The following is a 66,269-nucleotide window of genomic DNA, read 5'->3' on the forward strand; positions in this document are numbered from 1 at the left end:
TTGAACAATCTAACAGCAATAGCAAATCCCATAATACCTAATGCTTAAGTGCCATATATTCAGAACTCTGCTCTGGCTCATGTACAGTATGTGCCATGACGCTATGACCACCTGGACTTGTAATAAGGCTCTAAGAGTAGTTTCCTAAAAATCTTGGGATACCTTTGTGGCCATAATGGTTTTAACAGTCAACATTTTAGTATATAACCAGTTCTTGGGTTATTTTGAATTGTTAACTGAGCTAAATTTGCATTTTAATTGTTGAGGATTTTAGGACACCTGGCAACCATAGACTAATCTAATGTATTGCAAAAAACACAAGTTTAAACATAATTACACAGGATGTCTAAAGGGTTAATTATTAGAGAATAATATACACAAGAGCATTAATGATGACCTGAGGGACAGCTAGCGATCTTCTATTCATTTTACACTAACTACGTCTTCATAGAGCTTGCTTTGTGCACAGCTGCATTGTCATGCCGCAAAAGATTTCGACCGCTTAGTTGCAGTGAAAGGAAAATATCATTCTATAGCACCCGAAGACATTTTATTCAATTGTATACTGAAAACTTGAAAACTTGACAAAAACACGTCTGGTCATGATGTTCAGGTGTCCACAAACTTTTACCCATATAGTGCACAAGAAAGGATTATACTACAGATCGTGGTCATGATTCTTGACTTTGTCTTTCACACTTTTTTTTTTTAATCAAGAACAAATCTCACACAGAAAGCGGCCTCTCTGAGCTTTTAATCAGATTATGACCATCTGCTGCATGCTGATTAACTTAAACATAATTTGCACCACAAGTATACACTCTTCTTCCAATATTTTCATTTCATCAGCTTTAGGAAATATGTTTAGAAGTAGCTTGTAGAGGATTTCGTTGTTAATTGTTTGTAAGAGGAAGAATTGCCGGCATTAATAATAATAATAATAATAATAATAATAATAATAATAATAATAATAATAATAAATAAATCCCTTTGTGTAAAGTCACCTAGTCCTTTCAGAAGAAAAGGCAATTAACATGTCTGGCTCCAAATGTTAATATTAACAAGCAATTAATTCTGTAATTCTCCGGGGGCTGAAATGACACCTGGCTTTACTTATTTATAGCCGCAGTGAAAAATAGAGTCATTTTGTTTAATTCAGAGGTTTTTTTTTATTATTATTATTGCTTTAAAGGTTTAAAGTTTCCACATGTCATAGAAATGCTGGCAGATCTGTTGCAGTTTTGGATGTTCAGTGATGGCAAGTAAGAATTTTGCTCTTTAGTCCTTCTATTTTTTTAGTCCTCAAGGGTGAATAGAGTCCCACTGATACCTTGCTGATTAATTAAAGATTTCTGCATGTGTTCCTGATGACTAATGATAATTATGTAACTTATTCATGACCCGAGGTAGTTTTACATGTCCAAACCTTTTCTCAGGGTTGAATGGATTATGCTTTGGTTAGACAGCCAATTAAATGAAGAGGTTCAGGTAAAAACCTGGAGGGTTTTTTTTTATCCTGAATTAAGCAGAAATATGAAGACAAGTCACTAGCTAATGAGAATACTGTAGTTCTCTGAAAAGCTAAGCGGTAAACATCTGATGTTTAATGTTAAACTGTTTAGAAAGGCAGCGTTTTAGCTAAATAGGATTACTGGACAAAATATATATATATGTGTGTGTGTGTGTGTGTGTGTGTGTGTGTGTGTGTGTGTGTGTGTGTGTGTGTGTGTGTGTGTGTGTGTGTGTTTTGTGATTAAAGGACACTGTGTGGAATCTTGAATTGTTTATCACAGAAAAACTGCTAATTAGCAACATGATTAAAGCTTGTGTTGTTTTAGCATAACATTACCTAGCAGAGAGTTTGTTTTACTAGCTAGATTGTTACTCAAACCTAAAAAACCTCTGCTATTACTAAGCAAAAATGTTTTTTTAATACAGAAACCTGGCAGATTTTCACTAAGAATCCTGCTAGCTAGCTACTGTAAGTATACCATCTATAAAGTATAATACCGTCTACACTGAGTATAATCAATGTTATATGCTAACACAGTAGCAAACCAAAAGCATTAGCTGCCTTTCACTAATAAATAGTTCAGTTCAAAAAATGCTTTATAAGAAACACAAAAATAGATATGTGTTAAGCTTCTGGATGTATATGTTGACTGATAGCGCAGCTAGTATGTAGATTCTTGTTCAAAGCTTAAAAATATTAAGTCTCTCATTCCTGCCTTGAAAAGAGGTTTATGTAAATAATGCTCACTCAAGCTATTCTTGTGCTGGAAAATATTAAATCAATATTTAATGCAAGTGAGATCCTTTATACTCGCAAAGTCCCCAGAGTCATTAACATGCATTAACTTTAGCATGAGGTCTCTGTTAGCTTTAAGTGTGTATGTGTCCTAAAAAATTTGCTCATGGACAGATCATCGATCATTGAAATTTTTTATTCAGAAAACGTTTACTCCTGCAGTTCACGAGAATGATATAAAGCTGCGTACGTTGTAATTTTGAAAAGTTATTATTATTATTAGACTTAGTTTATTTATGTAGTTCATCCTTCATACGACTCACGATTAACGAGTTGTTGCTATAGATACGATCAACTATTAACCTATTACAGTATAACACTACTGTTCGAGCTGCTACAGTATACACTGCCGTATAAATGAATCTAAATCATCGTTCTAAAGACAGGAAACTTGCAGACGACCATTAAATCCTTAAACAATAGACCAAATAAACAATAGACACAGTAATACAGTATTCTGCAATTTCCTTTCGGCTCATTATTTCAGCTGATGGTGAGATTTAATGTTGTTTAATATAAATTTTATTGTCTTGTACAATACTTGTGCTTTGAGAATAAACAGACTTAATTTATTTATATGCAAATATGAGCTAAAACAAGTTGCTGTTTCAACCCTTTCAGTTCTTTTTTTTTAACACCATCCTATAAACTTTAATTACTGGAACACATGAAATGAATTGCAACTTTATTACAGTCTCCTGCTGTGTTTTTAAAATATGTTTTGGGTTTTTTTTAATCCTCCCCAGCGTGCCATTAACGCTGGAGTATTTTCACTTTCATTCGATAAGCAGACCCCCTGCTGATACCGAGGTCGGAGCTCCAGTCTGGTCCTTCTGTGTAAATAAATTGTTGATTTTTTTTTCTGCCCCAGTATTGATTAACGGTGCACAATAGACAAATGATCTGCTTGAGATTCTCAATTGAGAGAGATGCCTGGACACTAAATCCTGTTTAATGAAGGATCTCATTTACCGTGATCCCTCTTCAAGAGCTTCCTCATGAGGCTTAGATTGAGACAGATTGAATCAATCTCTTCAGCACCTCATAAGGCAACACCAAGGGAGCACTTACTCTTGCACATTTTGAAATATAATATGTCTTGTTATATAAACATAAAGCAATATTTTGTTTATGATTAAATTACATTTACCTAAATCTTCACTTACCCCCAACTTCTTTGTAAATTAGGTAGCCGGGGAAAATGGAACTATATTATCAGCCGCATCACTGCCAGCTTTCTGAACAATTCAAGCTATGCTATAAAAAAAAAATAGAGGGAGGAATGTCTGGGTTTTTGTTTTTTAGGCATTATGAGGTCTTATTTAGATTAGTCAACTAATATGTTGGATATTTGCTACTTGGGCTGTCAGGTAGTCAGGCAATGGGATGACGGTACAGAAATGGCAGACAGTAAATACAGCAGGAACTTAAACTCTCAGTGACCGTCTTTGCTTATACAGACGATGTGATGGGATGTCTACAGCAGTGTCTACACCAAGTTTGACTCTGAAGATGTACTCTGAATGAATTAATCATTTATTGCAGGTGAATGGTCATCCGCACGAGTGTAATACCTTATAGAGTGTAATATTGTACACAAATAATGATGTAATTATTTCTACTTATTGCACTGATTCCTTATTTTTTATCATGGACATTGTAGCCTAAAAAAGCACTTGGAGCTGGAAATAAATTTAGAGCCAGTGTACGGGAACCAAAAAAAAATGGCTTCACACCTCCAGGGCTGAGGGTTTGATTCCTGCCTCTGCCCTGAGCTTCAGGGGTTTCCTCCTGCTACTCTGGTTTCCTAACCCAGTCCAAAGACATTATAGGTTATAAGTTGATTGGCATCTGTAAATTGTCCATAGGGTGTGAATGGGTGTGTGTGTGTGTGTGTGTGTGTGTGTAATTGTGCCCTGTAATGGGTTGTTGATACCCTGTCCAAAGTGTCCCCTGTCTTGACCCCCGAATCCCCTGGTATTGACTTCATGCTCCGTGTGACTCTGTGTAGGATAAGTGGTAGAAAACATGAATGGATGGAAGGATTCTGTAGATGAATGGATTCTCATGATCTCACTTCACTTTATTTCAGGCAACTGAACATCCTAAAATAAATGCAATCATCACTGCACAAGGAAAAGCCGTGTGAAAGTATACCCTTTTTTGCTGACTTGTAGTTCTACGAAGGTGAAATGAATCACCGGGCCCTATAGATTTCTTTCAAAACCGTACTTGATGATTCAGAGCTTCTTACACCATTTGAAAGTCAATGCCTGAAACCATCTCGTTCTAAAAACGGATAAAACATCTATTTTACTAGCGCTGCACTTACATTCGCCACTTATGATGTGTCTGATTTTGAAAACAAAGCAAATGAATCTGGTTTCATTTCATTAATTAAGCAATGTGACATGTTCTGGGTGAATCGGTGGAAATCGTTCTGTATACGGACTTTTTCATTTTGGTGCTTTGTCTTGACTGAAAAGCCTTGAATAGATTCCATACAAACATCAAAGCTGAATCGCTTAACCAATGATCATGTGAAAATCAGTCCATGCGGCACAAAGTTTTGTCGATGCTTAAAAAAAACATCTAAAGCCCTATTCGGACGGGATTAGTTTTACGTGGGAACGTAGTAATTATTACCAGAGCTTCTCTGTGATTTTAGTCCCGTCCGAATGTGCCATCTCGGTAATCATTACGGACAATGTCAGTAAAGATTACGGCGACTTTTACCTTCTGTAAAAAGGTCCGGAAAAATTACCTCAGGTAATACTAATCCCTTCCGAATAGACCCGCTGTAAATATGTACGGTAAAATTCCGTCATTTCCTGTTTAAAAGTAGTTTTTGGCTCATTTTTCAAGCATGGATGCGCTTGAAACAGGAAGCAACGTCATATGCACATGATGACAAGGAGATTACTGTGGTGCATAAAGTGAGTTACCCCTCCCACTTCTGCTAGTTTTACTGAGATGTCTTGTCCCGAGCGAATTGGCCCATTAATATTACAGACGTCATGAGGTAAAATTGCATTACTCCACGTCCCCACGTATAACTAATCCCGTCCGAATAGTGCTTAAGACCTTCTTTGAAGGTGGTTGATGGTTGATTGACTGCTTCGTGACTTGAGTCTCTGCCGCTACTAACGCATCCTCCAAGCCTCGTGTATAGTACTGGTTCTGTAGCTCTCTGTTCTTTCTACAACCCCATATGGGTTTTTTTCTAGTCTTTTGTTGAGAATTTACTTCTGGAGTGCTGGTATTACTGTCAGCTATTTAACAGCTCAGTGCTTAGATTGGATTGTTCTTTACTGGTTAGTCACTTTGGATAAAAGCATTTGTCGAATGAATACATTCAAAAAGTCCTCCGTTTTCCTGGTGTAAGGGTTGTGGTGGGAAAAGTCTAAGAAGGTCAATTCAGATGAAAATGACATTAGATGGAAAATACTCATAGCTTCATAGCTCCAGTTACAAGACATTGGAGAATCATTTACAGAATCGAAGCCTTTATTTTGTCACATATACATTACAGCACAGTGAAATTCTTTCTTCGCATATCCCAACTTTGTAGGTTGGGGTCAGAGCTCAGGGTCAGCAATGATACAGCTCCATTGAAGCAGTGAGGCTTAAGGGCCTTGCTTAAGGGCCCAACAGTGGCAGCTTTGCAGTGATGGGGCTTGAACCTTAATCAACAACCCAGAGCCTTAACAGCTTAAGCCACCTCTCGATTATTGACATTTCCATCCTGTATTTCACAGCACTTTTAAATTCTCAAATCGGTCCTTAATTCAAATGACAGCTTTCTATTAATATACGCTATCATTGTTTCTATAGTAGCTCATTCACAGCGACTTGCTACATGACATTTTGTGACACTCTGAGCTCCAATTTCTACAGCGCTAAAATGATAGAATTATCTCCTGTCTCTTTTTATTTCTGTATGAATAGAGCTTAAATCAACTGGATTAGCTATTAGCAAAAAGCAGTTTAACGCAGGGCAGGACGATCAAGCCGATTAGCATGATTAAGCCGTAGTTTATGCTTTTTTGTGTTGAAGTGCCTTTGATGCTAAAGACTTCATTAGTCATTAATGCAGCCGTATGTTCTGAGATGGAGCGATGATGATTATAATCAGTGTGAAATAATCCCACAGGAATTCTTCGATGTGGGTCATACCATTTTCACCTCAGAGTTAAAGATGGGTGAAGAGAGAACTCACCTTTATGTCTATATAATTTCTTTGTTTCTCTCTCTCTCTCTCTCTCTCTCTCTCTCTCTCTTTCTCTCGATCCCTCTAGGCATAAAATGTAAAATACAACCTTCAAAGCTCCGCTGCTCAACATGCTATTGTTTGGATCACATTGAAAGGAGTTTTTTGGGTGTCGTAGACGGGAATTACTTTAGCGCTAATTGGATAAAGAAAGTATAAGCACCTTATTGAGAGGGCCTGAGGGATGAACATGGCACCTTTTAGTCTTCTTCTCCTACACATCATACAGTAGTCTTTTACGCTGAGGGATCTGAGGAAGGCACTGTGTTGTTACTCACCCACACATGATGAACAAATTTTTTCCTTTAAAAACAAACAAACGAGGGAATATTTCGGGAAATATTGCTAAGGTAGCTAACGCTAGAAGAAATTTTTGTTTTCAAATCACTGTAGCCGTATATCAGTCGTGTTTGGGGTCGATCCAGATTGTGTTCTCACCTCTGAAGGGACTTGTACAGTACCTGGAAGTCATACTGCATTACTGCAAAACTGTAGCTTGGATTTTCCCTCATCACGTCAATTTGAGCTCATAACCTTCTTAACCACTGTGCCACTACTTTTTTAGGACACAAATTCAATCAGCAAGAAATCAGACTTTTAGGATATTGTGAATAAAGATTTCAGGATCTGATGGTTAGTGGGGAAAGGGGCGGGTTTGTGATTCGAGACATTGAGCTCAACATCTGCTGTAGAATCAGTCTGTGATAATAAAGCATAACAGATATAAAATATAAAATCTACCTGTATGACTGTTTTGTCCTTCATTATCCATCGTAGGTCTGCTCTTTTTTTTGAAAGAGGGCGTTTTTACAAGTCCTTCAGAAACACGCCCACTTTATGTCGTGGTAACGAAGCCACTGGAATTTAGTGAATGCCACGATTGTGAGAGACTATTGATTGAGAAACAAGTTCTCATAAGAAGTAGTAAGATCAAGTCTGTTTCAGGTATTAGGAAGTTTTTTTAAAAAAGTTTTTTTTATTTATCCAAAGTTTTTGGAGTCTTTAACATGGCACTGGTGAAAGAAGCTCTGCAAAGTGATAACCGTGATTCACACTGTGATTTAGTATATAAGGAGAACAAGAAGAACCCTGAGGAACCTCCATTAGTGTGGTGATGAAACTTGAAGTTTCCATGCTTCTGTGTGTTGTAAGATTGTTTCTGAAGGTCATTGTGAACCAAAAGCAATGAAGATCAGGACCAGCGTTATTTTGTTTGGCTGTGAAACAGGATACTGATCAAATTGGTCTAAACATTGCAGTACTGGCATAATCATAAAAAAAAAAAAGAGGAATGAATAAAATGAGGTTCTTTGCAGGCAGGATGTGTTTTAGAATGGAAAGCAACATCAGCAAAATCTTTGCAAAAGCCTTAACAAGGAGAAAGTCAAGGGGTGACAGCATGTAGACTAAAAAATGGCTCAGGGGAGTTCACAGATCTAACTGCATTTGGCTTATAGAGAAGTTGTTTTATAAAGCAGGGTTTTCAACAAAGCAGATGTCACTGAGATTTTCATGTTACACTAAAACAACCAATGTGTCCAATGATTGCATTGCAGTCTGGTCAGTGTATCTGCATCTAATCCTTTGCTTTAAACCTGTATTGTTTTTTTTTTAACATTTGAATGATGTAGGTTTACAATCTTTTCTATAAAAGTACTTGACACTACAGTGCTAGCATGGATATGAGTGAACAAAAGCCGAAGAAGGAGCCTTTATTTTTGTCACATATACAGTACGACATAGTGAAAGTCTTTCGTTGCAGCGGGAGCGCAGGGTCAGACATAATACAGTATATTTACATTTACAGCATGTAGCAGACGCCCTTATTCAGAACGACTTACATTTTTATACAGCTGAGCAATTGACGGTTAAGGGCCTTGCTTAGGGGCCCAGCAGTGGAAGCTTGGTGGACGTAGGAATTGAACTCACAACCTTCCGATTGGTAGCCCAATACCTTAAAGACTAGGCTACAACATCCTACAATACACCACTGGAGCTGAGAGGGTTAAGGGCACAACAGTGGCAGCTTGGCAGTGCTGGTGCTTGAACCCCGATTAACAACCCAGAGCCTTAACCTCTTGAGCCTCCACTACCCCAACTACAGTAAGTAGTATCTCCGTTACGGCAAATCTTTGTGTATTATCCTGTAATTCCCAACAGCTCTATATTCTAGACTCATGTTGCCATAAGAAAAATACAATGTACAGTATAATCTGTATTATGCCTTTCATAATATCTGTATATGCAGTCAATCAGTCACTGGGTTTAAATTAGTGATGACTTACTGTACACAATACACACTAATTTAATAGGCATGAATTTGATTTAAAGTGTTTGACCTTTTGTCACTAAGCGTATTAAAAAAACACTTTAACTGGAAAACAGGACAATTGGAACGTGGATTTGGACCCAGGACCAGGTGATCAAGATGATTAGCATGATTAAGCGTTAAGTTCATGAGTCATATATTCATATATATTAAATGGTCATGATTTTAATCTTGTTCGCTACATTAGATCTCAGTTATTTGGCGGTCTCTTGTGTAGGGCATAGTACTTTTCCTCTGAGAAAGGGCAAACAATATAGGAGTTACCTTCAGGGCTTTCTCATTCCACTCAGTATCGTTTTCTGTCTAATAATGTGGTGGTACGTTGAGCATGCTGAGAGGAGTTCTTAGGGGTCACTGGAGGATTTGTTTTGGCACTAATTGTTTAAAGGATGTACAAAATCCCCCAGTGAGAGGGCTTGATGAATGGACAGGGTACTCTTTAAACTTCTACATCCTACACATCACACTGAGGGATCTGAGGAAGCCACCGTGTTGTCACTCGCCCACATGTGATGAACACATAGATTTTATAGCTGAGAAAAAGCAAAAAAAGCATAAAAACAGAAATGTGGAAAGACTTCAATGGAAATGCTGAGGCTGTTAAAAGTGAAAGACATTTGGTTAAAAAAAAACATTAGAATTATAAAAACGTAATATAGCTTTGACATCGAGCTCACTCAAAAAATCTGAATTGTAGAGACTTTTCCAGAAAGCTGATAAGATAGAATTTATGATTTAAGTAGAACTAGCAATATAAATTAGTCTACTAACAAATATATTACAAGTAGCTACTAATAAGTATATGTAGAATTTACATTATTTGTTAATCACAAAGTGTAAAAATCAGTGTTGAACGTCACATAAACAGACTCGGAGGTTGTGTGCAAGTGAGTGATTTGAGCTTATTTACAAAAGGGTGACTGGAAAGACAAAAAAAAAACAATAGTAGAAAACAGGCACAGGAAAAAGAACGAACACGGGCACAAAAATTGTCAAAAGATATGGAAAAAAGAGGGATAAAATGGTGATAGAGTCAACAAACTTAACATAAAAGTGTTTACTACAGTATATTAAAACTCCATTGGTTGGGGTCGACGGAGAGCTGGTGGCTGCTGAGAGATGGAGTCTTGTGACATTCAACACCAAATAGTTCCCGGTTAATTGACTACACAAGCAAAAATCGGGTACAGTCGATATTATTTTGCATACAGTCGATTGTTTTAAATGATATTTATTTCTGTCAGGACCACTCTGTCAAATGAGAATTTATTAGATGATAGCATACAGTTAGTGTTGGAGATATGGTTCTGTTCTGGGCAAGGATCCACGCGCCCCGTGTAACATAACCATTAATCATGCATAGAGGGGTTTTTTTTTTGGAAAGTAATAAATGAATAAATGGATAAATAAGTAATTCAATAATTAGAGAGAGGGGGAGAGATAGAAAGATATGTGGAGATTTATGAGGTAAACTTGTACAACGAACACGGGTTCCGGCATGGTGGAGTCGGGGTTGGAGGAGCTGGTTTAGATCACGGCAGCAGCGAAGCGCTAGAAAGCCGCTCAATGAATGGGAATTTAAATGGTCGGGTAATATGGATGTCGTAACCGGATTGGTGCGCGTCGTGGACAGACGATTAACGCTTGACGACGTGGCCTGCCAGAACTAACGCGATGCTCGATTTTCATAAAGGTTTAATCAGTTAACTCAAATGCAAATCATTAAGTAAAGCTACTGTAGCTGGATCCCAGACAGATTACACATCATTCATCATTAATCCTGTTCATCTCGGTTGCTTTAAAGAGAGTAAATAGTCGTTTCCCTTATTCAGTTTTAACCTTAAGTTTCACTACACTTTACTTAAAGTTTTGTTTTTTTTTTTTCTTAAAAAAGGAAAAGAAAAGAAAAATGCTGTAACTGCAGTTTGAGAACAATCTCAGTCAGGTTGCAGCAAGAAGAATGTTAAAATTCAGGGCATGCATACAGCTATGAACGAAGGGAGACAGCAGCGGAATGAGTGCAGGTCTCTCTAGCACTCCAGCTAATCAGATAACAAGAAAAAGGGGCGGCGGGCCGTGCAGAACATTTTAAGGGCAAGACGACGTCCCTGAAACTCGAGGAAAGATGAGAGGAAGAGAGACAGAAAGAGAAAAGGGAATTTAGTTGAGAAGGAAAGATCTTGATCAGGTTTACAGTACTGCCTGCATCTCCTTGTGGGTTTTCAGCTTTAATTGCTTTTGTTATTGATGTCAGCAAAGCAAAGTGCACCTCCCTGCTGCTTGAATTATTCATAGCGGTGTATTATTAGTAAGCTGAGGTGGAACTGCAGCGCTCAAAGTGCGGCGTAGTGCGCGACTGTTCTGAAACGCGTTCCTGCACACGAATTACACTTAATGAGAAATGTTTCAGAGAGAACGGGACGAACGAACGTGCTGTTGTTCGGCTGCTGCTTTAAAGTGCCCTGTTCCATCAGCGATGACATGCTAATCCTTATGATGGAATTAATCACAGAGATCACAGAGAACACTGAAGCTAAATCAGGCAGCACGCAGTGGGCTAAATTTTAAGTGGCCAGGTTGTTCAGATGGTGTTGATTTTCTTTAACAGCGACTCTGTCAGTCACGGTGGCTGTAATTTAAATCACATATATATTAGTGCAATGATTCATTACTGTACCACCAAATACACACAGACTTGTATGGTGGACTTATGGGTGTGTGTGTGCCTTCATGTGTGTCTGCGTGTCTTACTGTGTGTGTATGTGTGTGTGTGTGTGTGTGTGTACGTCTTCGTGTGTGTGTTTGCGTGTCTGCGTGTCTTCTTGTGTGTGTATGTGTGTACATGTCTTCGTGTGTGTGTTTGTGTCTCTGCGTGTCTTACTGTGTGTGTGTGTGTGTGTGTGTGTGTGTGTGTGTACGTCTTCGTGTGTGTGTTTGTGTGTCTGCGTGTCTTCCTGTGTGTGTGTGTGTGTGTATACGTCTTCGTGTGTGTTTGTGTCTCTGCGTGTCTTCCTGTGTGTGTGTGTGTGTGTGTGTGTGTGTGTGTGTGTGTGTGTGTGTGTGTGTGTGTGTGTACGTCTTCGTGTGTGTTTGTGTGTCTGCGTGTCTTCCTGTGTGTGAGTGTGTGTGTGTGTGTGTGTGTGTGTATACGTCTTTGTGTGTGTTTGTGTGTCTGCGTGTCTTCCTGTGTGTGTGAGTGTGTATACGTCTTCATGTGTGTGTGTTTGTGTGTCCGCGTTTCTTCCTTTGTATATGTGTGTGTACTTCTTCATGTGTGTGTGTTTACAGTATGTCTTTGCATGTGTGTGTGTTTGTGTCTTCGTGTGTGTCTTCATGTGTGTATGTGTGTGATATTTTGCCACACGTTATTCTTATTATACCCTCATTGAGCCATAATGATATAATTCATCACTCAACCCACCGGTTTTATGCTCGAGCTGTTGATAGGTATCAGATTTATCCGTCATGGTATGCACTTGACCTCTCACGATGACTCACTGCGAGACTCGGATTGTCCGGTGTGCATTTCAAATCGTTGTTTTCTCCACTTCTTATCATCTATTGATTTTGCTGTTTGCCTGAAGATCGACCTCTGCCTCCTTGCCCACCGTTTGCCTCACGATTTGAATTGTTAATAAACCGCTCTGTCTGCCTCGACCTCACCGCAGCTAGCAGACGGCTAATCCCTCCGATGCTATTACTGAGGATTCCTTACACCCAGAGTTGGCAGCGAGCGGTCTGGACCCGACCTGCAAGGTAATTTGTTCCGGCACGTCAAGTAACCAACTGTGAAAAAGACCTAAGGGACGATGACAGATGTGAACTTTTTTACTATTATTTCTTCTATTTAGTTCTTCCTTCGTTTTTTTTTTTCTTTTCTCACAAAAAAAATCGTGAAATTCTGTGAAACAATATCAACTCTACTCTACAACCCTAGCTCTACTCACTCTACACGTGCGAATTGTCCTTCTCACAAATGAAAGGCATTAAAACGAGTGATCACACATCCGTACGTAAATACGACACGAGCATGTTTAAATGTAGGTACATGTAGACACTTACTTGTGTGTCTCAAGGTGCAAACAAACAACAAATGGACACCTACAGTATATTGTTGCTGTGTCATCGCTCACATTGCAAGCCAGATCTCTTCGGGCCCCTCATTTGGGATGCTTTGCATGAGATGGCCCCCGTGACAGACTAATCGAATAGGCCTGCTTAAACCCTGAGCGTAGTCACGACATCAGCCATGACTCCCGACTAAAGGGACGTCTGTCTATTGTAATAGAGCAAGTGCAGAGGCGAGGACGGGTGTGGGACACGATATAAAAGCTACAGTAGAAAGGATTCACGGATCTCATCACTCAGACTCTTATGATGAGAAAGGAGAGATTCTTTGGAGGTCAGAGGTCATGTGATGGAAAATTGAATTGATCCTCTCCTCTGTATAAGAAGGCTTAAACCTTATCGCGTGGGTTTTATGTCTCAGAGAGAAGAGATTGGAACCGTTTGAATGCATTCGACGACCCGGCGAAGTAAAAAATGTCTTTGTCGACCTGATTTCTACTCACAAAACCGATTATGAACATTCGAATGTTCCGGAATAAACAGTCAGCAGGGTGCAGTATGATGCACTGAGGAAAAATATTAGCGGTCCTGCTGAGACGTGATTGGCATCCACCTGTGCATCACCTTATTTTTTCCTCCCAATTCCCAGCTGTATATATTTCCATTTATCTTTTTTCCCCCCTCATGTCTGCCCTTGATGGCGGCCTTGAGTCAACTTCAGTACATTATTAAAGTGTAAACTTGCACTACTGATGCGCTGGTATAAATGGTTTGGACCCACATGCTGGGACGAAATCAAAACAGCTCAAGCAGCTGCACGAAAATATCCTTGAAACATGAACATAATACAGGGTGTGCCGTCCGTTCTACATAGATTAATCTGCAGAAATACACAAGTTTATCTGGGTTTTTTGGTCCAAACAGATGGCTGCCTCGGTGTCCGAGGTCCTCGTTTTAACACCACAGGACAAAGTTCCCAGTAAGCGCCAAAGCTGCTATGTTTTGGGGTGTAAGGCAATCCAAATAAATATGTATGAGATGTGTTTAGAAAATACACAAAAACAAAGCAGGTATTCTGACATGATTTTTGATCCCAGAGGAAATTCAGGAAAGGATGTGTCAAGAGTGGGATTCAAACCCACACCTCCATTCAGAGAATAGAAGACCCAATTATGAAGAAGGGAACAACCCTCGAGTCTGGCGCATTAGCCCACTCGGCCATCCTGAAGCACATTGTCTGTCCTGACACCTTGAACATCCTGAAACATGTTGGCCATCCTGACACTTTGGTCTACCTGAAACACGTTGGTCTACCTGAAACACGTTGGTCTACCTGAAACACGTTGGTCTACCTGAAACACGTTGGTCTTCCTGAAACACGTTGGTCTACCTGAAACACGTTGGTCTACCTGAAACACGTTGGTCTACCTGAAACACGTTGGTCTACCTGAAACACGTTGGTCTTCCTGAAACACGTTGGTCTACCTGAAACACATTGGTCTTCCTGAAACACGTTGGTCTACCTGAAACACGTTGGTCTACCTGAAACACGTTGGTCTACCTGAAACACATTGGCCGTCCTGAACCTCTGGCCATCCTGACACCTTAGACATCCTGACACACGTTGGCCATCCTGACACACATTGGCCATCCTGACACACATTGGCCATCCTGACACACAATAGCCATCCTGACACACATTGGCCATCCTGACACACATCGGCCATCCTGACACACATTGGCCATCCTGACACACATTGGCCATCCTGACACACATTGGCCATCCTGACACACATTGGCCATCCTGACACACATTGGCCATCCTGACACACATCGGCCATCCTGACACACATCGGCCATCCTGACACACATCGGCCATCCTGACACACGATAGCCATCCTGACACATGATAGCCATCCTGACACACATCATCCATCCTGACACACATCGGCCATCCTGACACACATCGGCCATCCTGACACACATCATCCATCCTGACACTCATCGGCTATCCTGACACACATCGGCCAACCTGACACACATCGGCCATCCTGACACACATCGGCCAACCTGACACACGATAGCCGTCCTGACACACATTGGCCGTCCTGACACACATCGGCCATCCTGACACACGATAGCCGTCCTGACACACATCGGCCATCCTGACACACATCGGCCAACCTGACACACATCGGCCATCCTGACACACATCGGCCATCCTGACACACATCGGCCATCCTGACACACATCATCCATCCTGACACTCATCGGCCATCCTGACACACATCGGCCAACCTGACACACATCGGCCATCCTGACACACATCGGCCAACCTGACACACGATAGCCGTCCTGACACACATTGGCCGTCCTGACACACATCGGCCATCCTGACACACGATAGCCGTCCTGACACACATCGGCCATCCTGACACACATCGGCCAACCTGACACACATCGGCCATCCTGACACACATCGGCCAACCTTACACACGATAGCCGTCCTGACACACATTGGCCAACCTGACACACGATAGCCATCCTGACACACATTGGCCATCCTGACACACGATAGCCATCCTGACACACATTGGCCATCCTGACACACATCGGCCATCCTGACACACATTGGCCATCCTGACACACATCGGCCATCCTGACACACGATAGCCGTCCTGACACACGATAGCCGTCCTGACACACGATAGCCGTCCTGACACACATTGGCCATCCTGACACACATTGGCCATCCTGACACACATTGGCCATCCTGACACACATCGGCCATCCTGACACACGATAGCCGTCCTGACACACGATAGCCGTCCTGACACACATCGGCCATCCTGACACACATCGGCCATCCTGACACACATGGGCCATCCTGACACACATTGGCCATCCTGACACATGATAGCCGTCCTGACACACATTGGCCATCCTGACACATGATAGCCGTCCTGACACACATTGGCCATCCTGACACACGATAGCCATCCTGACACACATTGGCCATCCTGACACACGATAGCCATCCTGACACACATTGGCCATCCTGACACACGATAGCCATCCTGACACACATTGACTGTCCTAACACATCAGGATGCATCCATTTTGCATCCATATGTGAATCTGACGAGAACATTAGTCAAAACTTTACCTATTTGGTAAAGTATCTCTCCACTCCTTTCATTGCTTTGTGGTTCTACTGCCAGGCTATTCAATTGGCAGCCTTTCAAGTATCCTAGTGTGAAGAGCACATCTCTAGGATAAATTTAGTTCAGTCGGACAACAGACCCTACAGTTACGAAGTGACGTGTGTTTGTTCCATTCATCACAAGCCTCTGTCGCAGGACATACAGTAGCAGGAGTCACGTGACATTAGGCGAGTGGCTCGAGCAGCCCTTCCTGTGAGACACGATGACTGACAGGACGATGACAGGACGATGGGAAATTTTAAATGAGTGTGATTTGGCTCTCTGATTTACCCATTTGAATGTAGAAAAATGTCTACTTGGGCATCTTACAATCTACTGATGTTGTAATGCAGTTTTAAAATACAACACGAGCATGTTTATATGTACAAGCTTACTGAGGGCACGGTGGCTTAGTGGTTAGCACGTTCGCCTCACACCTCCAGGGTTGGGGGTTCGATTCCCGCCTCCACCTTTTGTGTGTGGAGTTTGCATGTTCTCCACGTGCCTCGGGGGTTTCCTCCGGGTACTCCGGTTTCCTCCCCCGGTCCAAAGTGTCCGTAGTGTGTGAGAGAATGAGTGTGTGTGCCCTGTGATGGGTTGGCACTCCGTCCAGCGTGTATCCTGCCTGTATCCCGAGATAGGCACAGGCTCCCCGAGTAGTGACCCGAGTAGTTCAGAAAAGCGGTAGACAATGAATGAATGAATGAATGAATGAAAAGCTTACTTGATGTCTTTTGGTGCAAAAATTCAACATATGGGTTCCTATATTGTTGTTGTGTCATCATATTCAATTCAATTCAATTCAAGTTTATTTGTATAGCGCTTTTTACAATAGACATTGTCTCAAAGCAGCTTTACAGAACATAAACAGAGCAGAAGGTAAACATAATTAATGATAAAGGAAATAACGAATAATAAAAGAAATAAGAATTAACAGAATAAAAATTCTAGATTATTATTAGTTGTATATAGTTCACAGTGTGTATGTATTTATTCCCCTATGAGCAAGTCTGAGGTGACTCAGGCAGCAGTGGCAAGGAAAAACTCCCTTAAATTGGTAAAGGAAGAAACCTTGAGAGGAACCGGACTCAAGGGGGAACCCATCCTCATATGGGTGACACTGGGATGCTGTATATTGGGATGCTTTTCATGAACTGGCCCCATAACAAACTAATTAAACATCCCTGACCTACTGGGTTCACTTGTGTGTTAATAAGTATTTAATAATCTATAATCTATGCTTCTTCTTTTTCTTCTTCTTAGCCTCACGAAAGCATCTCTCCCTCTTCCAGTCTCATAAGACCATAAGACAATCTCTGTGCCACGTTTCCTCACAGCTCTGATAAAGCCACTAACCCAAATAGAATTGCGCCTCCAGTATGTAAATTTCAATGAGGTAAGAAATAGAAAATCTAACTCCATCCATGAAGCTGTCTTCACACACACACTTTGTGTTACGTTGTCAGGCACATCACACATCAGCCCAGAGCGTGCTCTTTCTCAGCTCTCAGCCTTGTGCCTGAGTAAATAGCAGCCAGAACAGAGGTGTTCTCATCGAGCAGGCTAAAACCAAGAACATGGTCCCCACCGTCTTGTTTGCTCTTGTGTGGATTCTATGACCTTGTGGTCCTTTTCTGTGTGGATGCATTAATCTTTTTTCGGCGGGTAAATATCACACGGCTTAATGGCTTTAAGATGCTGCTTTATAACGGGGATGGTATGAGTTATGGACAAAATCTGTGGTGCTGTGATCGAGTTCACAAGTTCACAATGAAACACTGTGCCTCATAGCAACAAGCTAGTGTGAAACATTTGGGTTTAAAGTGCTAGCACTACTGGGTTTTCCTTTCTGTCTGTAAGAAGTTCATTTGCACATGAAAAGAAGATTTACTACATGCTCATTTACTACACTACATTTACTTAATTTGATTTTTCATCACATGCTACATGCTATCGTCTTATTCACATCATTTGGCAGACGCCCTTATCCAGAGCAACTTATATTTTAACTAAGCAACTGAGGGTTAAAGACCTTGCTCAGGGACCCGACTGTGGCAGCTTGAAAAACCTGGGATTCAAACTCACAACCTTCTGTGCCCGTATTCATAAAGATTCTAAGAAGCTTCATCTCAGAGAGTTTTTAATTTAACTCAAAACTTTCTAACTAGGAATCTTATCATAAGAGAGATTCAGGACCGATCTCTGAGGAGGCGGGGCTAAACCCGTTACTAGGTGACATTCTTTTGAAAACTGGGATTGGTTGTCTAATAAAATAAATAGGAAAGCTTTTAAAATCTGCTTTATTATAAACCTTCACTTTGTCTCATGTAGTTCATTACGTTCGTGACATATTCGTGTTAGAGATGCACTAAAATCTGTATGTTACAAATGTTATAAATTGAATGTAAATGTAAACATCGACACAGCACAGAAATACCATAGAGCCAGATTACATCATTTCTGCCGCTATGGCATTTCGGCTCTGTTTCTGAGATGTTAGCTTATCTCTAAATACCACAGCGGCAGAATATATATATATAACATCTTATTAACTCACTATCATTAATAAATATTGTTTACAACACATTTCTTCTCCCTCTTCACCTTACAGTCATTTTCTCCTCTGATAAAGAAACTGTTTTAAGCGTTTAGATGGTTATAATTAACTTTTATTTTTACTAGGATCTTCTTTTTAATTTTAAGGGGAAACACCCACATTTCTAAGATCTTTCTCAAAATCTTAGCCCCCAGGCTAGCGCATTCCCAGTCTCTGTGTTCGAATGTTAGTATTAACTGTAATCTCTTCATTTATTAGTTATTCTAGCACTTCCATTGTTACGAGCCATCGATTTCACACGTCAGTACTGTTGAATCATGATGGCTTTAGGATTCAGGTATTTTTTTCCTATAAGAAATCAGAAAAATAACAATAGCAAAAGCCAACATCTTTGCGGTTATAGTATATGAGCTATGAGATAATGATGCTATTTGATATACTGTAAGCAATGTCCTTCAAACCCTTCTTATAATTTCTATTAACTCTTTTTTTATTTAGTTTTTTAAATTTAGTTGATTTACATACAGAGTATAAGAACGAGTGGTATTTTACTGCAAGTTGTATAGTGTATTTAATGTAACTGTGTATGTGACTAAACTAATCGAAAATTCTCGATTCTGATTTTTTCAGAAAGTGATTAATATTTAATAATAGGAGTCTGATAGCAGTCTGAGGTAAAAATGGACCTTTATGCTATCTTATTACTTGAAGAGAAAGAATATGAGAAGTGAGGGAATGATGGTTTGTAGCTTTTTGGATAAAAATGACATTTTCTTTTACAAAAAAAAATAAAGAAACTTCTTAATGTAGGCAAATTGGGTCATGTTATAAAAAGCCCACACTTAAACCCCACTCCTGAGTTGTCGGTACTTTTTCCTACTATGTCGAATCCCAGAGTGTTTTATTTCCTACTTATTTCCACACATTGAACTACTGTAACCTGCTTTCTATTTAATAAATGAATGCTAAACATCCACCTGATATGTTGATTCCATCCTGATGTTCGCCGCAGGACGTTTAGAGAAAGCTTCCTTTTTTCATTTGATTTTCTGCCTTTTGGTTTTTGCCCTTGTTTCTTTGGAGGTAATTAAATTGCCTTGGTTTTATTTTAAAATGCAGTGGGTTGCAGACTGCTGTGCGAGTCATCATCAAACAAAACTCTTGTGGTTAAAAGAGCTCAGCGTGTACAGATGAGGTTTCAGAAGCCAGACTTCACTCATCTCATCACTGTGTTTTGATCTCTGTATAACAAGAAAAGACAAAAAAAATTGCTTGTTTTAGTGGGATTGATGCTCTACAGGACTTACAGTGTGCAGTTAAAGCGTCATGATTTCTATTTATTTAACAGAACACTTCTTTGAATCGTCTTTTGTTGCTGAGAATTGTTTCAAGTCTTGTATAATGCAGATTCCTCAAGGGTTCTTTGGATAGGTTCTAGCATCATGAATGAAGTTCTACTGAACCTCAATTTGCAATGAAATGTTCTCTTTTTACTTTATTTTCAAAGAATACTTAATATTCATTCATTTCAACACAAACCAGTCACAGAATTATTATTATTATTATTATTATTATTATTATTATTATTATTATTATTATTATTATTATTATTATTATTATTAACACTGCACTGTTGAATTCTCATTTCTGATTGGTCAGATGGTGTAAATATTGGGGATGTGGTAGCCTAGTGGTGAAGGTGTTGGACAACCAATTGGAGTGTCTCAGGTACACCAAGATAACAATGCTGGGCCCCTGAGTATGGCCCTTAACCTTCAATTGCTCAATCGTTATGAAAAAGTAACATAAGTAACTCTGGATAAATGGTTATTTTAAATAACGGCAGTTCCGACAGTCATTCCACCTGTTATTCAAATCACAAGTTTATATTCGTTCATCATTGTTTTATCATAGTTTCTATAGAGACGGCTTAGTCTCAGGGACTTACATGGCAGATGAGCTACATAACCCAAGGTTAATAATAAAGAAAAAATTGTTGATTCAATGTCGCTATGAAGCTTAAGGAGTCGGTTATGTTATGTCATGTCATGTCTTATTTACAGAAGGAGTCTCCAGATTCAGTGCTTTGTAATTTGCTTTGCAAAGATTATTTTTTTCTGAAACAGGCAAGTTATCAGGATGTTGGAGATTCTGTAACTAATCTCTTTTATATTTATAACTTATTTTATATTATTATACTTATTTTTTATAAAGAGATAAGAAAGAGGCTGTTGAGGGGGAGTTTACATATTTGAAGATTTAGAGCTGCTATAATTTTTCAGTTCAATTCCGTTTTATTTGAATAGTGCTTTTAACAATGGACGTTGTCTCAAAGCAGCTTTACAGAACATTAACAAAGATTGATATAATACAAAAGTTCAAGATTAATATTAGATATATTTAAATGTGTTTGTATTTATCCCCAATGAACAAGCCTGAGGTGAGGAAAAACTCCCTTAGATGGAAGAGGAAGAAACCTTGAGAGGAACCAGACACAAAAGAGAACCTCATCCTCATTTGAGTGACACTGGAGGGTGTGATTATAAACTGTTATAAACACCAGAGTGTGTTATTATGAATAATATCCTTTCTACAGTCAGATACAGTCTGACTATTGTATATTGATTAAGAGGTTGTTGTTCTCAAAGACCACATGGAGTTGACATCTCCTCTTTGAATGTGTGAATCCTCATCCTACATACTCGGGCAGTGGTGGCTCAACTGGTTAAGGTTGTTGATCGGAGGATCGGGGTTCAAGGCCCAGCACAGCCAAGCTGCCACTGCTGGGCCCTTGAGCAAGGCCCTCAACCCTCCCTGCTCCAGGGGCGCTGTGTCATAGCTGCCCCTGCACTCTGACCCCAACCTCCTCAGTTGGGGTATGTGAAGAAAAGAATTCCACTGTGCTGTAGTGTATATGTGGCGATAATAAAGGCTTCTATGCCCCTCCCCCCATTCTATACAGTAAAGTGGAATCCAACTGATGCCTAGATGCCTCAGGATCCTCACAGGGTTAATGCCTCTTCTCACTGAAGATCTGGAGTCTTCGTGAAACAGAACACAACTGGAGTAAGTAGAAGTGTAATGTAAGTGATAACAGGAAGTAGCTGGTTTTAAGAACACAACATTAAGTTAAATTACATGATGTTCTTCAGGACTTCAGTACTTCAGGAAGACATCAGAGTGGTAACCGGAAACACACACAGGAAACACATCACACCACCCAGGTATTGATTAGTTTATGCTTTATGCCTTACGTTTCTTCTCAAAAAAATATCTGAAAAAGTCGGTTTGACTGATGATGTAGAACTATTTGGTTTCTCTTAAAAAAGCTTTCAGCTCATGAGTATAACAGAGTTTTGTTGCAAAAGATGCACACTAAAGCTGTTGAGGTATCCAGAGACTTAAAAACATATATATTTATTAGCTTATTGTAGCTTTCTGGACGTTTATTAATTTCACATGTTGAGTTTTTGCCTACCGCAAATGTATCAAGGCTGTTTACGTCCTCCCTCATCATCCTTTCCACCTGCCTTTAAATACTGACGGTACATTTACTCAAGTGTTTAAATTCGGGGAAGGTAATATGGTGTAAGAAGGATGTGTCAAGGATGTGTGAATTCTCAAAGATCTAGAAGCTAATATGCATCATAATCGTAGACTAGAGATATTCAGTTAGCAGCCTGTGGGTCAGAGCTGGACTTTAAATACATTCAAGGGCCCTGTATTGAATATTAGTAGCTATTGAAATAAGAAAAAGTATGCATTAAGGATTTTCATGCATTAAGGAGGGAACAATTGGTTATCTCCAGTTTGATTTAGTGAGTGGAAGGACATGAATGTGACCAGGTGGTGCACGAACCAGCGAGTCTGACCTTGAGAAACTTTTACTCGTACTGTATGCCTGAGAGAAATACACAAATCGAGCATAAACCCTACCATAAAATCAGAATCCGTCCATTTTTTCCAACCAAAGAGAAATGAATATGCAAACACCGAGCATAGATATTTTCTTTAAAAAAAAGAAATCAAGCTTAATCTGGCTTTGCAATAAACATTGACACTCAGAGGTAGGGTTGCCAGGTCTCGGCAAAATAAATAGATAAAGAAAACAAACACGGGTAACAGATGACTCACAACAACAACAACAACAACGGCTCAGCAAAAAACACACTCAAGACAACAGGTATAAAGAGGGAAGGTAATTAGCAAGACATGAGGAACAGGCATGCAGAGGCAAGAATGGGGTAAGGATCGAGTGGGGCAAACAGACACGAGAACACAAAAACCTTATCAAAATCACATGACAAAAATCACAGCTTGAACACCATGGGGCAGTTGTCCAAACCATCTTGACACGGTTTCTCTCTTTTTTTTTTTTTTAAAGCTAACCTGCTAAAAAACAACATTGCTTTAAAACTAACTCAAATTTAGTATAAAATAAAGAGCTAAAAACACAAAACAGGTAAAAACACCTGGGCAGCAAACCAGTGACGTGACAGGAGTTAAAACATGAACTAGCAGATCACCAGAAACACATTGAGTTCAATTCTAAACTAAGATGATCCCTGATCCCTTGATCCCTGTAAGGGATGATGTGTTTGAATATAAAACACCTTTGCGTTTCCTTCTGACTGCCTCTGATGCCTCAGCAGCGCACACAAACACTCGCAAATGTGTTCAAAGGCCTGTGACTGTGACTTTAGACCCATTTTATTACGGTGCACTTTAAGCCCAGTTGCCTTCACAAGCCCCTTTCTAGCGTGTTAATAAACCCAAATGATTGAAGGTGGCACTGAATGAAAGAGCCGGCTGTTTATCAGGGGACGGCTGCTGACACGCTGGGAGCCAGAAATGTGCAAAGTGAAATTAGGAAAGAAATGAAGGTAAAGGACCTTAGTGGTGGAAAGACTTACAGCAGCATTATACCTGCTCACAGAGGAATAAACCAGAATGAATCTGTGAAATTACTTCTACTGTGAAATTACTGAAGCTTTAAAATGTGATTGTTGTTGGTTTTGTTCTTGTTTTTTCTTGTAGATTTTATGCATATTTTAGATTTTAGAGACATACAACTTTATGTAAAAGCATCAGTTACTGTTGATGGCCGACATTAAAATAAACACATTACTCCACACAGGAGCTACTATAAAATACTATTATTATTATTATTATTATTATTATTATTATTATTATTATTATTATCTTGAATGAAAGTGGTACATTCAAAGCCCCTTTGTTGTAAGACAGAACCATTACTCTATCTCCTACTCTCAATATGTCTATGTCTCTCGGTCTGTCTCTGCTTGTGTCTGTCTGTCTCTCTCTCTCTCTCTCTCTCTCTCTCTCTCTCTCCCTAACTCCCTCTCTCTCTGCCCCCCTTTCTCTCTGTCTCTCACTACCTCTCTTTCTGACTCTTTCTCCCTCTCTCTGTCTCTCTCTCTGTCTCTCTCCCCACTCTCTCTCTTTCTCTCTGTCTCTCACTACCTGTCTTTCTGACTCTCTCTGTCTCTTTCTCTCTTTCTCTCTCTCTCTCTGTCTCTCTCTCTCTCTTTCTGACTCTCTCTCTCTCTCTCTCTCTCTCTCTCTCTCTCTCTCTCTCTGTCCTTCTGCATATATATTAAGATGATAAGATAAACCAGTATGGCCTGGTGATGGCACTATGGTGTCATGGTACTGTATATTTCCATTTTGTGTCATGTTCTGGAAGCTGTGAGGCAAAGATCCTGTTATTTCATCCTGTTTCTTTACTCAAACCAACAAAAAAGCCTGAAAACTGATTACGCTCTCTGAGGTAATTCACATAATATGTAAAAACCCGTTTCCAATCACCGAGCGACAGAATCAACACGAGTCCACCTTAGAACTGCAGCGGCAGCTTTTTGCTTGACTTGTTCTCCCGTGTTTCTTACTTGCTCGTGGTTCTTTTTTGTGATCTGATTTCCAACCTGTTCCTGACTATTGACCATGAAATTCAATTAACCTCTCGTGTGGTGTCATGACTATTACAACAGACAGTAAACACTGTTTCGGGGCTTGCTGTGTACCATTAAAAATATCACCAAGATAAAAAGAAGCGGAAAAAATATATACAAATAGACAGGAGACAAAAATATGACAGAAAAAGGTTGATTGTGGACATTTCAGGACAGTTAAAGGTTTAGAAAGATACTTTCTCTGTATCTCTGTCTCCCAGACACCTTGTAGTGTGTTAAAAAATGACCTTCAAAGCCCAGAAGTCTAAAGCTTTCCTCCTTTTGTGTGCCCCAGTTCTTCAGAATTGGAATTTTTTCAACACATGTGTGTGTGTGTGTGTGTGTGTGTGTGTGTGTGTGTGTGTGTGTGTGTGTGTGTGTGTGTGTGTGTGTATACATTACAAATTCTACATACGTATTTATGACTATAAATAATAATACATTCATTACATACATATGAACCAATACACATTGATATCCATTTCTTACAGGATACCGTATTTTCCGCACTATAAGGCACACCTAAGGGACTTAAATTTTCTCAAAAATCGGGAGTTGGGAGCTGGATCCCAAAATCGACGCCACGACAGTTTACAGATACGAGATTTTGTGTGTTTTTTCAAATACAACTCCAAAATAGGACTATGACAGTTTACACACACAACACTTGTTTTCACAACACCTCTTTCCAACTCCGCAAAAAACATAATTACGTACAATAGTTTTAAATTACGCACAACTAAATTAAAATTGACACACAATGCTTTGAATTACGTACGATTATTATTGACAGTGTTTTTATTCCATAGGTATCCCCCAAAATGGCACCAGTGAAGACACAAGCTTACGAGGCACAATTCAAGCTACAGGCTATCAATTACGCGGTTGTAAATGGGAATAGAGCAGCTGTGAAAGAATTCAACATCAATAGTAGAATAAAGTTCAACTAAACTCACTGTTTTGCTTTCTGTTACCTTTTTTGTAGATCGTATGTTTTAGCATGCGCCTTATACAGTACGGTGCGCTTTATGTATGGGTTAAGTACAGAAATAGACCCCGTAATTGAGACTGCGCCTTATAATCCGGTGCGGAAAATACGGTACTCAGAATTTTCGGATCTTAGTTTGGAGATGATCCTCTTTGTACCAGCATGGACTTCATTTTTATTCAAAGGCAGTGTTTAAGGTTGCCAGATTGATTTAATATTGCCACCAGTTAGACAGGGCTTTTAAATATTTATACCACGGGAGTAATTTAATTAGAGATTTACACTATCATCTATCAGGGTGTGGATGCGTATTGGCCACGTTGCATTTTAACGGAACAAACAAACTGCCCTGTAAAAAGAAGATAAAGATTTATTGAAACGACGGCGACACAGAACTATTATTCGGAATTAACCGCAGCCTTACAGCAGCCTGTCGTCTATTCGGCCACCGAGCTGAAAGCCTGTCAAAATAATGGAGATTTATCAAGGCAACGTTTGTATCAGATGCTGCCAGACACCCACTGACTCAAAATTAATGCATAATTCAAAAGACGGCTGCCAAAAACACAAGCGAAAGGAAAAGGTCAAATAAATACCGGTTTTAAATGTTTACAAAGATAAAAATAAACACGATAATGGATTAGAAAGACTGGGTTGTCGATTGTGAGATTTTTGGTTCGATATAGAGATTGTAGACAGATTTTCCTGATATTACTGAGTTGGGACTCCACTGGCTCGAGCTGATTAACTTTTGTGAACTGTGTGTAACGCAGCAGTGGAGAGTTCGGCGAAGGGAAGCCGAGACAATTTGTCAAAACCTATAGTATGAGCCAATCCACAGGGACACAGGGTGATCTCAGGATTATTAAGGTTATAATAGGAATAACAGAAATATAAGAGTGATTATAAGAATTGTGTTAATTCTAAACAGAGACGGGAATAAATATGGAAAACTCATGGGCCGGGAGGGGCAGGGGTGAGTTCTGGGACCGTACAGTATACACATAATGACGAGACACAGAAGAGTTTCCACAGAACAACTAATAAAACCAAACCTTACATTAAGTTAAAAATCACCATGAAAGCCCAGAGGACTAACGTTCTCCTCCTTCTATATGACCTTGGTCTCCAAAAATGGAACTATTTTTATATACAGTACAAATTGTACTTAAGTATTTATCATTTAAACATGTTTATAATTAATCATTTACATGTGAAAGATTATACACTGATATACATTTCACACGTAATATTCTGAACGTTACCTCTTAATTTGGGGACGTTGACATCTAGCTAGACAAACTAAGCTATCCCTGACCAACTAATCTTTGCCAGACCAACTAATCTACACTACACCAGACAAACTAATCTATCCCTGACCAACTAATCTACACCAGACCAACTAATCTACACTACACCAGACCAACTAATCTACACCAGACCAACTAATCTACACTACACCAGACCAACTAATCTACACCAGACCAACTAATCTACACTACACCAGACAAACTAATCTATCCCTGACCAACTAATCTACACTACACCAGACCAACTAATCTACACCAGACCAACTAATCTACACTACACCAGACCAACTAATCTACACCAGACCAACTAATCTACAATACACCAGACCAACTAATCTACACCAGACCAACTAATCTACACTACACCAGACCAACTAATCTACACTACACCAGACCAACTAATCTACACCAGACCAACTAATCTACACTACACCAGACCAACTAATCTACACTACACCAGACCAACTAATCTACACCAGACCAACTAATCTACACTACACCAGACCAACTAATCTACACTACACCAGACCAACTAATCTAATCTACACCAAACAATCTATCCCTGACCAACTTATCTACACCAGACCAAGAAATCTACACTACACCAGACAAACTAATCTATTACTGACCAACTAATCTACACCAGACCAACTAATCTACACTAAACCAGACCAACTAATCTACACCAGACAAATTAATCTGCAATACACCAGACCAACTATTCTAATCTACAGCAGACAAGCTAATCTACATCAGCGCAACTAATCTACACCAGACCAATTAATCTAAACTACAGCAGACCAACAAATCTACACTACAGCAGGCCACCAATAAACACCAGACCAAGTCATGCCAGCTAATCCATGCCAGACAAACTGCTTCAGACCAAATAATCAATAGTTCACAGAAAACAAGTGGACACAGTCAGGTAAAAACTGATGACTGGTGGAAACCGGAAAAAACATACATTTCCTCTGCCTCTCTGTTTGTCTCACTCCTTCTGTATTTCTTGTCTTCTATTTGATCAACTCAAACAATGCATCCGTGTGCACATGTGACCACAAGAGTAAATAGGATTTCTATTTCCTGGTGCACTGTAATTGTCTCGGCTAAACTTACAGGAAGAAGCGCTGTACTGTTTCTTTGTTAGTTGCAGCTGCTATCAGTTACACCTCACTTCAGTCTGTGTGAGATATATCCAGATTATTCATTCATTTTCTACCGCTTATCCAAACTTCTCGGGTCACGGGGAGCCTGTGCCTATCTCAGGTGTCATCAGGCATCAAGGCACGATACACCCTGGACGGAGTGCCAACCCATCACACACACACACACTCTCATTCACACACACACACACACACAAACACACTACGGACAATTTTCCAGAGATGCCAATCAACCTACCATGCATGTCTTTGGACCGGGGGAGGAAACCGGAGTACCCGGAGGAAACCCCCGAGGCACAGGGAGAACATGCAAACTCCACACACACAAGGCGGAGGCGGGAATCAAACCCCCAACCATATTAACTACTAAGCCACCGTGACCCCCCATCCAGATTATTATTATTATTATTATTATTATTATTATTATTATTATTATTATTATTATTATTATTATTGTTATTATATATGAATCTACATATTTATCATGAAAACATTTCTGTTGTGTTTGATTTCTTTATGTGTATAAGCAGTTATCTAAGTATACACTTATGTATATAAGTATGTGTGCAAGTATGTAAGGGTGAAGAATATAAGAACTCACAAGCATGCAAGTATGCAATCAGGTAAATGTGTACATATGCCAGAACTCTAGTATATATTGGGGGATGATGTATGTAGCTTAATGGTTATGGTATTGGACTCCCGATTGGCAGGTTGTCGGGATGTTGAAGCTCAGTGGTTAGCGCATTGGATTATTGACCGTAAGGTTGTAAGCTCGAATCCCAGGTCCAAAATGCTGCCACTCTTGGCCCCTTGAGCATGACCCTAAACCCTGAATTGCACAGTTGGAAAAAAATTAGATATTTATACAAGTGTTATATTTACTGTATAAAACGTGCAAGTGTTCCCGTATACAAATACCTAGGGTTAGTGTGCAAGTACTCTATGTTAGTGTGCGACTGTATAAGTATTCACGTATGTAATGTCCAGGTGTATTTAATTATATATCTGTGGTGTGCTGTAATCACCCACGAGCACCAGGTTCTCCTTTACTATTGTTAGAGTAGTTCTGTTCTCCCATATAATTACAGGATTTTTTTGGCAACACACCCAAACTAATTTCATTCCCCCACACTTGAATGGAATTTAAATTTCATTATCTTGGTCGAAAGCCACTAAATTCGCTTATGGGCTCTTATCGTCTATGTCGAATGCCTCTTGCTGCCCTCTCTGGCTAAACGAACGGCCCAAGCCTCAATTTAAATGCTGTACTGCCGACAGTAACACAGGCCAGACATTGTGGATATTTTAAAAGCGACTGAATAGGTTATTGTCTTTTTAAGCAGATATATGACTTCTTTTTAAAGCAAAATCCAGGATTTGTCATACATTTGAGTGTGCTAGTCACTGTAATGATTCAAAAGTAATACAATATTACTTTAAATTACATGGTTCAAATTGAATTAACCTGCACGTTTTGTTACTGTGCAAGTGTACAAGTGTGTGGATGAACAATATTATACAGTCAGATAAAATTTTTTATAAACCTGATATATTGTAATAGCAGTGGTTCTCAAAGAGAGGTCCGAAGACACAAAGGGTTTATATTGTAACCCAACATTATACAAGTTCATTCATTCATTCATTCATTGTCTACCGCTTATCCAAACTTCTTGGGTCACGGGGAGCCTGTGCCTATCTCAGGCGTCATCGGGCATCAAGGCAGGATACACCCTGGATGGAGTGCCAACCCATCACAGGGCACACACACTCTCATTCACTCACACACACACACACACACACACACACACACACACACTATGGACAATTTTCCAGAGATGCCAATCTACCATGCATGTCTTTGGACCGTGGGAGGAAACCGGAGTACCTGGAGGAAACCCCCGAGGCACGGGGAGAACATACAAACTACACACACACAAGGTGGAAGCGGGAATCGAACCCCCAACCCTGGAGGTGTGAGGCGAACGTGCTAACCACTAAGCCACCGTGCCCCCCATTATACAAGTTATTGAATTAAAATCACAATCCATATAATTATCAAAGTTATTACATACCATAATCACTACCCTCGTCATTATGAAAGTTAAATTATATTAAAATAACAAAATTGTTAAAAAACAAAAAAACAAACCAATAAACAAACAAACAAACAAACAAACAAATAAATAAATAACAACCCATCATCCAAGTTATTAAATAAAAAAATTGTAAATATTACAACCCCCATCATTATCAACGTTATTAAATTGATTTATTAGTTTACTTTTAGATTTATAATTGTACACGTTAATAAATAAATTGTGGAAATCATCATTATGAAAGTTCAGTTAAATAAAAAAAATAATAATAAATAAATAATAAACAAATAAATCACAACCCATCAACAAAGTTATTACATTTTTAAAAATTGTGAAAATCACAACCCCCAAATAAAATAAAAAAAATAATAATAATAATTTGGGGAAATCACAACAAATATATATTTCAAAGTTATTAAATAAAGACTTACCAACGTCAACTCGGATCTAATGTTTCGTGTTATGGAAGTAAAGGAACAAAAATTCCAAAAATATTCATAAAATAAATCTGTACTGAGTGCTTCAGTGGAATCAAAACGTTTCCTTTCCATTTATTAATTTCTAATTGATTACTAGTGAAGAAAAGTGTACAGAGTAGATGATATACTGTGTGTGTGTGTGTGTGTGTGTGTGTGTGTGTGTGTGTGTGTGTGTGTGTGTGTGTGTGTGTGTGTGTGTGTTTAATGAGCATGAGGTTGAGAACATAAGATGAAGTAAACTGCAGATACTGAGACTCAAACTGATGGGGAACAAAATGCATGTAGAAATACATCTGTTCAGTCTGAAAGCAATTCTTGACTCCTCAGAGAGAACAAAACGTGATAATCTTTTATTTTATGGCACACACATGTTTTCTCCCAGGCAGTGTGCCTTTTTAATTATATTAAGACCCAAGTGAGAAATCCTTTACTCAAGTATAAAACGTATAAATATTATACGTATACATTTTCTCTGAGTTTCTCCAACGAAACTGAACGAATCATAAAGGACTGTTAATATTAGCTCCTGATGTTATATTTGAGCTAAAAGACATGGAGGACATGAGATAAGGCTAAACCCGAATCAGCAGCAGATAATATAAAGTCATGTGATCTGTTTATATTTCGATTTAATAAGGATTAAATCCTAATTTTTGGTTATCTGATCCTAAAAAGTCACCTTTATGAACTTTTTTTTTACCGTTAATGTCAACAAGGTGTTCGTTCTGTGTTTCTAAGGTTTATTTCTTTATATTTATGATCTGTTAAATCACCAGCAGGGGGGCACAGGGGCTTAGTGGGTAGCACGTTCGCCTCACACCTCCAGGGTTGGGGGTTCGATTCCCGCCTCCGCCTTGTGTGTGTGGAGTTTGCATGTTCTCCCCGTGCCTCGGGGGTTTCCTCCGGGTACTCCGGTTTCCTCCCCCGGTCCAAAGACATGCATGGTAGGTTGATCGGCATCTCTGAAAAATTGTCCGTAGTGTGTGATTGTGTGTGAGTGAATGAGAGTGTGTGTGCCCTGTGATGGGTTGGCACTCCGTCCAGGGTGTATCGTGCCTCGATGCCCGATGACACCTGAGATAGGCACAGGCTCCCCGTGACCCGAGGTAGTTCGGATAAGCGGTAGGAAATGAGTGAGAGAGAGTGAGTAAATCACCAGCAGGACGTAGACAGGTATCAGGTGCAGCGTGTCTAATAATAAGTCTGGGGATGGAATGTAAACTGTCAACCCAGACAATATTATTAATATACTGTTCAGGCAAGGCAGTAAAGCATATAATTATTCCTTTAGGCCTCGGCAGTGCACGTAGAGTTATCCGTGCATCACTGTAGGGTCATTAAAAGTGTTTGCAGAAGAAATATTTGCAAAGACAATTTGGGGTCAAGTCAATTAGTACGATATTAACTGGTGAGATTGATTCAATGTACATATACAGTGCAGTACAGTAGCTATGTGTGTACCAGACATATAGCAAACATAAACCTCAACACGTGTTAGCTAAATCGCGCAAGTTTCAGTCATGCCACTTCAAACAGGATCGTAGGCTAGCTAGCGGATTCTTTATATGAAGCAAAAAAATTGTAAACATCATAGTCAGGAATCACTTGAAAGCTACAACAACGATAAGAAGCTACTGTATTTACATTCGTAGACCACGTTGGATGAGAATTTGGTTTGTCCACCATTTTTTTCTAGAGCCTTCGGAAAATATGACTTCAAATGGCCGACTTTCTGACTGCTCCCAGGTTTTGGAAGTGCATTGTGGTATTTTTTTTTAAGGACTCCCTGATCAGTGCCCTGACGACTCGACGACGGAGCTGATTGAGACGCAGCCACCATTTATTTATACAGGTATATCTGTTGCTTACTTGTAAATTAGCAACCTTCTAAGTGTATGAAGACACATCCATGGTAGGGTTTTAGAACAAACAATATTTGTACATTTACAGCATTTATCAGTCACTCTTATCCAGAGTGACTTACATTTTTATTTCAGTTTATACACCTGAGCAATTGAGGGTTAAGGGCCTTGCTCGGGGGCCCTGCAGTGACAACTTGGTGGACCTGGGATTCGAACCAATGACCTACCGATTAGTAGTCGAACACCTTAACCACTTATTTGGTGTTTTGGTAAATATCATACTGTATCTGCATTATTTACGAGGGAAGATGTTGATAGAAACGCTATGAAACTCCAAAGTAAGTACTCAAGGAGGAAAATATACAAGTATGTGGGATTCCTACAGTGAATTACAGAAAGCATTAACCAAATCCTGACATCAGCAATATATTATGACTTTATTGCTGTGTACATAGTGATTTAGATGATTTGTTTTAGACATTAGCGTTGATTTTATACGCTAGCGTTTACATTTATTAAGAATTCATCACTCTTCTGTGATTCCGCTCCATTACAACACATTGCATTATGATGAAGCCAGTCCTCAGGCTCTTAACGCCATACTGTAGTTTACAGCCTGACTGCACGCATGTGTTAATGGCTGCTGCTAAGTGCCAGATGTGTACGAGACGGATGGCTAAGTGATGTGTGTGTTTTACCTCAGAGCACATCAGTGTCGCCAGCATCACCTTCTTTACATTAACAGAGACATGAATCACAGTAATGCCTGATGGAGAGAACTCTTTATTTTAATGCAGCTTCCTCATAGTATCTCATTTACAGATTGTCACCGGTCGCTGATTAATGCAGGCAGATCTCTCAGTAGTTTCTTGGGCATGAGTGACAGGATTAAAAGCAAATTTTAATCAAAATTAAAATTAATGTTGTAACATTAAGACATCATGCGAACAAGACTTTTGTTATGTAATCGCAACCAGATGTGTATGTGTTCACGGATTCTCTAAAGACCTGTTCTGATCATCTAAGACCTAAGATCACTCATTGTGTGTGTGTGTGTGTGTGTGTGTGTGTGTGTGTGTGTGTGTGTGTGTGTGTGTGTGTGTGTGTGTGTGTGTGTGTGTGTGTGTTCACAGTGTCCCAGAAGCAATCGATTTGTTTCGATTCAATTCACTTTTATTACTAAAGAACTTTACCAATGAACGGAATCATTCATTCATTCATTCATTCAACTTCTCGGGTCACGGGGAGCCTGTGCCTATCTCGGGCGTCATCGGGCATCAAGGCAGGATACAACCTGTACGGAGTGCCAACCCATCACTGGGCGCACACACACTCTCATTCACTCACACACACTCCGGACAATTTTCCAGAGGTGCCAATCAACCTACCATGCATGTCTTTGGACTAGCGGAGGAAACCGGAGTACCCAGAGGACACCCGCAAGGCACGGGGAGAACATGCAAACTCCACACACACGAGGCGGGAATCGAACCCCGACCCTGGAGGTGTGAGGCAAACGTGCCAACCACTAAGTCGCCGTGCCCCCTGGACGAAATCAGCTCAGAAATTCAAGATATAAACCATGTCATTGGTCTTTCAGCTGCTCCCTGTTCAGAGTCATATTTACAGCATTTATTCATAGCAACTTACATAATTTTTTTTATACAACTGACCAATAGAGGGTTAAGGGCCTTGTTCAGGGTCCCAGCAGTGGCAGCTTAATGGACCTGGGACTCAAACTCACAACCTTCTGAGTCGTAGTCCAACACCTTAACCACTAGGCTACCACCACCCTCGGTTGGGTTAGCCCCCTACACGAGAGTCGAACCCAGGCTGCAGCAATGAGAGCACACGATCCTGATGCTGGACCACCAGGAGGCTCAATTCAAGAAATAAATCCTGTAGATTTTAAAATTGAAATTTATCCCAAATTAAGGAGTCAGAGGCGACAATAGAAAAAGAACAAATCCCTGAGACTTAAAAGGGAATTCATCTTTATCTGGGTGATGCCAGATAGCGAGATTATAAATCAATAATTTCACTTCTTTAACTTTAATACTATATAGTCATAATATATGCAATTCAGTGTAACCAGGAAATTTCTTCTTTTCCATGAAATTTTGAGACTTCAGTATTAATTGCAGTCCAAAATCCATCTTCATGGTTCCTACTGTAACTGTTCCATCAACAGCAACGCCATGTATCCTCAGCTGTCCATGTGGAACCGTCCTCAGCAGCGGGAAGTGGAGTCCAAGTGATGAGACGCTGACTAGAAGAAGGATGGATCAGACAAGTCTGGGGAACAGAATGGATCATGCTTACTGGTTTTTTCTAAAGCGTATCACTTTAACAACCAGACAGATTAATTATTCTAATAATTCATCGATTCCTGGTTCTTGTTTGTTTCCTCCTACAGCTTAAATGCTCCTAGAGAAGGAATTACGACCTATTTGGACGTATTACACGTTAAATTTTAGTATAAATGTCTAAAAATGATGACCATAATATACATTGTTTACTAAATTATAAATAAATAAATCAATCAATTCCTTTTGGTATAAGAGAATAAAACACATCAGGACACGGTGTTATAAAAAAAGAAATCATCAGCGATTATTAGTATTTAAGTATTATTATAGATTAGTATTTGTTATTTTCTTCATTGCTGTAATTGCAGCGTGCCTTTGGGCTGCAAGAACGTGTGCAAAAGCTAACTGATTTATTTTAAGCTAATTTATTTTAGATCATCGCTTTGTAATCAGAGCATGTGCTCCAACTGAAGAGATTAGACATGAGGAAATTCTAGATCTTTTCTACAAAGCAGTTAACATGGTTAATATCATGAAATGTCCTAACATTCAAAATAGTGCAGAACGTGAATGATTAAATATTTATGATTTCATGATTCTAAAATTATAATCAATTTTACATGAAGAAAAATACCCAGATTTCAGTGGGGTTGCTTGAATGTGTTACTTTCTAGATGTTTGATTAATGGTGTTTGTTTATGCATCTCCTGATTCTTAAACACACACACACACACACACACACACACACACACACACACACAAAGTGGTTGCATGGTCATTTCCTGTCATTTCCTTTATAAGCTTTATAAACAAAAAGAAAAGTGATCTGGTGTTTGCTGTTAACTCTTTACTTACAGTACCTCAAATTTCTGGCTCAGAGCTTTTTGAGGAAGGATTTTACTTCAGTAGTCCTCCGCTTCTCTATAGCAGAGATGAACAGTTGTGTTAACTGTAAATATAGGTTTGATATCTTCTGCTTATTTTACAGCACGTCACATGGTTTATGGAGAAGGAAGCGCATTACAATTCACAGAAACGCTTAAACTTGTATATATTTGTTTGTCATTTTTGCTAACGTCGTGCAAGTCTGAAAGCACTAAGAGTGTTCTGCACATGCAACCTCAAATGTGACAGTGATTATTCAACTGTGTGCACAAATGCAAGCCCTGACATGGCAAAAATTGGAGTATGATGTCACAACTATTTGTGTCACAACAAATTTGAGTACGATGTCACAACAAATTTGAGAATGATGTCACAACTATTTGTGTCTCAACAAATTTGAGTACGATGTCACAACAAATTTGAGAATGATGTCACAACTATTTGTGTCACAACAAATTTAACTACGATGTCACAACTGTGTCACAACAAAGTTGAGTATGATGTCACAACTTTTTGTCACATCAATTTGAGTATGATGTCACAACTTTTTGAATGTCACAACAGATTTGAGTACGACGTGAACTATTTGAGTATGATGTCACAACAATTTGAGTATGATGTCACAACTTTTTGAATGTCACAACAGATTTGAGTACAATGTCAACTATTTGAGTATGATGTCACAACAATTTGAGTATGATGTCACAACTATTTGAGTATGATGTCACAACAATTTGAGTATAATGTCACATCAATTTGAGTATGATGTCACAACTATTTGAGTATGATGTCACAACAATTTGATTATAATGTCACATCAATTTGAGTATGATGTCACAACTATTTGAGTATGATGTCACAACAATTTGAGTATAATGTCACATCAATTTGAGTATGATGTCACAGCTATTTGAGTATGATGTCACAGCTATTTGAATGTCACAACAGATTTGAGTACGATGTGAACTATTTGAGTATGATGTCACAACAATTTGAGTATGATGTCACAACTATTTGAGTACGATGTCACAACTATTTGAGTATGATGTCACAACAATTTGAGTATGATGTCACAACAATTTGAATATAATGTCACATCAATTTGAGTATGATGTCACAGCTATTTGAATGTCACAACAGATATGAGTACAATGTCAACTATTTGAGTATGATGTCACAACAATTTGAATATGATGTCACAACAATTTGAGTATGATGTCACAACTTTTTGAATGTCACAACAGATTTGAGTACAATGTCAACTATTTGAGTATGATGTCACAACAATTTGAGTATGATGTCACAACTATTTGAGTATGATGTCACAACAATTTGAGTATAATGTCACATCAATTTGAGTATGATGTCACAACTATTTGAGTATGATGTCACAACAATTTGAGTATAATGTCACATCAATTTGAGTATGATGTCACAACTATTTGAGTATGATGTCACAACAATTTGAGTATAATGTCACATCAATTTGAGTATGATGTCACAGCTATTTGAATGTCACAACAGATTTGAGTACGATGTCACAGCTATTTGAGTATGATGTCACAACAATTTGAGTATGATGTCACAACAGATATGAGTACAATGTCAACCATTTGAGTATGATGTCACAACAATTTGAATATGATGTCACAACAATTTGAGTATGATGTCACAACAATTTGAGTATGATGTCACAGCTATTTGAGTATGCTCAGAAAAGTTTTTTTTGTATTTCTTACATAGCTGAAAATGATGTTGCCTCAGTTTTAAATAATGCATGTTCGAATAATAAGTAGATCCATCGACTGAAACACTGAGACTTTTTTTTCTGTGAATGATGCAACATTCAGTTCTTGGTAGTGCACTTAGCGCCTACTCTGTGTTTGACAGTGATTCAGATTGTACGTGAAAGTCTGCATTGCGCTAACACAGACAGTTCCATGCTGAAGTGGGTTTCATCGGACATGAATTTCCTGTCTGGATGCTTTGAATGCAGATTTGATCACAGCCCTACACTGCGGACCGCTTACTGTACTAATGCGGTTAATGTTGTGCAATACGCTGTTTAAAGGATGAACAACTTTGTTCTTTTTTAAATTGAAGTGGGCTAGTTTTAGGTTGTGCTTGTGTAAGCTTTTCTCTCTCATCCTTCTCAAGGTTATACTCTTTATCTTATGCCTAGAATTCATTTGCGACACCCTTAGACCAAAACAAAGGTTCTTTACACGTTTGTCACTTGTTAAATGGATTCTGCTTTGAACATAGAACATGTAAATAAATAAAAAATCATTTAGGGTTAAACAATCTCAGTTTATTATTTTTATTATCTTTAATTGAGCATACTGGGAGTCTCAGATAAAGTCCATCAAGCATGCTCATTAGAATATTAAGCCATCTCAAATGTGTTTAGTAGGGTTATGGCAACCTTGGAGTGGTAGAACACACAACATCTTCATGGAGATCACTTTGTGGACAGGTTTGAGCCTCGTAGTTCCAATGAAAGGAAATTGTATTCCTACAGCAAGCCATATATGACAGCATACATCCTATACCAATTTTCTGTACTTCTAACTTAGGGTCGAAGAGCCACATACTGTAATGTGACATATATGATGGTCAGGTGCTCCATATACTGTAGGTGTTAGACATGTAGTTTATATTATAAGACTAATAATGAAGACATCGATGGAAGGAGTCTCAAGCATTATTGTCATAATGTCATTTGGTGCAGTACATAAAAAAATGAAACATTGTCCTTTCAGGACTTTGGTGCTACAGTATATAATGACATAAAGCTACATAAAACGACAAGGAACTCGGGCTAGTACAATCACACAGTTCTACAATGATTTGTAATGATCTATAAGTTTTCTGCCATGTCAGAGTCTTCAGTGCAGAAGAGTTTTCCAGTCCTTAACAATGGCTCAATCTCCCGACTACCTGTTTTTTTGGAACCTGTTGTAGGAAATCTGTTATAACATACATAATAACAGCAACCACTGTAGCCGATTTACAGACGTTCCACAACATTACAGTGAACTCTACTTTATAATTGTCGAGAAATCTCTGTTGTATAGGAGGAATGAAAAAATCTTCAGGACATAAACTCACTGAGAAGAATTCGAGGTATTGATTTTTTTTTCACCGTGACAGCTCTCCCTGTTGTGTTTTATTCCTTCTATAACCAATAACACGAACAAAGCAGTTAGCAGAGCGGTGTGTGTGTGTGTGTGTGAGAGGAAATGTTGAGAAAAATGTACTGATGTTAAAATCTCTAACGATAATGTTAATATGTGATTCAAAAAGACCTGAAACATGGAACAAAAGAGAAGACATTTGATAGTAGTTTATATATTAATTCTACATTCCAGAGATCTGCATAACAACCAGAGGAGAGGATGTCATCTATGTTTCAAAGCTGATCGGATTCTTCAATTCCATCATGTTTTTTTCAAAGCTACAGTACATGAGATCTCTACTGTACATGTGCATTCCCATGAACTTTTGCAACACAAGAGGAATGAGGAACGGCTTCTAATACCCTATGTTTTTCTCTTTCTGTCTGTACTTCAGGCCTCACTGGAGATGCATCAAAGCTGTCACGAAGCTTGAATTTCAAAAACGAGAAACATGTAAAAGGTCAAAAACACAAAAGAAAGCTTGCTGATCTGCACTGAGACAATGACAGCGATTAACAGACTAGGATGGATATAAATACACTTCCATCACAAAACAATAGCACAATATTTATAGATTTCAGTGCAAGTGGTAGGAGGAGCTGCTTGGTTTTAGATCATATACTGTGAGGTTAGCTGACTATTAGCTAAAAGTAGCAATGGTTGATTCTTTATTGCTTCTTTTTTCTAGAAGATTGTAAGAAGCAGTTTCAAGACTTGGGGGGTACGGTGGCTTAGTGGTTAGCACGTTTGCCTCATACCTCCAGGGTTGGGGGTTCGATTCCTGCCTCCGACTTGTGTGTGTGGAGTTTGCATGTTCTCCCCGTGCCTCGGGGGTTTCCTCCGGGTACTCCGGTTTCCTCCCCCGGCCCAAAGACATGCATGGTAGGTTGATTGGCATCTCTGGAAAATTGCCCGTAGTGTGTGAGTGTGTGAATGAATGAGAGTGTGTGTGTGTGCCCTGTGACTGGTTGGCACTCCGTCCAGGGTGTATCCTGCCTCGATGCCCGATGACGCCTGAGATAGGCACGGGCTCCCTGTGACCCGAGAAGTTCGGGTAAGCGGTAGAAAATGAATGAATGAATGAGTTTCAAGACTTTGTGCATAAAAGGACAAATCGAACAAATTTAATACTGAGGGCTTTTATGTGGAATTTCCATTTACACTGATTGATTTTGCAAACACTTTTTTTCCAATGTAACCTATAATTAAGATGTTCTGAGCAGCTGAGGTTTCAGTGGCACTCTGGCAATTCTGCTATCCAAACTTATCTTCTAATCACTAGTTCAGAGGTTCGGACCCCCACAGGTCCGCCGTTTGAGACCCATGGATGTCGTAAAAGTTCTGTTTTTTTTATCATTTCTTTCCAACCGTGATGAAAATGTCTGTCTTCTCTTTCTGAGAAGCATTTAGGTCCATTCGTGTGCACTGCTCTGAGATTTATGGATTATCTTTGGATTAACACCCTTTTAAAATCTCCTACACCATTTCTTACAAAGATATGGATTTCTTCTCAATAAAGCGGAGGATTATGTCAATTCAACTCTCACTATTCTCAGGAACTTTACAGCTTGCTTGACCGTCCTTGTAATTAAACCCTTAATGATTCGATCAAGAGCGATGATAGAACTCCGAATCGGCTTTACTCCGTCATTACAGCTAATGAAGTCAGGACATTCTGCATCATTATCATTTAATTAATTCTCCATTATTAACCAGTCTGCACTTTTCCCTCAGTCATGTGATCGTTTGTCTAGAAGAGGAACTGAGGGTGTTGGAGAAAAGCAGGAAGGAAAAATGTATAATCTGAAAACAGCTGTTTTTTTTTTAATACACACTTCTCTGGAAATATGTCAATGAGATGATCTTGTTCCAGAATTTTACTGAGTTTAAGTATTATGTCACCACCCGAAGAGGATTGGGATGAAATAAGACATTTATTGCATCCATATTGCCCATTATTTTACTTAGTAATAAAACATAGTCCTGGTTCTTCCTGCAGATCATGACAGGTTCCTTCATGTTACAGGAAATCAAGTTCATAAAGCCAGAGAGATGGATTAGTCTCCTGGACACCTTTGGAGAACATAGGTGTTAAATGATGTCCAAACCTAGTCAGTGACAATAATATTTCTTATCATGTCTTCTCTGAAATTCTGTACTGGAAGACATGTCAAAGATGAATGTTTACAGTAGATATAAAAGGATATAGCTCTCCAGAAGATATATTTGTAGTTCATTATAGTTTGATTGGCAGCAATTACAGTGGCTGGACCACTCTAAAACATTTACAGAGCTGTATTTACACCACTACTGTGTTCTCTCGGCTGTTTGCTTAGGGCCGTTGGCATGTCGGAAGGTGAGCCTTCGGCCCAGTCTGAGCTACTGAGTTCTGTGGAACAGGTTTTTATAAAGAATGCCTCTGTTCATTGCTCTATTCAGCTTTCCGTCAATCCTGACCAGACTCCCAGTCCCTGCTGCTGAAAAATAACCCCACAGCATTATGCTGCCACCACCATGATTCACTGTTGGGATGGTATCTTCTTAAGCAACTGAAAAAAGCACAAATGTCAGGGTATGACAAAACTTTTCCAGGCCCAAAAATACCCTTAGACCCCAGAGTGTTAAACAGATGATGAGCTGGTGCCTTGTTTCCTCTAGACATAACACAGAATTGAAGCCAATCAGTTCATTCTTAGATGGATGGATGGATGGATGGATGGATGGATGGATGGATGGATGGATGGATGGATGGATGGATGGATGGATGGATGGATGGATGGATACAGTAGACGGATGGAAAGACAATGATGTGGTAAGAGATTTCATTTTCACTACCAGCTTCACTACAAGACCCTAGGTTATCATTGCAGACAAGAAACTATAAAATCCCTACTCTCTTTTATATATCTGGCAGAGGAACAGTTTCAGTTAATTATTACCACATTTGTGTGCCAAGACTATAAGACTCAACCAGCTGTCACTGTCACTGCTACTTTCAATATCCCACTATCCAAAAATCCAGTATTGTAACAGCCACTAATGGTGTGTGAGTTGGAAATGTTGCATGAGCCTGATTTTAACCGGGGATCCGATTGCTCTTCCATATGGTAGCTGAAGGAACATTACTACGCTTTTGGCCTCCTCTCTGGAGCTGGACGGTTTGAGTAGTGACTGCAAAAATGGAAGGTGTGAATTCTGCTCTTTTCATAGATGCCTCTGGAGCCTTCAGGGTGACAAAGAGATTGTTTATAAGCTGTGTGACCTTTTAGGCTTTGACACTGAGCTTACTGTCTAAAGAGAGACCCAAAAAGTTTGAAAGTAATTCAAACAGGGTGAGGTAACATCTGGTGTGACCGGTGAAACTGTTCCACTTCTGTTTGTTTGTGCTTTTATATTATATTATATTATATTATATTATATTATATTATATTATATTATATTATATTATATTATATTATATTATATTATTCATTCATTCATTTTCTACCGCTTATCCGAACTACCGCGGGTCGCGAGGAGCCTGTGTCTATCTCAAGCATCATCGGGCATCAGGGCAGGATACACCATGGACGGAGTGCCAACCCATCACAGGGCACACACACACTCTCATTCACTCACACACACACTACGGACAATTTTTCAGAGATGCCAACCAACCTACCATGCATGTCTTTGGACCGGGGGAGGAAACCGGAGTACCCGGAGGAAACCCCCGAGGCACGGGAAGAACATGCAAACTCCACACACACAAGGCGGAGGCGGGAATCGAACCCCCAACCCTGGAGGTGTGAGGCAAACGTGCTAACCACTAAGTCACCGTGCCCCCATATTATATTATATTATATTATATTATATTATATTATATTATATTATATTATATTATATTACAAAGTTTTTATTAAACTCAGAATCACTCTGTACTCATGTACAGTTATATCTCTTTTTTATGAAAAGAGGGTCATTCACACTTTTTTGATGAATGGTTTCTACTTCGATATTATTTTCCACTTCACCTATAAATTCGACTGGTCATGTAGAGCAAAAAAAAAAAAAAAATCAATCAAAATGTAATCACATCATTCTTCCAGGCGAATCTGAGGCTGATGTTCCCATGCGATGATCAAACCTAAAACCCCATTTGTGTCACTGGTTCGGAAATTGAGACGTCTCACTAGCTCAGGGGTCTTATTGATTAAATGCTACACTGCAGTTTTTTCCGCTCATCATCTGCTTATATATTATGTCGATCCCTGGGTCCTTGATTAGCTGTCTTATTGAACGTGGTTTCAGATGTCTCAGGGCTTTGCTTGAAGTTCAGTTGTCTAATTCTAAAAGGGAGAGTTTAAAAGGCACATATAATATAATATAGTGCAAAAGTCAAAGTTAGGGAGAATTATATACAGTAGTGCGCTGCTTAGGGAATACGATTCTCCAAGAAATATAACTTGTTGATCACAGATGTTCGTTGCAATTAGCAATTAACATCTTTTCTGCTGAGAGAAAAAGTATCTCAGACTTATAGCTGTGACTTCAGGCTGAAATCAATCAGCTTCTAGAAAGATCCGTTGCAGCCTTGCTTGTTAAATAGGCTGTAATGCCCTAATGGTGCTAAATAAGCTGTTTCTAACAGTATTTCTGCTCTATAGCACTCAGGAATTTCTACATTTTACATGTTTGTAAAATCGATTGCTTTAATAATTGCAGGGAAATTGATGTAAAACCTTCAGGATGGTGTGAATTCAAAGACAAAACCACTACAATGCTTAATTAGAGCAGAGAAAATTGTTTTCATGTTGTTCTGAAGGCTTCTATGTAAAGGATGTTTAACTCCTGATATAAACAAGCCCATAAGGAAATGAAGTAGGTTTTAAATCTGAAGTCTAATCACACTGATCTAGAATATGCTCATGTGTTCTGTGGTATATTATCAGCAATCACTCCTTCATGCATCATGTTGTTTGAGTTTACTCTTTATTTTGCATGTTCTTCCGCTGATTAGTAATCAACTTCCTATAAAAATGTTCTTCTTTCTGAAGCGCAATTCCCTCACCATTATCACATTGGGGGGGGGGGGTCTTGGTGAGAAGACACGCCTGGAGACGGTTGCTTTATTTTGTGCTGTGTAATTTTCCCTAATCATCTTTGGCTACTCTCAGTCGCTTTTGAATGTGTAGAGCGGGTGGGAGGGAAACGAGTTAATTGTGCAGAAAGTAATTGATTTGCCACATAATTAGCTGAAGGCAATGTGAGAACAGCCAGCAGAGATGATGATGATGATGATGATGATGATGATGATGATGATGATGATGATGATGGGTAACAGAAAAAAGGCTCATTGCAGATCCATTTTGTTTTCATGTCACCAAAATTTTCTTCATCTGGGAAGGCAACTAATTTTCAGGTCAGACATTTGGTTACATCAGGCGATCTTATCAATATGTTTTTATTATAGGGTCTTGTAAATCAACGCATCAATCAAATCAACAGCCAAATATCCCACCCCACCCCACTCTCTTTTATATATGTGTGTGTGTGTGTGTGTGTGTGTGTGTGTGTGTGTGTGTGTGTGTGTGTGTGTGTGTGTGTGTGTGTGTGTGTGTGTGTGTGTGTGTATAAAAGTTTGGACACGCCTTCTCATTCAAAGAGTTTTCTTTATTTTCATGACTATGAAAATTGTAGATTCACACTGAAGGCATCAAAACTATGAATTAACACGTGTGGAATTATATACGTACATAACAAAAAAGTGTGAAACAACTGAAAATATGTCCTATTCTAGGTTCTTCAAAGTTCTCCACCTTTTGCTTTGATTACTGCTTTGCACACTCTTGGCATTTTCTTGATGAGCTTCAAGAGGTCGTCACCTGAAATGGTCTTCCAACAGTCTTGAAGGAGTTCCCAGAGATGCTTAGCACTTGTTGGCCCTTTTGCCTTCACTCTGCGGTCCAGCTCACCCCAAACCATCTCGATCGGGTTCAGGTCCGGTGACTGTGGAGGCCAGGTCATCTGGTGCAGCACCCCATCACTCTCCTTCATGGTCAAATAGCCCTTACACAGCCTGGAGGTGTGTTTGGGGTCATTGTCCTGTTGAAAAGGTGGTGTGTCCAAACTTTTGGAAGGTGTGTTCAAACTTTTGGTCTGTATATATATATATATATGCTAGTGACAATAAGTATGTGTAAAATGTGTAATGTGTAAAAAATAACAGCACATGAATAGTTTTCTCACACTATGCACCAAGTAATAATGATATATGCCAACTATCGAATAATAGCAAGTGAGTTGTTCTTATTTACACAACATGTAATAAAATGCCTGGGATTATTTTCCTTTCTTTTCCTACTTTTCTTAAAATACACACTTCAGGGGCCCCGATTCATTCCTCCCATTAATAAGTGCTAGCAAATGTTCATGTTCTATGTTTTCACGATATTCACATATCGCAATTAACATGATTTATCTGCTGAATGTGCTGTATGTGATGATTTATTTGCGCTGTTTGCAAAATATTAAAGTAGTAGCTAAATATTTCATGGTTAGCAAAATTAGCTACATGTGAATCTAAGGAAGCTAACTTTAAGGTCCAGAATTCTGGAATTTGCTCCTGATTTCTTTTGTTCTTTCTCAGTATTGAATGTTTTTGTCATGTTCTACTCCACAGTGGGGGTTAATACGAAGTTCATATGAAATTAGACAGTCAGGGTTTTAAGGATTTGAGTCGTTCACTAATTTTCTATACATTATTAAATTATTGTTTATGTCTGAAACAGATACTGCATCTCACTGCCTTTAGATTCATTGCTTTTATATTGAATTTACTAATATTCTGTTTGGTTCTTGGTTCTTACTGCATGTCCATGTCAACGTGCAAGCGGTGATAAAACGAGACAAAAAGCTCTTTCGGGTGTCAAAGCAACAAAACTAACTACAAAACAAACAAAGGCTGTACAGTATACATTGGAGCATTGTGCAGTTTCCCCTGAACTCCAGACTTCATCTGATAGACGTTTTCCAGTGCAGTGAGATATCAAGACAATATAGACAATGTAGTGTGTAAATAATGATCTAGCTAGATAAATCCTGTACAAACATTTTGAAGGCAGCTGCATGTATGTATTAGAGAGGGGATATATTGTATTTTAGGGAAGTTTTCACTTGCAAGAGGATTAAAGAATAGGGAAGTTTGGAAAAAAAGGGAAGTTCGAAAAAAGAATTCTTTAACCAAACAAGGAAGCAAACATCTCTTCTTACACCGTGACAAAACCGTCTGCGTGTCTTTAAAACAGCAGAAAGGATAAACATTGAAGATGAATTGAAGAGAGTTTTCCCAAATTTATCCCAAATAGCTGAGACTTTTTCTATTTCAAGTTCGCTTCTGAACGGTGCTTACAGCACTAAAGTAAAACTAGTAATCAAAGTTTAGACAGAGCTACTAGCATGCATTATTTAATGTATTTATGTCAGGCAACAATTCAAACGTCACAAGTTTTTATAATCACAAAGTTACTCTTCAACATCAGACGGCTTCAGATTCCTCACAGATATGAAATAAGCTTTAACTAATGTGGCATCGGGGGGTCACGGTGTCTTAGTGGTTAGCACGTTCGCCTCACACCTCCAGGGTTGGGGGTTCGATTCCCGCCTCCGCCTTGTGTGTGTGGAGTTTGCATGTTCTCCCCGTGCCTCGGGGGTTTCCTCCGGGTACTCCGGTTTCCTCCCCCGGTCCAAAGACATACATGGTAGGTTGATTGGCATCTCTGGAAAATTGTCCGTAGTGTGTGTGTGTGTGTGTGTGTGTGTGTGTGTGTGTGTGTGTGTGTGTGAGTGAATGAGAGTGTGTGTGTGCCCTGTGATGGGTTGGCACTCCGTCCAGGGTGTATCCTGCCTCAATGCCCGATGACGCCTGAGATAGGCACAGGCTCCCCGTGACCCGAGAAGTTCGGATAAGCGGTAGAAAATGTATGTATGTATGTATAATGTGGCATCAAAGATGCTTTTCTCAAGCTAGCTGTTAGCATTCAGCTAAACTGCTTCCTCAGCGTATTCCCGAAAGATCAGGAACAAAGCTGTTTGTCTTACTGTAACTAACGTTTATCTTCGATGAAAGTGTCAATTCGTGAATGTACAGTACTGTAGTACTGTACATGTAAAAGTAAATCAAATTAAGTGTGGCAAAGGTCTGTTTCTTTCACAGATTTATCTTTTACTTTACTTTCACACTTACGTTCAATTTGAGCGGGTTTCATATTTTACCACCGTACATGTTTTAAAGGAGTAGAACTCCTTTGCTCTCCTGGTTTTGGAGAACATTCATCACCGAATTTGAATAGAGTTGTAGTTGTATAATTATAGTTGTACATATGCTTAAGTATTATAATGGTTTTTTTACCGTTTGTGGTGATTCTGGTGTTCTGTTTGCAACAAACTAAATTACTGTAATAGCTAGAATGTTTAACCACATGTGAATTTAAGGAAGCAAAATTAAATTTGTGTCTGTTGTTTGTGTCCATGTTCAGACATTGAATGTGTTTGTCATGTCTCATTCCACAGTGGTGGTTAATGCTGTATAAAGCTCTTTTTTTTTTTCTCTAGCCTACTAGGGGCAATATATTAATACAAGATTTTTCCACACAAATGTTTCTGTATTTAAAGGATATGCTGATATCGAATCCATTTCTACTCTCTGAGATGCCTCAAGCTAAAATTTGTTACCTTCAACCACTAAAATTCGGAATAAGGTTATCCATCAGAGGGAAAAGCACACATCTCACACTGAAAGCCAACAGAGTCCTGAGTCATTTTAGATCAGAAACATACTGATTGAAAATGTCCAATAAGTCACGTTATATTCCACCGGTGTACTGGTATAAAGGGTTAAAATGAGATAGCTTTTATTATTTGTACAAGAGGTTGCCGAGACTGTACAATTAATATGTTCCGCTGTGCCAACTAGCTGCTAGTGGGAAAAAAAAGAAAAAAAAATGCTTTCAGACGACAAAAATAAAGCTGTCATTGTAAAAATATTTTTTAATTGCCTTTTAATACAAACACAACATTGTGTAAAATTACACCAGGGAAAGTTTTTTTGGTTGCACATCATATTTGTGTTCGCAGAAATCAACACAAGATCAAGCACAATATTCTGAGACGATTGAAGATTTTTTAAAATTACCACAGATTTTCTACAGATTTGGGCTGAGGACGTGTCGTGTGACATCATCACAACACAAACTCAGACAAAGCCCTGTTCAATCGATGTATGTCAGACATGAGTACAGCTATCATAGATATCATATCAATTATCAAAATAATTACAACTGTATGTGTCTACAGAGGAAGGAGTTTTTTAAAAAAAAAGAATCTTGTGCTTGGAATTTTGCCAATTTAAGTAAAAAAGTGCAACAAGTCGTTGAAAACAGTCTTTTTGTCGGCAACAATCGCAAAACATTGTTTAGAGATGCACGTACTGTATCAGCTAACAGAAACTGATCCGTAGTGAATTTTCATTGTTTCATTTGATTCTGTAAAGCTCCTTTAAGACAATGTCCATTGTTAAAAGCTCCACACAAATAAAACTGAATTGAATTATTCATAATTAAACATTTTACTATATATATGGAACATCTTTGTTATTTACACAAAGAAAACAAATGTGTGATTACTGTCTAAAATGTTTGCTTTATTAACAAGGATTAAACAGAGATGTTCACATGAAAAACCCCACCTTTCTTATCCTACAAAAGCTCTTTTACTTTCTTTTCCTCCTTTCCAGTAGCAGACACATTCCCTGTGCTTTTAACACCCAAAAAAAACCTGAAAGACAAGAACAAGACTGGAGTGGGAGGAGAAACAGTGCAAAAAAAAAAAACAGGAACGTAGATCCAAAGTTCACCTGCACACACAAACACACACACACACACACACACACACACACACACACACACACACACACACACACTCTCTCTCTCTCTCTCTCTCTCTCTCACACACACACACACACACACACACACCTGCTAAAGGGCACTTCTTTACTCTGGATTTCTTCAGAGATGTAACAGAGACAGAAGACAGCTCATGGCTCATGTCTGTCCCTGATACAGGGGGGAAAAGAAGACTAAAAGATGTGTTTTTGTCCCAGTTAGGATGAAAAATTACTCTAAATATCTGTGGAGTCCTGTGAGGGAAATCTAATCTTTTTTTCTTTCAACTTTTGTCTTGAACTCTGATATGGATCTGGATATGTGGCCTCTAAGAGTACTTCTCCTGCTTGTCTGGTGTTCAGGTGCGAATAACTTTTCATTTGTTTAAAAAAAACAAAAAAACTTTTGGATTATTTTGATCACTTTATCGCTTTGTAAATGTACGTCAGCAAAAAAAAATTGCATAACATTTTACATTTTTCTATTTTGTTAAGGTATTTATAAAGTATTTTGCATATTGATTTAAAACATTTTTTAAGTTTTTCTTTTTACTTAAAAACTAGAATCTTTCCTCATCCAAGCGACTTTGGGTTGTTTGCTAAAATCAATGTTTTATTAGCAATGTTTATTTTAATTAGTCAGAAGTGAGAAAACCAACTTCTTCCATAGTTCTCAAAAATATTAAGTAACATAATGCCATCGATAAGCTTAACAAATGAAACACTAAACTATTTCGGTAGAGAAAATCTGATGCTAGCAATAAACTGAATATGATGCTGTTCAACAGTCAAGTGACTTTTTACTGTCGTTCTGTTACGCATATCAAGATGTAACAAAAAATGAAGCATCTTTTGTACATTTTATTGCTCATTAGTGTGAAGAAATATAAGGATATAGGTACATAAACATAGTGATAACACTAGACCTAAAATACAACATGAAGAAATTCATGTATACGACTATTGAATGTTTTTTTTTAACTAAAAAAAAACAGGGTGAAAAACATACTGTGACGACTGATGCATTTTTGTCTTAAAAAAACAAAAAAACATTCACGTTGCTAAACTGCAGCACATCCAGCTGTGCACCACAGGAAGTTATTTTTTATTCAAATTTTATGCTTTGGGAAAACAAACATCTTAAATTCTCTGCTTTATTGAATAAATATAATATGCAAATAACTTTCTGTATTATACTGTCAGAATTTTAATAGCCTCTGTTACCTCTGTATAATATTTAATCAAGTTTCACTTTCTCTATTGTGTTCAAAGGTGAGGCACGATGTAGTGTTTAAAGCCCACCGAAGCACTCTGAACACTGGCACTGCTTTAATCAACGTGCCTATAACCGACTGTATGAATAACCTTTATTTGTTATTATACAGACCTAATATATGTTATTAATATCCTGGAAATCGTTTTAAAATTTTTGTATTTGTGTTTAATCAATGACGTATAAATTTTTGGCTCTGCACTCTGTTCGTTCTGTGCGATTTTGTAAGACAGACATCGAGGTTTTCTTTCTTTCTCCTGCTGTGAGGAAACATTTTGTGTGTTGTTTTGTTTCTATCACATTTGTTGTGAAGATTTTGGTTTTAGGGATTTGTTTGTTTGTTTGTTTGTTTGTTTGTTTGTTTGTTTTCTGTCTTTATGTTTTGTTTTGTTTTATGTAATGGTGATTTTGCGATTATTTTCTTCGTTTTTAATTCATGCTACAGTAAATTTGTTTTAGGGAACGATCATTTTAATTCGTGTTGGTTTGGTTTTGTTGTATTTGTGTGGTAAATTGAGGTTTGTTTATGGTTATTTAGTTTTTCTTTCCTTTTCTGTTCTCAGATTTAGTTTTTTGGGGTGATTACGTTTTATTTTGTGTCGTGGTCATTTCGATCTGTCACATTGTGTTTAGTTGTGTGGTAATTTTGTTTTATAGTGTCATGTTTATAGTGATGTAACTATAGTTTATAGTGAAATGTGGAATAATTTTGGTGGTGTGTCAAAAACGATGCTTTTGTTTTTTAGAATGTAGCCTAATTTGATTAGTGTTTTCAGATTTTGTTAATTTTTTTGTGTTGACCTCACACTGCTTTCTTTAGTTGTGTGGTAATTTTGTAATTTTCTGTAGTGTGATGCTAAATTTGTTTTGGGTTTTTTGGATTGTGTGATAATTTTGTTTTGTAGTACGGTAATATAATAAAATGCTTTGTCTTTATTTGTTTTTGGGTTGTCTGTGGTAGATTTGCATAGATAGCGCAATATCTCAAGAACACATGGTTGAATTTGTTCAGGATTTATGTGGAATTTTCTTCGAAACCAGCAGATGAACTTGTGAACAGCAAGGTCAAACATTTAAAATAGATTTTTTCAATATTTTCCTCATAGAGATAGTTCTTAAACTGTCATGTACAGAAACACAAGATTAGTTACCATTTGTGTTATCAGTCCATCAGTTGGTCAGTCCGTCAGTCAGTAGGAAATACTTGTTAGTGCAGTATCCTAAAAAATCTGAGGTAAAATGTATGGACTTGTCTGTCTGGCACTGATCCAGACATTCTTATGGTGTGTTTAAGGGTATTTGAGCCACCTGAGTTGTAAATTATTTTGGTATTGTTAATTTTGCTTTGTATTGTCACAATATTGCTTTGTGTTGTCAGTTTAGTTTAATGTCATTTTGCTTTGTTTGTGGCAGTTTTGTTTAGATTACAATTATTTTCAAATTTTGTTGTTTTTACTTTGTGTTGTTAGTTTTGTTAAGATTTTGGTCATTTTGCTTGCTCTCCTGGTCATTTTGTTTTGTGGTGTGGTAAATTTCTAACACTCTCCATACAGTAGCTCAGGTAAAGTTTTCCTCTTAAACCTTCATGTAGGATCTGTGCATTAATAATGCAGTAACAAGAAGATAATGAAGTGCTGCTTATGATTCATGAGAAGTACGTCAATAATTTGTAAAGGTGACAATTATGACATTGCGTTTCTTGACATTTATGGCAAAATGATAGAAATAAAATCCTGACAGACTGCAATTAAGCCCAGTGGATAAATTAGCTCTGCCTTTTGAACAAAACTCAAGTACATTCGATTTTTTTTTTTTCAAGAAGAACATATGCATGTGACCCAGTTACAGCAAGTGAGGATTAAAAATGGAACGGCTGCAGCTTGACGAAAGGGATTAGCACTGGCCTTTTCACTACATCACCTGCTATACCACTGAATGGCAAAGCTAAGCCTGAGATTAAGGCTTTCTGTGTGTGTGTGTGTGTGTGTGTGTGTGTGTGTGTGTGTGTGTGTGTGTGTGTGTGTGTGTGTGTGTGTGTGTGTGTGTGTGTCTGTCTGTCTGTCTGTCTGTCTGTCTGTCTGTCTGTGTTTGTGTGTGCGTGTGCTTTTTGATCTACATCCAGGTCTGATGACTGCAAAAATATTGCATGCGTTAATTCTATCTTGCTGTTTTTGATGCTTTGAATCTATTTAACTCATAACCACCATTTAAACTCTACACGTAATATATCATTCTTCTGTAGCTTTTTAAGTAACTACATTCTGGATTTGGGTCCTTGCAATTATAAAGTTTCAGTTCTCTCTGATTAAATCAAATTGTCATTTTTTTTCTCTTTTTTTGTCTGTAGGCTCATGGTGCGAAAGCTGCAATATGACAAAAGTGTATTTCGAGTCTCGCAATTTTCACAGCACAATCCGTTGGGATGAAGTGAAAATCCCAGGCCGAGAAGTTCGCTACAGTGTCAAGTATAACATGTGAGTGTTAAGGGACCCTCATACTATACTTCTTCCTTAAATCCTAGTGAATAGTTGGGGTGTTTTGTTTTTTCTTCTCATTTCTTCAGCTTGTTAGCTCATGATTTCTGGGTCTGGTTGTCTAACACAAAACAGAACCCACAGAACTCCACAGTCACACATTGTACCAGTCCACCCACGAAAAACTCTTGTGTAGAACTTGTTGAAAATTGAGTGACGATGGGAAAGTACCACATGCAGAAATTTCATAACTTGCAGAGAATTTACAAAGAGTTCATTTTGAAGAAAGTGAAGCTTCAGACATGATGTATGAAGATGTATGGTATTTAGTTAAAGGTGTGGCCTTGCAAAACAAGCCTGAAAATCTGTAAACCTTTCCCAACACCTTAATATAATTTGACCAACCTAGTTTTGGTCATAGTTTTGGTGCCATAATTAAATTCAGGTGTGTAAAATTGTACTGTAGGGAGTGATCAATTGTTGTGCTTCTGTTACCATTGAGAATTGTTGGTATTCTGAATCTGTGATCATTACCCGCAACCTCATGACCCGCTCTTTGACCTCTTTTATCAGCCATCGTACTATCTTTGAAATGCTTACATAATTGATCACAACTGTGTCCATGACTAAATTTTTTTGGAATGTAATTATTTCTCGCTTCACCTTCAGCTTGAAAAAGTCAAGAAGATTTCCACTAACTAAAAACTCTTTCGTTTTTCAATGGAGGTTGATTGTGTACTTAAGTGATTTGTCTTTGTTCAGCTTTACATGGTGAGGCGTTTCATTCTTTTGGGGAAGTGAAGCTTGGACACGTGTTCTTTTGTTGTTTATCCTACCATTCTTTCCTTTCTATTCAAGCCAGTTCTTTCCAAAGAACTCTCTTTGGTATTTAAAATCATGGCGATGAAGTTTGGCTTTTGTAATCCAAAGAACGGACTAGAAAAATATCAAAGTCCAACCTGTCAATTAAATCTTCTCTATACAGTACCGTGAGCGAGAGTAGCGACGTGGTGTTCCAGGAATTCGGCTGCAATGGAGTCCGATCTGCCGCTGTACCGTTGCTTTCTGACTTTTACTCTCAATATGGATGTTTTAGCTTTTAATCCAACATGGAGCAGCACTTACTCAACCTTTTGTACATCACTCTATGGTTGTGTCCTTTATCAGAAGCTCATAGCTCACAATTCCTTCTCAGATTACAGTCTTTCCTTCTTTTTCAATCCACCTGCCTGATCCCATTAAGTAATAATCGGCCTTTCACAAGAAGCTGAGCACAACCGGTACAGTGGGGTCAGTCATTCCAAGGTGCAGTCTGGGACCTTTGGGACTGTTGTAATTTGGTCTTTTCCTCTTTCAATAACAAGCAGCGATTAAAGTGTAACATAATCTCCAAAGCTTTTTATCTACATAGTACCGGTGTGCAAGAATATGTTTTGATATCTAACACCGATATAGTGATATGCAGCTTAGTGGTGCTTTCCCACATTATCTCTCACATCACTCAATTTTTGGATTAACTAAAGACCCGGTTAAAGTAAGGGTCCGTTTCTCAAGAGCTACCAGTGATGATTTTTCAAATACATGTATAGCACAATGCTGTGGAAATCTCTATACTGTTTGGTTTAAAAGTGTCGATATATATTAGTCACGGTGACATTTATGGCATGACACATAAACAGATTAAAAAATGCGCACTGCAGGATGAAATTTTAGTGAAGAAACCGGAGGACAAATACAGTACGTAAAAACAGACGTAAAACGTAATCCAAGAACAGGCAGAGGTCAGGAGATTAGCAGACTTCAACAATGGAATCACAAATGATAAACAAACAGGGTCAACACTAGAATAACAGGACGTGTGAATACACAGTTTGATAAAAGCAGGCAAGAAAGCAGTGAGAAAATGTTTGTAAGACCTTTATATATGGTGTGTGTGTGTGTGTGTGTGTGTGTGTGTGTGTGTGTGTGTGTGTGTGTGTGTGTGTGTGTGTGTGTGTGTGTGTGTGTGTGTGTAATTAGTAATCAGGTGACTGTGAACATGACAAGCTTCGTGGTTCAAGCTGCCACTGATGGGACCCTTAATGGCCCTTAATCATCCATGCTCCAGGGGCACTGTATCATGGCTGACCCTGTGCTCTGAACTCAGCTTCGAAAGTTATATATGCAAAGAAAATATAGATATGCAAATTGACAAAATAAAAAAAAAATCTTCTCCTTCTAGTATAAGGCAGCCTACTAGTATATTATAAGACTATGGAAAATGTAGTTGGTGGTGGGTTTAAGAGAGAGTTGTTTTGGGAAGGAGTCTCCAGTGTCAGCACTTCATAATAAGTTTTGAATACCAACTGTACTGTGGTCAGTTTAATATATTAAAATGTGGCTATAAATCTAAAAATATCCCTGTCATCACTGATGTAATGATTCCGCTCTGTATAGATATGGAGAGCGACCCCGGATGATGAATGGATGCCAGAATATTTCCGAACCTTTCTGTGATCTCAGCTCCGTGATGACGGACGTTCGCTCTAAATATTACGGCAAGATCATGGCTGATGGGATATGCCTAGGCGAATTCATGCAGTTCGTTCCGTTAGAAAAAAGTAAGGCCGTTAAGATAAAAAAACTTATATTGTACATTATCATTGAAATTTTGTTGTCTTTCATAACCTAAGATTTTATATTAATTGATTATCCATAAAACAGGAAGCAACTCTCTGTAGAGTATGTTAGATCTCATGACATTTATTTCCTTATCTCTCTTTCTTACTTTTTGCTTTCTTTTTCCTTCTTGTTCTTTTGTTTTCAGCCGTTCTGGAAGCACCGAAGCTGTCCGTGATAACGGACAGGTCCACTCTCACGGTAACCATCACAACACCCATGGGGCCTCAGAACCGCTCAATTAGGGAGATCAGCTGTTGGGAAAGGTGCCAGGAGTCTGGAAAATCATCTGTTAACTACATTGTACATCTCACACACCCGGAGTTTGAAGCTGGAAAGGTAACATCTGCATATCCGTAACATAGTGACTATATCTTTGTTTATATTCCATTTTAATCCTGTTGAGAACATATTTATAGTATGTTACAATGGATACTTATTAGCACAGTCATGGCTCAGCAGTTATAGTTCACGTAACTGATCAGATGGTCAAGGTTTCAAACCCCAGTACTGCCAAACTGCCACTGTTGGGCCCTTAACTTAAAGGTGCAGTAGGGTCTCCGATTTTTGAAAGCCAAAATAAACACGCCCCTAACCCAAATGGGTCCCACCCCTGTATTGATAGCTCCGCCCACACATACATACGTAACCCAGGCAACTAATGGAAAGAAATGTGTCTTTATCATAGCTGAAGGGAAGAACAATACGATTGCAGATAAACAAACAAGCAAAAATGACACACAAGCATAATCATGTAAAGGACAAAGGCATATATTAGTTCTGTGTAACAAAGCAAAACCAACGTTACTCACCTATCCAGAAGGAAAAAAACGCCTCGGCGTCTTAAGTAAAGTTGAATTTCCTAAGTCAATAACTCCTGAGCTAAACGCTGTTACTACACAAAACGCGGTTGTAGCTGCCTCTCTACATTACTACGATAGAAAAGAGGTGTTATTTGTGTAGTAACAGCGTTTAGCTCAGGAGTTATTGACTCGGGAAACTCCAACCTGTGAATATGTGGCCAACTTCCTGCTCCTTCAGTTCTCTCCAGCGCTGGAAAGCTGATCCTATATTAACACGTCCTACTTCTTGCCTTAACGTGAGCCTCTCTTCTCTTTTTTCTTTGTTTTTATCCTCCTTGTCAATGTTAAAACCACTTTCTGCTAATGTCACACATGCGCACTGAACACTCTCTCATTGGCTACACGTTTGTTTTAATTTTTGTTTATTATCGGCCCGACTCAGTTTTCTGAAGCATTTCTCAAAAATCGGAGACCCTGCCTTTAAGTAAAATTCATTCTTATCATTGATTCGTTCAGGGCCTTGCTTTTAAAACATATAAAATATACAAAGTTGCTCTAACAGACATGTTTTATTATCATGTGTCTTTCCAGGTATATAGGAACACGTCTGGCATCGTTACTCTGAGTCATTTGGACATGAACACAGAGTACTGTGGCGTTGTGTTGTATGAGCTCACACATCCCTACATAAAGCTCCAGAGCGAAAACACCAGCTTCTGTCAGACTTTACCAGGTGAGAACAGTTTCTGTTTTACTCTGGAAAAAATGTATGTCTTTTAAAACCAGTTTCAAAACAAGTTTAGAAATGTTTCACACATGTCTAGAAAGCTACTGTACCCTTTTCAGTAATTGTGCGATTTTTAAACGTCATCAAAATGAACCTATAATATCAAAGCCTTAAAATTTTTGTGCATTTTGTCTTCAGTTGCAGACAAGCCCTGGATTTCTATATTCATCTGCTCAGCATTAGTGGTACTCTTCCTCCTGATCATCTTGCCTTTGATTGTGTGCCATCAGTATGTCACAAGAAAGAGGAAACTCCCTGAGACGCTGGTGAGACATTCTTACTGTAGTTCTTCCTCTATCAGGAAACTGTACTATGAATATTCCTTTCTCTTCTTCACTGTTCCTGGCACTGACAAGCTGTAATATGTGTGTGTGTGTGTGTGTGTGTGTGTGTGTGTGTGTGTGTGTGTGTGTGTGTGTGTGTGTGTGTGTGTGTGTGTGTGTAGGGAGAGGTTAGGGAGGAATGTGCCTTGCTCACACGCACCTTTGTTCCAGGTTTTGGATTGCTGCCAATTTGCATGATCTTTTCATGAATTGTCGATGCTTTTTTTATTGGCTTTATCGATTCTGTTCTTGTTACATGTTAGATTATCACTTTACATTATTAAAGCAATAGTTTAATGGTTTTGTTTTTTTAGTCAAATCTCTATACACTGATTATGTGCAGTATGTGTGTTTTTAAAAAAAAAAATATTCAGACTTAGTTCCTGCAGAGAGAAATGGAATTTCTAAGGGCAGTACAGTTCTGCCAATAAGCGCTTAAAATATCTTACAATAGTGCATTCAAGAGCGAGATAGACATGGGAGAAACTCTTAAAACTTTTACCAAGGTTTATAACTTTCTATCATTCTACAAGCCAATACAGAAAAAAAAATCGGCTTATTTATGCTTTTTTAAAAGGGTGCGTTTACTTTACTATGAACTACATTGGCTGTTGGCCATATTCAGATTTTCAAATTTAAGTGAAAAGACACTGTTATTTCCAAGGGTAATGTTCCTTGTATTAAGATTCATCTTAAGCAAGATGGTTAAATTGATTGATATTAAAATGGAATAAAAATTAACTTTATATTGTTCGCTACCACAGGATGGTGTCTTTTAATAGTCTAGACCACCACTTTAAAGACAATAACTTAACTACAATCAACTTAAGTTCAAGATTCACACAGCTTTATTTATCTATCTATCTATCTATCTATCTATCTATCTATCTATCTATCTATCTATCTATCTATCTATTTATTTATTTATTTATTTATTTATTTATTTAAAGGTCTGAGGTATGATATTTGCATTTCCTATATACGTCTATAACTCCTCAGTACTAAATATAGCCTAACCTTGGTTACACATAACCTGTACATCGTTACACATAACCTGGGGTTCTTTTATAAGATAAGAACTTTCCCTCATGTCACAGATGCAGTTGATCCAAAGTTGAAAAACTCAACTAAACTATAAACAAGGAATGTCATTGCCAATTTAAAATGATAGACCGGTATTAACCGTTGGCCATCGAAGTGGACTAAACAGCAAATTTATACAGATTTTCTCTTCTTCTCTGTAACAGATCATGTCGAAGAACACCACTCCTTACTTCAACCCAGATCCTAATGTAAAGATAACCACAATGAAAGTATTCAATGAATCTCCATGGAATACCATCAAGCCTGAACTAGCCTCATCTGATATGCCAGAGAAGATAAAGGCTGTAAACATAACTGTTGGTTATGCAGCCCAAGACTACCATGACCAGGACTGGCACTGTCATTCTTACAGTAATGAACGGGTAGCACCAGTTAGGGACCAGAGTGAGGCATCCTGCACAAGTTATAGTATGGTTGTGGGTGTGGTAGCACCCCAGGATCGAGAGGAGTTATCCAGCTGTGCTGCTGACAGTGGGATCGGAGACTCCATCAGCCCTGGATTGTCATCTTGCACAGAAGAGGATCTATTTAAGGTCATTCGTCATGCAGAACCAGACGAAGACCTGGGAATTATAGAGCCAGTCTCCAGCAGTGAGCTTTTAGTGCTGCCAGTCTCACGTGGTGCCAACGGGAAACTGCTGTTCTCCAACTTAACATTTCAACCAATAGATTTAAATGTAAACAACAGCTCAGAGCTTGTGCCTCTTGTGCCAAGGTCCTCACCAGCTGGAGAAAGGACTCTTTTGTTGACAAATCTCGACTCTGCAGATAATTCAGACTGGACAGACAATGACTCAATGCCTGAATACAGGAAAGTCTACCTTCCAAACGGGGTCCCTCAGACCTGTTTGCAGTTTCCCACACTTTCCAAAGTTCTATTGTCTGACTGTACATCAAACTACAGAGAAAACTGGGTGCCGGTAATCCTACCAGATCCCCTGCTGAATGATACAAACTGCATTGTACCCAACAGTGAGCTACATGAATTCGCTGAGCCTGAAGAGGACATAGAAGACTCACCATCAGATCTTGAAGAAATCTTTTTAGGTGGATGGATGGTGCAAATCCAAGGATAGTATCATTTTTCTTAATCATTGCCTCTGACTCTGAAAAGAATTTTTTAGCCATTTACAACCGTGTTGTTAATGAAGAATGTAAACCACTCGCTTAGTAACTCTAAGCTGTGTTGTGAAGTAACGTTTGTGTGAAATGTGATGAAACAGCAGGAACTGGTTTACATATTTCGGCAAAACATATTGTTTAAGTTTTGCAGTGTGACTGAAATATACATGATGGCCAGACGTATGATCACACCTAGCCATAATACCCGTATATACTACCTGAACATCTCCCTTGTGTTCCTACATCACTCTCATCTCTTCCAGGAAGGTTTTCAGCCTTTAGCTACAGTTAGTCCTGGTGCACATATGGCATTTCAGTTCATCCTGAAAGTGTTCTTTGGGGTTCAGGTGAGAGCTCAGTGCAGGCCACTTGAGTTATTCATCTCCAGTTTTGTCAATTTTGCTTTGTGCATTGCAGTACTGTCATTCTGGAAAAGGTTAGAACCTTAGTTCCAGTCAAAATACTTCTTTAATGCTACAGCCTACAAAGATATTTTAGACATTGTACATCTTTTTGGCAATAGTATGAAGAAGGCTCAGCTATGGGTGTGATGATCAGGTATTCACATACCAGTCACAAAGTGTACTGTAGCTCAGGGAGCAGCCAAACCTCCAACCAACATTACTTATATAATTATGGGAATGTACGATTTGTTTTTTTTTTTATTTGTTTCCTGTTTGACAAGGCAGAAGTAATTGACTGACTGTAAATGATTCTAGTCAAAACAATGCTTAATGCTCAACTGTGGAAAGCAAAACATTAGAGAATGGAATGAGCACTTACAAAGAATGGTGTCGTAGTGACGACTTCGTCATTAGCCAACATGTTGGGTGGCTCCTAAGACTTGTACACATTGTTCTAAAGTTTGTATATGTGTCATTTGGGATGTTTTTGGCATTACATTTTACCTAACATCATCTTTTCCACATGTCATGAACAGGTTTGTTGAGCGTATCCGATAACAGTTAGGAACTCAGAATGTAGTCACAACTTTTGTATTCAAATGACTGTCAGACTGGATTTCTCACCCAAGTTCCTGTAAAGACTTGCAGAGATAAAGCCATCAAGGGTTATTGTTTATAGCCCTATTCGGACGGGATTAGTTTTACGTGGGGACGTGGAGTAATGCAATTTTACCTCTGTAATATTAATTGGCCAATTCGCACGGGACAAGACATCTCAGTAAAACTAGCAGAAGTAGGAGGGGTAACTCGCTTTACGCACCACAGTAACCTCCTTGTCGTCATGTGCGTATGACGTTGCTTCCTGTTTCAAGCGCCTCCATGCTTGCAAAACGCGCCAAAAACTACTTTTAAACAGGAAATGACGGAATTTTACCGTACATATTTACAGCGGGTCTATTCGGACGGGATTAGTATTACCTGAGGTAATTTTTCCGGACCTTTTTACAGAAGGTAAAAGTCGCCGTAATCTTTACTGACATTGTCCGTAATGATTACCGAGATGGCACATTCGGACGGGACTAAAATCACAGAGAAGCTCTGGTAATAATTACTTTACCTCCACGTCCCCACGTAAAACTAATCACGTCCGAATAGGGCTTAATTTAACTAACTGTCTGTTCAGAACCATGATTATTAACTTATCAGGGTGTTTTGAAATTTATTTATTTTATTTTTTTTAAAGTTTCCTATAAACAATTTATACCGGTAGCTGTAACCTTCCGTCAATTATACCTCACTAAAGACATTTTGCATTGTAGCATCAAACACTAAATGACTTGCACATCAATTACACAGAATTTTGTAATGTCTTTTTAGCATTTTGTGTTTGGCTGAAGAACAGCTTTCAACATCATAGAAGAAGCATTTTGAATCTATTTCATTTTCAGAGTTACATACTGTATGAAGTGTGAAAATAAGACTGATAGACTTGTTTACTGTTCGTATTTGACTCATCTCTAACTTTGTGTTTTTTGTCATGTCATATGTCATATAGCAACGTTGTATATAAGCCTTTGTTCATCTTCGTCTATAGTATATTAATTATGTTTTACTGTTAAATATGTTATTGTACACTAGAGTTTCTCAGGCTTTGGATGTACAGTTAGATGATACTTTTGAACGTTTGCTGTATTTTTTGGTCTATGATCATAGAGTGACTCATTTGAATCTAAATATAATAAAGTGGAGAAACAGTATTATCTTATCCTGCATTTCATTATATATTTATATATTTCATTTCATTGTATAACATATGTTTCACTGTTTCAATCTCCTAGTTAAATATGGAGCTAAGTACAAACAAGGCAAAGGTCTGACTCATCTGTTCTCTCTGAATAGTTATGACTTCAATCATATCGCAGTAGCAATGTGGAGTTTGCTGACTATGTGGCAGATGCATAAAGGCATATAGCTAGCTAGCTAACTTTGACTAGCTCTGTAACTGCTTAGCTAGTTAATATAGAAAAAAATAACATCGAGTCTGCTCTATACATTTAAAGTAATGAAAAAAATTTTCAATCTTAACAATAATGTTTACAAAATGGCTTTGACACATTTTCAGGGGAAAAAATATATATTTTACTGTAAAAGGAAAGAAAGGATTATTCACCCAATCAAAGAAATGTTAAAGCTAGCTGAGTATAAACCTCAAAACAAACAAAAAACAGACAAAAATCGTGAAGAATCTCTAGTGTGATAGTTCAGGTCCATTTGGGGTGAATTAAAGTGAGGAAAACATAATATAATATCAGATTAAAACAACTGAACAAGGACAATATACAAAAAAGTAAATGTTAAATTTGGTGTAAAAATCTAACTCAGTCTTGTTGAAGTATACAATTACTGCTTGTAGCTACAGTATCAGTTGCTATAAACAATTGTACAATTTAGATCATTCATGAATGTAAAGAGAACTCAAGATTACAGTATTGTCAATATTACTCATGCTCATGGGGTTGGTTTAAAGAGAGACTGAGATAAATATTTAGAAATTTCTTTAAGACAGGCATCACTCATGATCTGTAACACAATAAACTCTGTTCTCAGCGCAGACTTTCTTATTAATTCTTCTGTCTGTTTGTTTGGACCATTTTTAACCACTTCCAACCATTTTTTATTTTATTTTTTTTAGATTACGTTTCTCAAACTGAACCTTTGGATCTGGTTCAGTTCCTGGAGTAACGTGTCGCGTCAGCAATCATAAAGCGATAAGCAACAATATCTACTGAGTACACACAAAGCATATGCACTTTGCTCTGAGGCTCAGAAGCTGTGTTACAGGGACTATAAAAATGTCTTCCATAATTAGTCTACATTACTATAGGATGCGTTCCTTGATATTTGATTTATTTATATAACACTGACTGAGCTTCATAATGTTAATTCATGATACATTTCCATACAGTTCATTCATTATTTATAAACCAAAGTTTTTGGTTTATGTAAATGGCTCGCTCATGATTTATTTACGTTGAACCGATTCATAATTCATTTGTATAATGTTTAATGTAATTTATTTGTTTGTAATTCACCACCAGCACTAAAACTATTCATATTTGCATGCATAAAAATATGCATGATTTCTATGCTCGGTAGTCTTACAGCGTAAAAGCATTCATCCCCAGAGTGCCATTAGGACACAGTGATTAGTGTTGGAGTGCCGTCTTAACCCTTCTTACCTGTACGCTGGAGAAATTCACTTTTCAGACATTCCCAATCGGTATAAACAAATGAATGATTTTATCTCCACAAGTCTTATATAAAATGAGCCAGGTCTCTTTTGGCTTTCAGTGTTTGCTCTGTGTTTTTAATCCAAATTATAGATTTTTATGAACGCCTCCGCCTTGTGTGTGTGGAGTTTGCATGTTCTCCCCTTGCTTCGGGGGTTTCCTCCGGGTACTCCGGTCCAAAGACATGCATGGTAGGTTGATTGGCATCTCTGGAAAATTGTCCGTAGTGTGTGAGTGATTGAGAGTGTGTGTGTGTGTGTGTGTGTGCCCTGTGATGGGTTGGCACTCCGTCCAGGGTGTATCCTGCCTTGATGCCCACTGACGCCTGAGATAGGCACAGGCTCCCCGTGACCCGAGAAGTTCGGATAAGCGGTAGAAAATGAGTGAGAGTGAGTGAGATTTTTATGAATAAACACTTGGGGCATCTCAGAGTGTAGAAATGGATTTGATATCAACATTTGCTTTGAAGATAGAAACATTTCTGTAGAAATAAATGTGTGGCATAAGATGAGTTAATCATTCATTCATTCATTCATTTTCTAAACGCTTTATCCCAACTTCTCAGGTCACGGGGTCATCTCATGCCTCTATGCCTTTGGGCATCAAGGCAGGATCCACCCTGGACGGAGTGCCAACCCATCGCAGGGCACACACACTCTCATTCACTCACACACTCACACGAGTTAATCAAGTAATTGCAATTCATTCATTCATTTTAATTAGTTAAGTATTTTTTTCTATAAATATTTTGCCCCTTGAAGGCTAGGTAAAAACTACAAATTCATACTGTAAAGCCCTGGATTTATTTTCATATGTGCCATTGACCATCACCGTGGAGTGTGACATGATAAAAAAATTCAATCCTAAACACTGACATGACAAAACAGGGGTTTTTTTCTGGGCTCTGGGCAAAAAAGCATAAATATATACAAAAGGCTCATAAATATAAATTAAAAATATGCAAATACTGTACATGTAAAGAAAGGAATCAATTCAAATAGAAATCCATACTTACACCCTGTGCACCCAGCACACTGCCATGCAACTTTAGAAGGAAATGTCTGAAGCATTTGGCTATGGCACTTTGATCTGAAAATTGGTTTATTATTAATGTTTCCTCATTTAATAGTATATGAAAATTATATGTACTGTACTGTATATATCCTACATAAATGACAAGGATAGAGTATGCATGCTTTTTTTTTTTACTGGTAAGATATTCACTCTCATGTAGTGCATCTAACATCACCATTATCAGCTCCAGCTTCACCGTCTAACAGCTCCAGGGATTTCCAACAGAGATCTACTACGGTGAGAAAAAAATTATTTCTTGTACCCACAGAAACCTGGGCTTGAAAGAAGCAAAATCCTTTGAAGCAATTAGATGCCTGTCAAAGGGAGTTTGAGGAACTGGAGTGAAATAAATGGGGGAACGGATCAATTCGTATATCTCATGCAGCTCTTCATCATTTAACCACACTTTTGCCGTATTTTTCCTATAGTGCCATGTAATGTAACGGGTTTTATCTTTGACATGAATCGTTGCTCCCAGCTAATGAAGTTTTTGCACTGATTTCTGTGATTTGGAGAATATTTTAGTCTAATTATTGTCGAGACGTCTCGTTTAATACGTTCATGAAAGCAGGCTCTTGATTAACTAGGGCTAATTTTTTTCTAGTGGTATAATAACCAAATGAATATCAAAATGCTAAATAAAAATTCCTTCACAAAGAAAGTGTAGTATCAACACAGTGTCAACAATTATGCCCTGTTTATGTGAATCATCTGCCATGAGCTGTTATTATAGAAACGGAGCATTGATACAGTATAAATCTGTGAATTTACTTGTTACTATCCAGCTACTTACTACAGGCTACTATCCACTATCAGAGCATCTATTAAAGCTGGTGGTGTACAAAATTAATCAACAGTTTTAATTGACCAGAAATAAGAATTCCACAGCTCTATGATTTAAACAGGCTTTATGTTGGTTGTTTTTTAGTCAAGAGTTTCTCTTGAAATTATAGCTCGTGGCTCAATTGTCTTCAGTTTTAAAGGCTTGGAAAAACGACTCATAGATACAGATACATTTTCAGTAAAGGGAAATTACTCTAAAAGAAATTTCAGAAGGTGTGGAAGTTTCTGAAAGTATATCAGGGTTAAGCTGAAATCAGCATATTACCCATCAGCCCATGCACGACAAATGACCGTGCAAGCCTTTCCTATTTCCCCCCAGATGAGCATCTCTATATACGTTCTTGTGTTTTGGTGGCTTTTTGTCATTGTTTGTTGCTTTGATTTCCACTCAGTAGAGCCAAATGGTTATACTGTATTACTACAAAACCAAGATTCCTCTTTGCGATGCTAAAATGTTGCCAGTTATTACATTTAATTTACAATTTCATTAGACATTACTAAATACCTAAAACTCAATGGATACTTCGAAAATAAAATTAAGCTAGAAGGGGTTCAGCTGATGAAAAATAATAAGAAACCTTGCAATATATTTCTATTTGCTCTTTTCTAGGAGCTTAACTGTACAAAAAAGCACCTTGATCACTAATTATAAAAAAGAAACCAAAGCACATACAATTACAGCAACGAACATGTGATTAATTCCTTCCTGACTGTAAACTGGCTGTAAATGGTTTATCTGGATGTGTATCTGTGCATTTTTCTGTTTCATCCTCTCATGGAACACCTTCACGGGTATCCAGATAATTAACATGATGCAACGTTACACTCACATACATACACATTATGTATAGACAGATACATTTTGAGGCTTAATGAGACTCCAAGAGTGTACCAGCTTCATTATGATCTTAATAAGCTACTCGTTTTAAAACATCATACTGTATAAACAGCTCATGCACAAAATAGTGCATATTTTTGGAAATGTTATTCATTCATACATTCATTTTCTACCGCTTATCCGAACTGCCTTTCTCAGGCGTCATCGGGCATCAAGGCAGGATACACTCTGGACGGAGTGCCAACCCATCGCAGGACACACACACACACTCACACACTACGGACAATTTTCCAGACATGCCAATCAACCTACCATGCATGTCTTTGGACCTTGGGAGGAAACCGAAGTACCAGGAGGAAACCCCCAAGGCACG

At 38.5% G+C, this 66,269-nt stretch overlaps 1 protein-coding gene and 1 long non-coding RNA gene across 2 annotated transcripts; both read left to right on the forward strand.

Annotated features, from left to right (window-relative positions):
• Window positions 1-21,668: 21,668 nt before the first annotated feature.
• Window positions 21,669-25,634, forward strand: LOC113662230. Its single transcript, XR_003445225.2, has 3 exons — window positions 21,669-21,801; window positions 21,888-21,959; window positions 25,517-25,634. It is a non-coding gene; the product is annotated as an uncharacterized LOC113662230 (long non-coding RNA).
• Window positions 25,635-48,942: 23,308 nt separating this feature from the next.
• On the forward strand, window positions 48,943-60,650 carry ifnlr1 (interferon lambda receptor 1). Its single transcript, XM_027169979.2, has 7 exons — window positions 48,943-49,266; window positions 52,524-52,650; window positions 55,087-55,250; window positions 55,457-55,647; window positions 56,703-56,844; window positions 57,037-57,164; window positions 58,469-60,650. The coding sequence occupies exons 1-7, from the start codon at window positions 49,212-49,214 to the stop codon at window positions 59,399-59,401; spliced, it is 1,740 nt and encodes a 579-aa protein (XP_027025780.2). The 5' UTR covers window positions 48,943-49,211; the 3' UTR covers window positions 59,402-60,650.
• Window positions 60,651-66,269: the final 5,619 nt, after the last annotated feature.

This window comes from Tachysurus fulvidraco, chromosome 25 (assembly GCF_022655615.1).
Source record: "Tachysurus fulvidraco isolate hzauxx_2018 chromosome 25, HZAU_PFXX_2.0, whole genome shotgun sequence".
NCBI lineage: Eukaryota > Metazoa > Chordata > Actinopteri > Siluriformes > Bagridae > Tachysurus > Tachysurus fulvidraco.

Coding starts and splice junctions, on each gene's coding strand:
- ifnlr1 (XM_027169979.2), top strand. CDS start 49,212: ATGGATCTGGATATGTGGCCTCTAAGAGTACTTCTCCTGCTTGTCTGG. Junction 55,648..56,702: donor CGGAGTTTGAAGCTGGAAAG/GTAACATCTGCA, acceptor GTGTCTTTCCAG/GTATATAGGAACACGTCTGG. Junction 57,165..58,468: donor GGAAACTCCCTGAGACGCTG/GTGAGACATTCT, acceptor TCTCTGTAACAG/ATCATGTCGAAGAACACCAC.